Consider the following 72,089-nt stretch of genomic DNA (forward strand, 5'->3'; position numbering starts at 1 on the left):
TAGATATTTGGCAATCCCTCTCAATACAGAATATCCAGGAAAGCTATGGAAAAAAAACCGACAAAGCACCCTATTAAATGCATACCTGAGCATGCACAAATATCAGAGAAATCTCCAAAGATTAAAACAAAAAACAAAACAAACAAACAAACAAACAAAAACAGAAGAAGCTGAAACATAATTGGCAAATGAAGAAGCTGCCCAATAGATTCTTAAAGATAATACCTAAAGTATAAGGAATCAAAGGAATTGGGCTTCATCAAATTAAACCATTTCTTATTTCAAAGGACACTATCAAGAAAGTATAAAAATAATCCACAAAAGGGGAGAAAATATTTGTGAATCTTGTATGTGACAAAGGATTATATTAAAATTCAAAAATAAAAAGACAATTCAATTAAAAAGCAGGAAAAGGGTTTTAATAGATATTTGCCCAAGGATAATACACAAATGGCCAATAAAGGTGTACAAAGGTGCTCAATATCATGCCAATGCAGAATGCAAATCAAAACCACAATGAGATGCCATTTCATATTTAACCAGGATGGCAATAATAAAAAAGACCCTAAATGTAAGCAAGGATTTGGAGAAAGTTATAGTTTCATATACTGAAAATTAATGCAATAAATGTAAAGTTATCTCAAGAGCATCTGTGAAAGACCAAAGTGGTAGACTAATACTATCAAAACACTGAGTGAAAATACCATTAAATCAATAACTCTACTCCCTTCTCAAGGTCAGATCATATGATATGGCAGAAGTCTTAGCAAATTTAAGAAGACTAAAATCATACCAAGTATGTTTTCCAACCATAGTGATAGGTAACTACAAATCAAAAACATAAAAGAGCTGGAAAACCTACAAATATATGGAAATTAAACAACACACTCCTGAACAATTAACAGGTCAAAGAAAACATCAAAAGGAAAATCAGAGAATATCACAAAACAAATGAAAATGGAAACACAACATACCAAAACATATAGGACACTGCAAATCAGTTCTGAGGAGTTTTATAGTGATAATTGTATATATCGAGAAATTTAAAAGCTTACAAATAAATAATCTAACTTTATACCTCAAATAATTAGAAAAAGAAGAATGAGTTAGCCCAAAGTTAGTGGAAAGAAGATAATAATAAAGATCAAAGTAGAAATAAATGAAATAGCAAAAAATAACAGAAAAGAGCAAATAAACATCTGATTTTTCTAAAAGATAAACAAAATCGACCAAAGTTTGTGAAACTGAGGGAAAAAAAAAGAGAGAAGACTCAAATATATAAAATCAGAAATGAAAGAGGAGAAATCTGTGAAAGAGGAGAAACCGACACTACAGAAATACATAGAATCATAGGAAACTACTATGAACAATTATGCAACAAATTTGATAAACCTCAAGAAATGGGGACATGCCTAAATCATAGACCCTACCAAGAGTAAATCAAGAAGTAATATCAAGGCTGAACAGACCCATAATGATTAAGGACATGGAATCAGTCGCCAAAAACCTCCCAACACAACAAAACCCCCAAGAACATATGGCTTCATTGGTGAAATCTAACAAATATATAAAGAAAATTTAATAATTCTTTTCAAACTTTTCTAAAAAACTTAAGAGTATTTAAGTTTCCAAATGGATTCCAAAGGAATTTTTTAAATGTTTATTTATTTTGAGAGAGAGTACAAATGAGGGAGGAACAGACAGCTCTAATGACAGCACATGGGGCTCGATCTAATGAACCATGGTCATGAGACCATGACCAGAGTTGAAAAGGAGTCAGATGCTTAATTGACTGAGCCACTCAGGCACCTTATTTAAGAAATTATTTCCTACCAAGAGCTCATAAAGATATTTTCCAATCTTACCTTCTAGGAATTTGATCAGTTCACCTTTCACATGTTAAGTCCTTAACCCAGGGATTCATTTTTGTCTACATGTATGGTGTGAGGTTGGGATCTGATCTTATTCTCCCATGTGGAGAACCCATTCTCCCAGTGTTGCTTGCAGGGTGAGACACTTCTCTCCAAGACTCGCCGTGCTGGAAGGTCATGCGTTTCCATTCATGTGGAAGCAGCCTGGTTCTGGGCTGTCATCAGTGCCATCTATCTTAGCACTGTCTTAATGTTATCTAAACAAAACCCAGCATCTTGTCCCTGCTGTTTCTCTTCAGGATCGTTTTAGCTCTTCCAGCTTCTTTTCTCTTCTACATATATTTTTCAATCAGTTTACTGAGTTACACACATATGTGCACACACACTCATGTGCCCACACACACGTGCACACACAAACACTGTTGGGAACTTATTAAAAGGACTATATATAATGATCATGTAGGATTTATCCCTAGGATGCAAGAATGGCTGCTTATCAATAAATATGATATACAATTAATAGAATGAAAGATAAAAATCAGATGATCTTAATAAATGCATAAAAGGCATTTCACAAAATATAGATTTAATAATAAAAACCATCAACAGATTCAGTATACAACAACATGCCTCAAAGAATAAACACCATATGTGGCAAACCCAAAGCTAATACTCAATAGCAAAAAGCTCCAAGCTTTTGTTTAAGATCAGGAACCAGACAAGGAACCACTAAAATTATACCCAATAGAGAAAAACTAAAAGCTTTTGTTTAAGATCAGAAACCAGATAGGAATCACTCTACCTATTCTTATTTAACATGGTACTCAAAGTCCAAGCTGAATAAATCAGGTGAGACAAAAAGGAAAAAAAAATAAGGTATCCACAAAGAAAGAGTAAATATGTTGTTATCTACTCAGATGACATGATTTTTTTATATTGAAAATCTCAAAGACAACTAAAAGACTCCTGGATCTAATCAATTATTTCAATAAAGTTGCAGGAGATCAAATAAATGCACAAAACCCAGTTGTATTTAATGAAACATCAGAAATACAAGTAAACAAAATTATTTCTTCACAATAGCATCAAAAACAATAAGATGACTAGGTACAAATTTAACCAAGGAAGTGAAAGATCTGTACAATGAAAAGTGCAAGACTTTGTTGAAAGAAACTGAAGACAACACAAAGGGGAAGACATCCTGTGTTGATGAACTGGAAAAGCTAATAGTGATAAAATGTTCATGTAACCGAAAGTCATCTATAGATTCAACACCACTCATATCACTATTCCAATGGCATTTTTTATAGAAATAGAAAAAATAATCTTATAGTTTACACAGAACTACAAAAGACCCTTCTACAATAATTTAAACAGTATGATGCTGGCATGAAAATAGCCACATAGACCAATGGAACAGAATAGAGAGCACAGAATGAAAATGCTCCATATATGGAAAAATAATATTTTGTCGTGTCCCGCCCCAGCCAGCAGGGCGGAAAATCCTCCTGGGTTCTTTTCCTGAGGGAGGGAGAGAAAACAGGGCAGGAGAGAGAGACGCAGAGAATGAAGACAGCACACACCGTTTCTGATCAAGCCTCTAGCTTCTTTATTCTTCTTCCTCTCTCTCTTTCATCATTAAGAAAATAATTCCTCTTATATAGAATTTTGGGGCAGAGAACTGACCCGGATTACCAGGCAAACAGAGTCAAATGCATATCAAAAGGAGCGCCCAGACTTGCCTCAGCAATGCGGGGGAGGGGGAGCTAGCAGTGAATAATCCAAAATGCGGTTTTGATCTTTTGTGCACCTTGGCCACTCTATGTCTGGCCCAGCATGACCGATGCCAAAATTATTTTGACCAGGAAATGACAATCTCCAGCCTCCAGATGCAAATCTTGTTTACTGGGTCACTCCCCGGAGAGTGATAATCCTTGCCTGAGGCCGCCAGGAAACGTGGCGGCTCCAGACAATATTTGATAAGGGAGCCAAGAACATCCAAAAGGGAAAAGACAGTCTCTTCAAAATCTGGTACTGGAAACACTGGATAACCGCATGAAGAAAATTGAATTTGGGTCTCTATCTTCACCACTCAGAAAAATTAACTGATCAAAGATTTGAATATAAGACTTTCTCTTAGAAGAACATATAGGAAAGAAGCTCATCAACATCAATCTTGGTAATGATTTTTTGCTATGACATTGAAAGCACAAATGACAACAACAAAAAATCGTTGAAAGCACAAATGACAACAACAAAAATCAACAAATCAAACTAAAAAACCTTCAGCACAGCAAGAGAAACAACCAACAAAATGAAAAGCCAAGCTACAGAATGGGAGAAAATATTGCGAACCATATATCAGTAAGGTGGTATATCAAAAGTTTACTAAAACTCATAGATCTCAGTAACAAAAAAGCAATCTTAATAGAAAATGGGCATAAGCATGAAATACTTTTTCTCAAGAGGAAACAGCCAATATCACTAATCAAAAGGTGCTCAATATCACTAATCATCAGGGAAAATGAAAATGAAATCACCTCATCCCTGTTACAACGCATCATCAAGATGATAAGAAATAAGAGTTGGTGAGAATGTGGAGAAAAGGAAATCTTTGTGCACTGTCCGAGTGACTGTAAACTGGTCCGTCCACTATGGGAAACGGTATACAGATGCCTCAAAAAACCAAAAATAGAACATATGATCCAGCAATCTCATTCCTCAGTACGTGTCAAAAGGAAATGAAAATAGGTTACCGAAGAGATATATGCACTTTCATGGATATTACAGCATTATTCATAGTAGCCAAGATATGGAAACAACCTAAGTGTCTGTCAATAGATGATTAGCTAAAGGTGTGTGTGTGCTTGTACTATTCATCCATGAGAAAAAAGGAAATTCTGCTATTTGCAACATGGATACACATAATATATCTGTATTATATATGGATAGATGCATCGATATAATATATAGTTTATATGTAGTCTAATGTTTATATCATAAACTATATTATAAATATTATACTTGTTAAGAGACTAGACCTTAATTGTTCCTATCACTAGAAGAAATGATACTTATATAATGCAATAGATGTGTTAGCTAATGCTAAAATGGCAACCATATTACTGTATAAATATACCAAGTTTTTTAAAAAAATTATGTTCAGGGCACCTGGGTGGCTCAGTCGATTAAGCATCCGACTTCAGCTCAGGTCATGATCTTGCAGTTTGTGAGTTAGAGCCCTGTGTCAGGGTGTCTGCTGACAGCTCAGAGCCCGGAACCTGCTTCAAATTCTGTCTCTCCTTGTCTCTCTGCCCCTCCCCTACTCATACTCTGTCTCTCTCTCTCTCAAATTAACAAACATTAAAACATTTTAAAAAATTGTGTTCCAGTTAAACTATCAATCAAGAACAATGATGAATAAAGATATTTCAGGCATATAAAAGCAGATTATTAAATTATTCTGTTAAATAAAATTAAAATTTATTTAATAGAATTTCTAAGGTATGTACCTCAAAATTCCCAGAAATAAGGTCTGAGATGTAAAACAGATTATTAAATTCTTCTATTAAATAAAAGTTGAATAGAATTGCTAAGGTATATTCCTCAAAACTTCCAGAAGGTCTGAGATGCAAAAAGCAATGTACAGAGGGGCACCTGGGTGAGTCAGTCAGCTGAGTGCCCGACTCTTGGTTTGGGCTCAGGTCATGATCCCAGGGTCATGGGATCAAGCCCTGTGTGAGGCTCCATGCTGACAGCGGAACCAGCTTAAGATTCTCTCTCTTCTCTTCCTCTGCCCCTCTCCACCCCTCCCTGGCTTGTGCACTCGTGCTCTCTCTCTAAAATAATAATAATTTTAAAAAATTATACATAAAAAGCAAGAAAATCGCTAAACATTTAGGGAAATGAAAATAGAGATATCCACTGCTGGCCTTCCATTTACATGGATTGATAAGACTTCAGGTCAGATTTTTCTGTGTTATCCACAGAACTAAACTCTACCCTCAATATTGACATTGGATACCCAGGATAGCCTAAGTGTTTTCAGCTTCTCCAATGTTTGTGTGTGTGTGTTTGTGTGTGTGTGTGTGTGTGTGTGTGCATATGTACACACATGCATGCTTTCCAAAGGCCCCTTGAATGCCTGGTAATATCTTCATTTAATTCACTGAGTTCATCTAGCTCTAAGTGGGCAGCACCTGCTCTGTTTTACACACAGGTTTTATCTACTGGATGCTAAGACCACTGACAGATATTGCCAGGCCTCTGAAAATCCTATCATCCTAGAATCCCAAGTGAGAATCACAGTTAGCTACTCAAGCTCCAGACATAATTGGAAACAAAGACCGTATTAAAATCCACAGCCTTTTTCTCTTGAGGGACAGACATTTCATTTTAACAATAACTGATTATTATCAAAACCTCTCAATTTCAAGAAGTTACACCTTAAACTTGCTATATAGGATACATAGCCACTGCATTTACTTATTTTTTTGTATTAGCTCAGGTTCCATGATTTTTTAGGGTTAACAATTTTTTGATAAAATGAAAAAAGAGAAGAATTTTGACTACTGGATGGGAAAATTAACTTTCAAAGTCCACAGAGCTCATGGTAAGGTAGATTTTAATGTGAATTAAGTTTTCTTTTAACTATAGTTACTGCTCAACCCAGTGGTGACCCATGTCCAAGCACTGGTTTGTCATCTTCGAGGTGGACAGGAGTAAAACAGATGATAAACTCAGGTGGATCTTTTAGCTTCTCAGAAATACAAGTGTGTAACAAATGGATATGTTCTACTCTTTGTCCTCGTTCTGTGACATGGTTTTAGATATAAAGTCAGAAATCTCATCAGTGCTGCTATTGGAAAGACTACTTCCCACCATCAACCAATCTATCAATCCATAAGCAAATCAATAAAATAACATAGGTAAATTTGACAACTTCAAATGGTCAAGCTCAATTCAAAGAAGTCTCCTTTTTAATCAAATCAGGCTACTGCACTGTGTTCATGCACAGGGCATTCAGAATACATGGAAAACATTTATTTTTATTAGCCTTTCATTTGTTTCATTTCTTTTGGCAGTTGTGGTTTTTACAGCAGAGACGATATGACTAATTTATGTTTTTCTAATTGGACAGCTAAATATTCTTGTATATATTAGCTTTGCACAGTGCCTAGATGATTCCAGAGAACTCTAATAAACTAATTAAATAAACCAACACACAATCCAATTTATGATTCATCCATCATTATCTGCTACTGATTTCAATATCCACTCACTTCCCTGGTGTACATGAGTTAGCAGAATATATAAGGAGAAAAATAACACTGTAATAATGCCTTGTATCAGATTTCCTGTGCTGGCTGATAATTAATATTAGCAGGTTATACTTGCATTAAAGTTATACAATATTCAGTGTGGGGCTCCACACCTTCCATTTCATATTCTGAGGTAGACCTTTACTAGGTTTACCAACTTAATGATAATGGGGTGTCACTTTCCTTGCCCTCTACCAAGTTAGGGACGCTACCTTCAGTGGCCACTGATGAAAAGACCCTATATCTCTTCTAATTTTTTGATCAGATACTGAGTTTGAAGGGAGAAGAACAGTGTTTAGCTTCCCAGCAGTCTTGAAAGCATAGGTATTTGCTTTCATCAATGCCTCTGTTGAAATAATGCAACTCGTGCAACAACCATTTACTCCTCTTCCCAGAATCTTGTGAAAATTCGGAAAGATTTTGAAAATCCACGTTGGAAATGTTTTTACAAACAGATTATATGAACATCAGGGTACCTAGGAAATAAGTTTATCAGGAAGTTTAATATGGCTGCCCCCAAATTTTCTAATTATCCATAAAACCCAAGACACAGTGATCTGCCCCCAAGTATTTAAAAATGCTTTAGTTTTACTTTCTAATCAGCTGCATTCCAAAGAGTTACACTAAAAATAGGGAAGTGAAAACCATAGTGATTGTTATCTAATATATAATCCACAAGTATTAGAGAAAATGTAAAATTCCCTACAAAAAAACTATCGGAAATACCAATAGATAAAATTTGCTTGCTCTCCTTTGTTTGGTTTAAGCACTTCCTTTTCCCAGAGTTTCTCTAAATTGCCAAGCTAAATTGCAAACTAATTCAACAATGTCACATGGAATGTGACATGGAATGTAAACCTTAGGGAAGTCTACATATTGCCATCTGCTGGTTCGTTTTTAAAGTTTCCTTGTCTAGGCTTCTGAAGGTCGCATTCAAAATACAAACCTCCTCAAATAAACTTAGTTGTACGAGGTGAGAAATGACCCATTTTATTTTATTAATTTAGATTTCCATATCACAGCTTGAAAACTGGATTTAGCCATGTCATGTAGATGTGGTAGCTTTATTACATATAGATGGAGTGGCTTGTTATTCTTGCTTCATTAATTATGGCTGTTAGCTTTGACTGGCTGTGCATTTGAGTGACCAGACCAACAGTGAACAGACTAGGACAGGGGAAGAACGGTTGGCTAGCACCTATAGGGGGTGACACCACTTATGAGACACACGTCTTGAGACATTTCAAAGTATTCTTGGCAGGTGTATCATAAACAGATCATCAGCCTATGCCGGGTGCTTGGCCACTGTAATTAAAGTTACATTATAAAATTTCCTGCTGTTTTCGTCTTCTGAAAAATGCTTACAGAGCCTTCCTCCGACAACTATGACAATATCTCTAACACCTCTGCATTTGCTATTCCTGTGGCTGCAAACAACACCATCCACCTTTACATTAGTTCCAATGCAAATGAGAGTGGGCGGTGAGACACAACCGGAATAAATGCACATGAGACAGGACCCTGTGCCTTTGAGGCAGAGGGCAGCCTCTTCAGAGAGCGAATGGGGAAGGAATGGCCTTCTGGTTCTTTAAAGCTTAGGGGCGCCTGGATCGCTCAGTCGGTTAAGCGTCTGGCTTCGGCTCAGGTCATGATCTCAGGGTTCATGGGTTCGAGCCCCATGTCAGGCTCTGTGCTGACAGCTAGCTCAGAGCCTGGAGCCTGTATATCCCTCTCTCTCTCTGACCCTCCCCTGCTCATGCTGTCTCTCTCTCTCTCAAAATAAATAAATAAAAAAATTTAAAAATTTTTTAAAAATAAATAAATAAAACTTAAAAAGGAAAGCACTTTTCTAGCGAGGAATAAACTCAAACTAGACTATCACAAGTGAGGATAAAACATAAAGAAGGTAGCTAAAGCTTAGGGATGCGAAGCTTCAGTATGACACCAAAAGAGGTGAGGTAATTTTATTTCATTTTATAGAAATGTTAAAGAATTTAGCAGAAAGCAAAATAAGTCAGGCGGAGAAGGACAGATACCATATGTTTGCACTCATAGGTCTAACAGGAGAAAAGGAGAAACCTAATGGAGGACCAGGGGGAGGGGAAGAGGGAAAGAGAGTTGGGGAGAGAGAGGGAGGCCAAACTTGAGAGACTATTAAATACTGAAAAGGAACTGAGGGCTAAAGTGGGAGGGGAAAGAGGTGGATGTGATGGAGGAGGGCACATGTGGGGAAGAGCACTGGGTGTTGTATGGAAACCAATTTGACAATAAACTACTTAAAAATAAATAAATAAATAAATAAATAAACTACAAAAAAAAAGAATTTAGCAGAGAACTATGTGTCTGCAATGGTTAAATACTCGGAAAAGAGGAATCATTAAAGGACTCTCTTAAGATGTGCTGTCATATCACTGTAAATGATAAATGCATGCAATAATGCTTCAGGACTCTGTATCTAAGCTTAGTAGTTATAAGAACTAAAAATAGTGACAAAAGGTAGCAGCTGCTTTACAGATCAAAATACTAGCTTTCCTCGTCCCTAGAATACAATATTAGATACTTTTAAAAATAGTACAGATGTGTTACTTATGGGAACATGAAACTAATAGCAAATATTCTAACTAGGAATAAAACAGGAAAGAATTTGCTTCTATAATTCTGTCTTCCCTCCTGTGTTGGCATGGCAGCTTTCCTAACTCTTAGAGAGGCTCTTTACAGACTTATTTTAACTATGTGCTCACAAGATCTTGCCATAAAGGGAATTGTCTTAAATTGTTAAGCATAAGGTACCTCCCATCAGATTAGTTGCTTTAAATAAAGAATGTTTCCCTTGTCATGATGAGCACTGGGTGATATGTGCAATTGTTGAATATTGTACACCTGAATCTATATGACACTGTATGTTACCTGTTATTAATAAAAAAAACCCAGGGGGCCTGGGTGGCTCAGTCAGTTGAGCATCCGACTTCAGCTCAAATCATGATCTCATGGTTCATGGGTTCAAGCTCCACGTCGGGCTCTGTGCTGACAGCTAGCTCAGAGCCTGGAGACTGCTTCGGATTCTGTGTCTCCCTCTCTCTCTGTCCCTCCCCTGCTCATACTGTCTCTGTCTCTCAAAAATAAATAAAAAACATTAAAAAAAAACCCAAAACCCAAAAAGCCAAAAAAACTTACAAAGAGGAGGAGCAGAAAACAAAAAGAATATTTTCAGTTTAATAATTTAAAATATTCCTCATTCTTCATCCTTCCATGAGCTTGTGAAATTCCTCTCAATGGGCTCATTCATTCACTCCCACCAAAATGTTTATTGAGCACCTACTCTTTATGCCAAAGGCATATCAAGTACTGGATATGGAAAAAATGAACAAGTTGGGGCATCTGGGTGGCTCAGTTGGTTAAGTGTTCGACTTCAGCTCAGGTCATGATCTTGTGATGCATTAGTTTCAGCCCCAAACTGGGCTCTCTGCTATCAGCACAGATCCTGCTTCAGATCCTCTGTACCTTCTCTCTCCCTGCCCCTCCTCCACTGGTTCTCCCTCTTTCTCTCTCCCTCTCTCTCAAAATCAATAAAGAAACTTAAAAAATGAACAAGTCAGACATAATTTCTCCCCTCATGAAATGTATTTTAGTGGGCAGTCAGATAATGAAGAATTAAACAATTTAATGAATAAGTAAGTAGATGTAAAGATGAACAAATTTGTGGAACAAAAGAAATACTGAACCAAACTAATCTTTAATATTACAATTTTAAAGTATGTACACATAATTCCACAATAAGTAAGCAATATAAACTTGCAGGAAAACATCACAGATGCATATATGCACTTGAGTCTAAAGGGGATAGTGTTGGACATTTAACTTCTGTGCATGAATTTCCCTTTCTATAAATTTAAATAAGGTTTGCACATACTTTATAACCAGAGTTCTATGACAGGGAAGATTCAGTTTCATGACAAACCAACCAACCAACCAACCAACCAACCAACCAACAAATAAAAACACAATAAAACAGACTTAGCCTCCTGGAAGTTATCTACTTTTACCCTATTGAATTTTGACATTGTTTTATCACTGTATCTGGGTCCCTTCATTGTGGCTTAGAGTCCCCTTGATCATGCTGCTGTCTTGAAGGACTGTGTGTCTTAACTTTGCATGATGAGGGGAAGGTTAAAATTCTAGACATGACTGGAGAGATGGTATATAAAAACAAGATAATGTAGGGTGTGGAGGAAGGACAGAAAATACCAATTGTTGGCAAGAAAAATGGAACTTCATATCCCATGAGAATGACTAGTATAGAGGGTAAACTGCCTAGCCACTTTGGGAGACTGCGCAGCAGAACCCACTGAAACAGAATGTGCGCATACCCCTTATGATCCACCAATTCTACTTCTAGCAAGGTATTCAACAGAAAGAGTATGCATTTTCAATGTAAGGTGCATATTAGAATTTTCCCAGCAGCACAGTATGCAGTAACTCACAACTATAAACTGCCCAAATGACCATCAACAGTTAAACGGATAAATTGTGGTATATCCACAGGAGGTTGTACTATATACCAATGAAGAAGAATGAAGCAATATGGAGAAGCCTCACAGATGTGATATGTAGCAGACGAAAGAGGCACAAAAGAGTAAATATGCTTTGAGTCCACTTGCAGAAAGAAGAAAGGGAATAATAACCAATGACAATAGAAGACAAAATAGAAGTTGTATCTGGAAGATGATGAGACTAGGAAAAGAAAACTGGGGGCTTTTCCAGGTCACTCCTTTTTTTTTTTTTTTTTAACATTACCTGGGTGCTAAGTTTAGCGATGTATTTGTTTTATAAACTTTCAACCATATACATACACTTACACATAGCATATAGAAAAACTTTTTTGTTGAACTTTGATTAAATATTTTTATAAAAAACAAAACCAAGAGGGGTGCCTGGGTGACTCAGTCAATTAAGCATCCAACTCTAGATTTTGGCTCAGGTCATGATATCATGGCTCATGGCTCACGAGTTTGAGTCCTGCGTCGGGCTCCACCCTGAATGTGGAGCCTGCTTGGGATTCTCTCTCCCCCTCTTCAGCTCTCTCTCCCTGTCTCTCACTAAATAAACTTTACACAAAACAAAACCAAGAAAGACTGATGCTTCAGAACACCTCAGTGTCCCTGTCTGTCCTCAGAGTTAATACCTTTCCGGCCAGTCTCAATGTCACAGTAACTGGATTCTTTCCCCTGTATTTCCAGTCCTCTATGAAAACCAGTCAGTTCTGGAATCATAGGTAAGTTTTTCTTTGCCATTGCCCTTCCTTTACCCTTACCTTACATCATCCATTCACTTTAAAGTCAAACTGTGATAACGATTTGTGACTAAAGATCCATTATTTTAATTGACAAGTTTCCATAGCAGATTGCAGTGTGTTACTATTTCTGAGACTCGATGGGGAGACAGGAATGCTTTAGGGGCTCTATTAATAGTAGTTTTAGAAATAGCAGGTGAGCGGCTCTGCCTCTACTGGGGAATAAATAGTAAGTTACGGACGCAACAGCTTTGGGAATTGGAGGCCAGGGTGAGGCACCAGGCCAGAAGAAATGGAATAAACCAGTGCCTTAAAAGTGTCCACAAGGTTGCTTAAAATGAAAAACCTTTTCTCCTCTTCAATTTCCTATGATTTTTTTTCCCATCCAATTTTCCTTCTTCCTTCAAAAGGTACTTCGTGACTCCACATGTCTGGTATGATCTTCAAGAGGGACAGTCCTTCTGTTTGTTAATATTCATTTTAGGAGCAAGATTAGTGGTCATCTTTTATCCTAACAGTTCATACTTCGAACTACAATTTCACTTCTTCTTACAAAGATTCTGTTAAAAGTTACGAATGGAAAAAGCACCATTTCAGGCTATTTTTCAAGCCATGGGTGTCCAACCCCCATTCATTCCCTCTGGCTTCTCCATCCATTTTCCTGTTTTCTGATAAATCATTAGAATGGAATGATTGAACTCCAGGCTCACTTCAGCTGGCATCCTGTGAAGTTCTTCCCTATGAGGCTAAACATCTGCCCAGGTATTTCCATATTCTGTTCTGCCTCTGATAGTATAGGGTATAAAACCTATGTCCCACTAAACCTCTTGTTAATGAAACAGCAGTTTCACAATCAGCAATCTCAGGGTTCCCATGTATTAACTTTCCCCCTCTTTGGGGGGATAAAATGTAATTGAATTGGGCAGTTTGATTTAAGAATCATATCTGAGCATGCCTCTTAATTCTAGGGGCTATTAAAGGTAGTGTTAGTGAGGACAGCCTAACATATGAAAAATACGTTCCTAGGTGAGTAACTCACACAACCTGTATCAATATAGTTTATATTTTGGGACTAGGATTTGGGGCCACTTGCATCAACATGACTTAACTGTTTATTCCAGGGAAATAAATAAAACCTTAAATCAATACAGTACTGTAGTGTTGGTTTTAAGAGATTCGTGCAAACCCGTTTTTTCAGGCTAACAGTTTATTTCTGTGGGGAAATAGCTTTCTTATTGGGAAAAGGGATTGCAAAGTTGAACAAACAACTCACTTCTCAGTAAAAAGTTTACTTACCAAGTCATAACTGTAAGACCCTTATCTTCCTGCATCCACAAATCCTATTTATGTCACAAATCTGTTCAATCCCATTTTTACCCCTAACTTGAAAGAATTGTCTTAATCCACTTGAGCTCAAACTTGAGTCATCTCCTGACGTCCTACTTCTGGTATGCTAGCTAAGACACTGCCATCCATCCACCCATCCATCTATTCATTCATCCATCCGTCCACCCACCCACCCATGTATCTATATATCTAGGTACTATTCTTTCTTACTACAGCAAATCTCACAGACATAGTCTTGCTTAATCATTAAGTTTTTTCAGTGGTCTTTTTGGAGAGTAGAGTTGACAAGCAGTGGAAAGGAATGTTACTAGATTATTATTAAGACTGTGTTATGATTTTTGATAATAAAAAAGAAGCATTGTATTTTAGCCACTGTGAATGCAGGCTAAATAAATTTGTTCCTAAGTCTTCAACTTATTAGTTATAAATATTTTAGATGTTGAAAATTGCTAGATATTTAAGCATCACCCAACTTAAAAAAATTTTTTTTAATGTCTATTTATTTTTGAGAGTCAGAGAGAGACAGAGCATGAAAGAGATAGGAGCAGAGAGAGAGAATCTGAAACAGGCTCCAGACTCTGTGCTGTCAGCAGAGAATGATGCGAGGCTCGAACCCATCAACTGTAAGATCATGACCTGAGATGAAGTCAGACACTTAACCAACTAAGTCACCCAGGTGCCTCCATCACCCAACTTTTTAAAGTGCTTGACTAAATTAAAAAAAGAAAAAAGAGGAACTGTTTGATTCTGCAGAAAGTATCTTAAGTCAAAAGAGTTGTGAAGGTGGGCCTTCATTAGCATGATTAATCAAAGGATAATTGTGAATTTATTCAATTTCTTTTTACCATAAAATTAGGTTATAGAGGTTTTTTTCAAGTTAAGTCTCTCAATTAATAAAACCAAAAAGCAATCCAATCTCAAGTATAAATTTATTTTTAAAATTCCACTCAGAATTGAAACAAAACACAGCCCAATTAATCTGTCAGGTAGTATGTACTGATAACTTATTTTAACCTCCAAGAAGTAAAAGAAAGAAAGGAAAGGAAAAGAAAGGATGAAAGACAGACTGATTTTAATAAAGTACATTCCCACTGAAAGTAATGAGACTTCAATTATGCAATTATGTGTTTTTTCAGGAAACCCCCCAGGCTCAACTTGGGGCAAAATTTAAAGATGATCTCCTGTCCTTATTTATGTCTACATATTGCCTAAGAAGAGGATCCTCAACTTCAATCTAATGTAGTTATCTACTTGCTCATACATATGATGGCTCTTGAGTACAAGAAGGGTTTTGAATACTTAAAAGAATTATGACTGAAAAAGCCTATCTTCAAACATTAGCTCACTAAAAAATTATTTTGAGGGGCCTTACTCTTTGTCTAGCAGGCCATGGTGGTAGATTATTCTTGAGAAGAGTTATTTTAAATAAATATTCTGCAGGTCTCCACAAACAACCTGATGGCTTGACAACATCAATATTTGAATGGTACACCTGACATTTTACTACTTAAGGCCCCAGAGAAATGTTGAAGTAGTTTCTATAATCACAGTGTGAAATTTGCCAAGAAATAAGTCCCCATTAAAGTCTTCTTTCGAAATGATTGAAGTAAATTTTAAGGCTCTCAAATAAAGTTCTTCATGGTAACACCATGAAACCTTCAACTGTACGTCAAAGAGCTAAAACAACTTAGATTCCTTAAGTAAGGAAATCTATGAAAAACATTAGAATTAAAATTATAATGTATGTAGGAGTATTATTATATATACATATAAAAACATTCAGCCATAAAAAATGGAAAAGTCTTACCATTTGCAACTGCATGAATAGACCTTGAAGGCAAGTCTGACAGAAAAAAGACAAATATTGTACGATCTTACTTATATGTGAAATCAAAACAAAACAAAACACCAAACTCATAGAAAAAGAGATCAGACTTATGTTACCAAAAGCAGGGGTTGGAGTGAGGCTGAAATTTGAGAAATGTGGTCAAAAAGTATAAACTTCCACTTATATGATAAATAAGTACCAGGGATAGAATATACAATATAATGACTGTAGCTAACAAGGCTACATGTTATACAGAGAAGTTGTCAAGAAAGTAAATCCCAAGAACTCTTATCACATGGACAAATATTTTTCCTTTACTCTTCTTTCTTTTCTTCTATTGCATCTCTATGAGATGATGGGTGTTTGCATTTCCCTAATGATTAGTGATGGTCAGCATCTTTTTATGTACTTGCTGACTTTTCATATATCTTCTTTAGAGAAATGCCCACTTAGTCACTTTTAAAATTGTGTTGCTATTTTTTGTTTTGGTTTGTTTTTTTGCTATTCAGTTGTAGGAGTTCTTCATATGTTTTGGGCATTAAACTCTTATCAAGAATATAGTCTGCATATTTGTTTACCAGTTCTGTAGATTGTGCTTTCATTTTGTTGAGGGTTTATTTTCCTGTGCAGAAGCTTTTTAATTTGATGTAGTTTTCTATGTTGCTGCTTGTGCTTTAGGTGTCATATCCAAAAAATCGTTACCAAGACCCATGTCAAGAAGCTTTGTTTCCAAGTTTGCTTATGTTTAAGTCTTTTATCCATTTCAAGTTAATTTTTGTGAATGGTATAAGATATGAGTCTAGTTTTATTCTTTGACATGTGAGAGTATATAATTATTCCAGCACCATTTATTGAAGAGATTATCTTTGCTCCATTGAGTATTCTTGGCTCCTCTATCAAATATTAGTTGACCATATATACTTTGGCTTATTTTTAGGCTCTTTGATTTTGTTCCATTGATCTATGTGTCTCTTTTTATGCCAGTATCATAATGTTTTGATGACTAGTTTTACCTAATAGCATGAAGACAGAAAGTGTGATGCCTTCTGCTTTGCTCTTTTTTTTCTCAGTAAATTTTTTGTCTATTTGGGGTCTTTTGAAGTTCCACATCAATTTTAGGTGTGTTTTTTCTCCCGTGAAAAGTGTCACTGGAAACTCGATAAAGATTGCACTGAATCTATAGGTGGCTTTTGGTAGTATTGACATTTTAACATTATTAATTCCGTTGGTCCGAGGGTTGTGGGTTATCGTTAAGCCGATTAACATTATTAATTCTTCCAGTCCATGAATATTGGATACCTTTTCATTTATCTGTGTATTCAATTTCTTTCATCAATGTCTTGTAATTTTCACCATTGTAGAGTGGATATGGTATTGAGTGATACTCAAAAGGATAGACATCAGGTAGTCAGGGATCACTTCCCTGATGTTGGTATCATTAGCCTATGTATAACATTCAAACATGTCCCTGTGTAGAAATGAAGATAGCATGTTTGTTCAGGCTTCTTTTTTTGTGGAGGAAAACTGTTTTATAAAATAGGTTTTTTCTTACTATTTTCCTCCATTTTGAAATCTCTGAGATACAGACTACTTTTCCTCTGCTGGACAAATAAAATATACTGCTTACAAGAACATAGACTAAACACAGACTATGATCCTTAGGTGTTGTCTCTCTCATCTTTCCTATTCTATGTCCCATATTTTCTCTTCTTTCAATTCATAAAATTAATCAAGAAAATACTGTAAGACACAATACCAAGTAGGTGTGTGCAATTGACCTTATAACCTGGTTTCTCTTATAATATTAGGTTGATATCCTTATCTTGCTATATATTATCCATAGGTGGTACCAGTCAAGGCACTTTGGTGCTAATCAAACATGTCTCCATATTCAAAGTAGAGCCACATTTCTCTTTTTAATATTCTGTCTTGGTTTTACAACATCTGGTATTTTCACTGCTTTTAAAATCCTTTATTTTTCTAATTTGCAAAGCAATAAATGCTCATTTCTGACATATATAACATTTTTTTAAACTTGAAAGAATCATTAGTAATCTAATCACCCTAAGATGGCCACTCTAATGATGTATAGTCATCAAGACTTCATTTCTACCTACATGTACAAACAGATCACAGAGATTTTTGATTTTCATCTGAGGTTCAACCATCCTTAACGTTTTGCCCAAATTATTTCATGTGTTACTCCCCTTGGTTGGAGGGTGGAGGAAGAAGTCAGCACTAAACTCTTTGAAAATGAATCGAGCTATCGTCTCAATTTATTTATAAATATTTACAAACACAGCTCTAAAAATTAAGAGATTTTTAAAACCTAAATACAATCCTATGGATACTTTACCAAAATTAATACATAACCAACACAGTATAATCTTTAGTATCAACTAAAATGCAGCCCATTGATCAATGTAGCCTGCCCTCTAAGAAAGATCTTTTATTCAAATTAGGATCTAAACAAGTGAAACCTCGTAGGTGTCTGCACTTGGCCCTAACTCTTTGTTTTTCTAGGTCATAGTGCCCTACATTCTGGGAAAATAGACCCCAACTACACAACATTCTTCTCTAATCTGACCACAATGCACATCCCAGACAAGCTCCTGACAGAGCCCTTTGAGAAACCTGCTCTCCCTGGGCAAGAGCTGAGCTCTTTTCCAGACCCCTTGCCCATTGGCACAGCTGCAACCCTCTCACATCCTGCAAAAGCCCTAAGAAGGGCCAGCCTGACAGAAACTCATCTGACATTTCTCTACACATCTGGCCCCTCTCCTTCCTTAGAGACTGAATTAACTCTGTCCTGATTGTTGTTCCACTCTGTGCAATTCTTTGCCAACGGCATCACCAGCCATCCTAAAAAGGTACACAAGTTCCATTTTGTTGATGTGTCTCTCAAGGTTCTCTAGTATGTATGTAACAATGCTTCCTTCTTTATTTTTCTCCCTGACATTTATTTGTTGAAAACATGAGTTATTTGTTCTGTGGATTTTTTCTAAGGCTGTATTTTGGCAATCATGTCTTTATGGTGCCTTCACCTGTTTTTCTTTCCCCTGCATTTCCCTTAAAGTGGTAATTGGATCTAAAGCAGGATTTCCCCCCACAATTTCTGCAAATTATCCATGCTTGTTTATGCTATCTGAAATGTTAGCCACAAGCTACATGTAGCTTTTGAGTCCTTCAAATGTGGCCAGGATGAATATAGAATAAACTCTAAATTTACTTCACTTAAATATAATATTAAATAGACATATATGCCTAGTAATTTACATGCTGGATGGTAGAGAAAGGGCTTGATTAGATTCCAGCTAGAGATTCTATAATATATTCATATATATGATACATATCTGTATATAATAAAAAGATTTTTAGTAACACCTCAGAAACAGTATTGTGTTCTTCTAACACATGACCTCAAGACTCATACTTTAAGGGTGGTAAGACTGATCAGTGGGTTAAGGCATCATGAACCTAATCCTCCCACTTCCAACCACAGTTCCTGCATCCTTCAATCAATGTTGCCTACATCCATTATTTATTTCATGAGGGGTGAAAACGATAGTGATTTTCTAACTTCATCCTATCTGAATTTATTCATTATAGTTCTTCTATGAATGAGAACATTCCCTAATTCCTTGGATAACATCAAATATAGTTTTGCACAATATGCTGAATAAATCCTGAGTTATCCTCTTATTTACCATGTTTTATAATTATGAACTAATGGTTTATTATTTTTTTGTGTTTTATTCCATTTCTATGATCCATCTTTTTGCTAGTCAGATTGTTTCATCGTAGAAGTTCCTTCTGCTGTTTGCCATATCCTTTTTATAATACATTTCTCAGTGTAATAATATGTATATATGATATATTATATACAGTAATGTTATATATGTACAGATACATGTTATCATATATATATTTATGTGTGTGTGTATATACCATATATATACACAGTATATATGTTATTATATATGTATATGTACATATATGTTATATATACATATTACTATATATACATAATGCATATTACTGTATATAATATATATTTATATATCTCTCTCTATATATTGAAATACATAATGATTTTTAAATGTACAATCCTGTGGCTCTAAGTACATTCACAATGTTGTGAAATCATGGCTATCCATTTCCAGAACATTTTTATCATTTCAAACAGAATCTTGTACCCATTAAACAAAAATTCACCACTGCCCCCTCCCTCAACCCTTAATAAATCCTTTTGTGTCTCATTTACTTCAATTAATACAAAACTTTTATGGTTCATTTATGTTTTAGTTTGCATCCCACTTTCTTTTTGAGGCTGAATAATATTCTACTATACTATATTTATATATAAATTTTCATTATTATTTGCTTATCTACTGGTAGACACATGGGTCATTTCCACATCTGGGCTACTGTGAATAATGCTTTTATAAACACGAGTATACATTATTTATTTTAATCCATTTCAATCCTTCTGAAATACACCCAAGAGTTGAGTTGCTGGGTCATATGATAATTATTATATCTAACTTTTGGAGAACCACCAAACTGTCTTCCACAACAGCTGTACCATGTTACATTCCCACCTGCAATGTAGTAGGGTTTTCCAGTTACTTCAAATACTTGCCAACATGTTTTTCTTTTTTTAAAAAAGTCAACCTAATAGGTATGAACCAGTATCTTATTGTGATTCTGATTTTCTTTTTCCTAATAACTATTTTGAGCTTCTTATGTGCATATTGGTCATTGCACATCTTCTTTGGAAAAATCTCTGCTCAATTTTTTTGTCCATTTTTTAATTGGGTTGTTTTTGTTATTATTGAGTTTGAGGAGTACCCTATCAATTCTGGATATTAATCTCTTACCAGATTTGTGATTTACAAATGATTTTTCCCACTCTGTGGTTGTCTTTTTTTCCTGTTGATACTGTTGATTTTATGCACAAAAGTTTTTTTTAACTTTTATAAAGTTCAGTTTGTCTATTTTTTTGTTATTGCCTGTGACTTTGGTGTCAGACCTATGAAACCATTGTCAAATCAAGTTGTGAAGCTTTGTCTTTATGTTTTATAGTTTTAATTCTTCCACTTAAGCGTTTGATCCATTTTGAGTTACTTTTTGTGTATGTTGTTAGGTAAGGACTCAAAATCATTCTTTTGCATGTAGACATCTAGTGTTTCCAGCACCATTTGTTGTAAAGACTATCCTTTCCCCCAATAAATGATTTTTGCATTCTCTTTGAACATTGTGTGACCACATAGAAACAGTTTATTTCTGGGCTCTCTGGTCTATTCCATCGGTCTATATGCCAGTACTACACTGTTTTGGTTACAACAGCTTTGTAGTAAATTTTGAGATCAGGGAGTGTTAGTTAATTAACTCTGTTCTTTTTCAAGACTGTTTTGACTTTTCAGGGTCCCCTCAGATTCCGTAGAAAATTTAAGATGGTGGGCCACCTAGGTGGCTCAGTTAGTTGAGCATTTGACTTCAGCTCAGGTCATGATCTCAGGGTTTGTGAATGTAAGCCAGACATTGGGCTCACTGATGTCAGCCTCTCAGCACAGAGCCTGCTTCAGATCCTTTGTTCCCTCTTCTCTGTCCCTCCCCTGCTCGCACTCTCCCTAAAAATAAATATTTAAAGAAAAGAAAATTTATGATGGATTTTTCAATTTCTAAAATTAGATTTTTTTATATGTCTGGAATTATTGTATTTCTGGAATCCCAACACTGTTAGGAGTTTTAACAGGGATTACACTGAATCTCTAAAATTACTTTAGGTAGTATGAGCTAATATCTAAAATATATTCTTTTCTAATTCATAAAAAAATATCTTTCCATTTATTTGTGCTTTGTCTTAATTGCATCTGATTTTTGTGTTGACTTTTAATCTTGCTACTTTGCTGAACTTGCTCATTAACTTTGTTTTTTGGGGGAAGAGATCCTTAATGTTTTCCACATAGAAGATCATGTCATCTTGTAAAAGGAGACGATTTCACCTCTTTCTTTCCAATTGGGTCTCCCCCCGCCCCCTAATTGTTCTGGCTAGAACTTCCAATACTATGCTGAATATAGGTGCTAAAAGCAGACATCCTTGTCTAGTTTCTGACCTAAATGAAAATCTTTTTCCATCATCTTTCACCATTGAGTAGGATGGTAGCTGTGAGTTTTTCATCTATGGCTTTTATCATGTTGAAGAATTTGCTTTTTATTCTCAGTTTATCCAGTGTTGCTGTCATGAAGGAACATAACATTTTTCAAATACTGTTTCTGCTTCAACTGATATGATTTTTTTCTTCCTTTTAGTCTGTTAATGTGGTATATTACAGTGATTGATTTCCATATGTTGCGTGTTCTTGTCTTCCAGGAATAAATTCCATTTGGTCTCACTGTATAATCCTTTAACATGCTACTAAATTTGGTTAGTATTTTGCTGAATATCTCTATCAGTGTTAACAAGGGATATTGGTCTAATACTGTATTTAAGATTTTGTGTCAGTATTTATAAGTAAACCTGATCTGTAAAGTTTTTTTACACAATCTTTGTCAGGTTTCATTATTTGAGCCTTGTAGAAAGACTTTGGAATTTATCCTTATTTTCCTGAAATCCAATAACTTAATGTATATAAATAATCTTTGTTGAAACCATCAACTATCTTTATGTGTATTTCCATTATCTTTCATCCATATGTTTAAAAATTGTTAGTTTCCCATTTTCTCTTGCATTTTCAAAGTTTTAAAAGTTACCCTCTATATCAGTTATTTACAATTTAATTCTTTACAGTTTCTATTTTTACATCCTCTAGATTCTTTTATATTTACCACTTTCTTTTGCCCCCATATTCTTTTCTTACCTCTTTATTTTCCTCTTTATTTCTGTCTGCTTTTGAGCAAACTTCATTTGTTATCTCATTCTAAAGCATTATCATCCTAATTTTAATTATTTTATAAATTTCAAGTTTTCTTAAATTTTAGTGAGAAAACAAAGCAGAATTACTTCTGAAATTATTTATTTTCTTGTGGTTAATCTTTTCTCAATTTATAATCATCCTATGCATCATTTTTGTTGTTGTTTTCTTTTATTGTTTCTAGTGTTGCAGAATGTTTCTATAAATGTTAAGACCACTTAGAGCTTAGACAAGAAGTCTTTCCAGGCAGAGGATTTTTCATAAACAGGGTTAGCTGACTCTCTTGTTCCCTTTCACTATCTACAAAGATTTTAATCTGGAAAGGGTTGTTTGTTTTAAATGATAAACTGCCATGATCAGTTTAGCGAATCAATGTTTTGAGTAGAGTAGGTAGAAAACTGGAGTCCATGGATATCTTTGCAGTAAAACATTTAAGAAATGGAAAGGCAAAGAACTCACAGGTGACTGAAAAGTCAAACTAAACAGAAAACACACCCTCCAATAAACAAACTGTTGAAACACAACCCATTTCCCCCTGCCTCACCAAGTGTTTTAAATGATTGATCGCCTGGCTGAGTTAGGATGTGGAGGTTTTCCCATTTTAAAGTCATTGCCCACTTCTCTGTGCTCTAGTCTTTGGAAGGAAGACACTAACTATGCTGAGCCTATGTTTAAGGAGGGGAGAGTCATGCTTTTCCTCTACATAATTATGGATCTACACAATTATTTAGAATTCTTTCGCATGGAAGATCTGTTCATCTCTCATTTATTTAGTGAATCATTTTATTTATATCAGTATGGACTTGATGGTATTTATTTTACATGTAGGGCTAAACTGCTAATTCTTTATTTATTTATCAAATTATTCTAGTTTTGGGGGTAGTCATAGGGGGTACCTTCAGATAAGCTCCAGTGTCCCTATGGCATGCCTCCATGATTATGGGTGGTTTTTTTTTCCTTAGTATTTACTTACTTTCGGATACAACAAGTTGCTCCAGACTTATCCCCTGCCCTGGTCCTAGAATCAACCCTTTCTCAAAGGAGCTCTGCCTCCTTTTATTGGAGACTGGTATTGGAAAGTGAGTTCTGGATTCAAGGAGTGTTCATTGTCACTGGGCCGTCAGATTATTGAGCAAGAAATATTTATGAATTTGTATACATATGTATCTGCATATGCAAATGTATATGCATTTGTCTATCAATATATCTATATGCAACAACTTGCATTTTTGTTACGATAAACAGAACTTCGTACTGATGTCTCTAAATCTAATCAGCACGTGGGTCATTCTAGCTTTCTCCCCGTGGTTATCTGTAAATTCCCACCTCTGAGAGGTCTTTTTAACCCATCATCCTCTCCATGAAGGAGTCACACCTGATCTGGCCTGATGCTGCTGTCTGTCATGTGTCTAAGTGAAATCATGATGACTTTCTACTTGGTGCAGTCACTGCTTAAATCCTGGTCTCTTTGGTGCAGCTGCTTTCAGTAGAAACTGTTAGTGTTAACCATGTAATACGTTTCCAGCCTCTCCAGGAGCCGTGCCTGGTCTCCAAGCCCCTAAGAATGCTTAACAGTAATATTCTGTTAAGAAGGACTCTCTTGATTTCTGTGATGCTCTTCTAATTTCTCAGGGGAAATGGACTCTTGGTGTCTTACCTGTGATTCAACCTGCAGTTGAAGGGTTATCCCCAATGATTATGTTGTTACCATAACAGAAGTCTACATATAACACATGTCATTAGGCTTAAAGCAGAACGGAGTCCGGTTGGGTGTTTTTGGTTTTGTTTTTGTCTCTAAGCATCCAGCTGCATGTCCCCTCTGGGATGGGCGACATTAAGGGATCAGGAATATAGGCAGAACCCCCTCTGCAATGAACCAGCTTGTTATGATCCTGAAAGTGAAAGGCAAATGTGTGATGTTGAAATATTAGTTCTCTGACTCCGTAGGTGGGATAAGAAGGTTGGACACATTCCCAGGTTTATTCTGGGAAGCTACATTCAAATTTCAATTCGATTTCTAGTTAATAAAGAGAAATGCATGTGAAGAAACTGTCCTACATTTCAGCTTATATTATTGGGTGGATTTCTAGTTCTTGTTCCTTTTGCCTCTCTCTCAGTGAATCATAGCAGCTACCATTTCCTACTTCCTAAATTGCTCTTCTCTTTTTCTCAGCATATTATTACTTTTGCCAGATTTCTCTCATGCTTCTCTCACACATCTCTAACTCTACTTACCTATTTCTCACTTTCTGGGGTCTCTGATGAATGGGGCCTTTTTCTATTCCCTCAGAATTAACTCTTTTCAAGTAAGAGTAACTCCTGTAGTCCCGAAGTAGAAGTAAGTACTCACCATTCCTACTGCCTTACTTACTTTGGGAAGATTTTATGCTTCCTATTCCTCTGTTTTGTTGCAACACACCATGTGGCTTTTGCTAATGTTGAAGGTAACAATGTGTTTTTAATCTAATTTACTAATGTGGAACAGCTTTCTTCTGAATCACAGTGGTGTAACCATTGACAACCAGAGCTTTGGCTCATGTTGAGTGTGAGTGCGTAGGATCAGGAAATAAAATTTTCCAGTATCTCACTATCCCAATTTAATCTTTATCAATCTTAGTGAATTAATTAGCAAGTAGTAAGTAGTGCTATATCAGTAAATGTTTATGAACAATTATGTAGTTTCTTTGAATGCTTATCATCCAAAAGCCATGCCGTTGAGTACAATCAGGCTTTTATTGTTGTTCTTACTTATTTTATTGGATTATTTTTAGACACTATTCTCCACATCTTCCATTTCACTCTCGTGTTAACAACTGACATTATCCCTTATTCACCTAACACTTTTTTTTTTATTTCCCTGATATATGCTCGTATGCTTTTTTCAGGGGAGATGTGTCTCACATTCTAAAATGAATCTATCCTCACTCTTTCTCATGAGATCCTTTTGATTGCATCTATAGCATTTCTGTCTCTTCTCTTTTTTGCTTTGATATAAGCACAAGTCTCCAGTCTCCCTTGATTTAGGGTAAAAAAAAAAAAACCCAACCCAACATTTGACTACTCTGAACTATGAGGCTACCATCTTACTTTCCTTTTGTTTGTTGCCAGTTTCTTAAATCTTGGTTTTCTAGGCCCTCCACCCATTCTCTTTGGCATCCTGTAATCTGGCTTTTCTTCCCATCACAGGACCAATAATGCTCCTGCAGAAGTCATCAATGGCCTTCAACATCTATTTCATGACATCCTGACTGCTCATTATGTTTGTCTTGACTTTGTCAGATTGAGCTTTGGAGGCTCTTCTCTTGGTTGGTTTTTACAACACAATAGTGTGGTGTTCCCTTTACTTCATCATTTCCCCTTCTCTGATTTCCTCTTCTTATAGCTATTCTGAAAATTAGTTCTCATTAATTCTGCTCTCTTTTATTTATATTGCCTCCTATTAGGAACTCATCCACACTCAACAATTCAACCAACGGGATGATTTAAAGTCTTTGCAGGCAAGACCTATCTCCTGAATTTCACCCTTGGATTACTGACTGGCTATTTTCATTCAGTTGTACCCTTCACCTCAAATGGAGAATCTCTAAATTAGAAATAATTTTCTTCTCTGATCCCTAAATAGAGTTATCTTCCTATTTCTGTATTTCTGATAGGATGATCATTGTGCTCGATACACAGGCTCTCCAAAATGTCAGACTTTTGTGTGTCTCCATTTCTCCTTGTGTCCATATTGCTTAGATCTCTTCATTGGTTTCCACTATTGCTCAGGATTTGGCTCACCATGCCTCCTTTATTGCTTCAAAGACTTCAGCAAGACCCTGCATCTCCAGCCTCTCGCTGTATCAAAACATACTTGAAAACTGAGAAGATTTTAATTTTCTTACAGTAATGCTTTTATCCCAAAATAAACTCTCCTCAAAAAGAATGCATGGCTTTTTTTACGGCCTGCGCAGGAGACACCAAACTATAAAAGTCTTTGAATGACAGATAAAAATATATATATGGGGAGATTTTTAGGGGTCTTTAATAAGGAAGCTATGTAAAATAATGAAATAAAAAAATCAATTTGTTTTCATTATATTTTGGTGGATGGATTAGTAGGATTGAGCCTTAAAGCAGGAATACCATCTACGTGTTATTGTGATAATCCTCAAATGATAAGAATTTAAAATGACAGAGTGGAAAGACCAACCTAGGACTGAAAGAAGAAATCATCCAATGTTGGAGATTGATATACAGGCTGTGAAGATGAAGGAAAGGAAAAAACAAAACTAGAAATAACTGCCAGTCCCAAGGACAGTGGTATATAAAACTAGAGAGAAATGAAATTTATGGGAAAGTAAGAAAAAAAAGAACAGTATGGGAATAGAATAAGTTTGTGATTTCCATTAAAAATATACAGTGCTACTGGTATTCTCAAATAGTAAGTCAAACAGACAATGTGAGATACATTAGTATCTTTTAAACATGGGATACCTTCTCTGAGCAATTTTTATGGTTTTTTCCTAAAAGAAAACATCATCGAGCTATACATGGGTAATAGTTCTTTAACCTAGAGAGGGTGATCTTCTACTTTAGAGCAAGTAGACACTAGAGATTTCAATCAAGCATTAGTTTCAGAAAGAAAAATCCCAGCAACAAATTATCAAAATTGAGATAAAAAGAGATTCCTTTATACATGAAAGTATTCCCATCTTGTTTCTTTTGAAGTCAGTCAGGGAGGTGAGGTAAACAAAGGAACTTTTCATTCATTTTCATTATTTATGTGCCAAGAAGCGTCAAAAGAATTTTTTTTTACAATGTTCACACTTACTACCCTTTCCACCCACTAATTCCTTTACTACTCCTCCTATTCACTTTGTCTTTATCAGTATTGGGATTTCAATCATGACTTTTTTTTTTTTTTTTTTTTTTTTTTTTGGTTAAAGGAATGCTTTTCTAAGAAAACACACACATGCAGATCACGATCACTTCCATGCAGAGTTGTCACTCTGGCTTTAGGTACCCTTTCCAAATCATTTCTTGTTTTGTAAGTACAATGTAAACAATTTTCCAACTGTCTAACTCAAGCAGACTAGTTCCTATCCAGGCCTCATGGAGTTTTAGTCCAAGTTCTAGGCAAAGAAAACTGTTGCAAATGTGATACCAGCCCATGAGAGAAATTTAGAGTCAACAGGAAGAGAGTAGGAGAACCCAGTCTCTTAGGCCACTATGAACCATACGAACCATTCCACTGTCCAAGAAGCTCACAAGAAGAACCCTGTGCTCTTCACCTGAGTCCCCCAGCCTAGGACACACTTTTCTAGGATAGGCTATGGCATATATAATGGTAACTCTCCAGCTCAAATATGTTCACATCTAGGATCCCCTTGTGGGAGGTAGGATTTGGAAGACTTCCAATTGCTTGAATAGCTTGAGTAAGGCCATCATAGATCTCATTGTCCAAAGCAGGGTTTCTATAAATAAGTCTCTTTCTGGCCACCAACTCATTTGCCCAACATCAATGAAATGGCACAGAAATTCATTGAGAGACATATATGCTCATGCCTGAATGTCTAGATGTACATGTGGGTCTCATACCTCATGCCCAATATCTTTCACCTGCTTAAAGAATTCACTTTACTTCTTTATCATTCTGGAGTCTACTGACTATAGATAGCTAGGCTCTTTTGCATCTTACTGTATATTAAAGATAAAGATGTAAGAATTAGTATGTTTCAAGAGAAGTCATACTTTAGCAGTCATTCAAATGTCCAAATGTCCAAAGAGGAAAAAACAGTCTGGAAATGCAACCAGAATCATGTTTCAACGTAAGGTACAGTTCTTCCTATTGCTTTGGGCCTGCCTTCAACAAGATTAAACATTGTGTCCTCTGAACCTCCCAAACCTTTTCCATCACTGAAACATAACTGTCCCTTGTCTCATTTTTCAGAATCCAAAGAATATAAGTAACATAATAGCCCTAAGATACGATTAGTGAATAATCACTTTGTAGTTTAACCTTTGAAAACTGTATCTCCCATTTTAAACAAGAGATCTTAATGTCTTAATTAATGAAATCAATAATATATACATGTTTGGGTTATTACAAAAGATATTTAGGTACAAAGACCACAAATTCCTCTCAATGTACTCACACGCTCCTAACATATCAGTTTTATAAATGGTTTTGAGCTTAAAGAAACATCCTTTGACTTCATTGATTGTTTCTATTGTTTTTCTGTTTTCTATTTGATCGAGATCTGCGCTGTTCTTCAAATGTAGGTGACCTCCTCCACCTACATTTAAGTGAGACTGTGCATTTGAAATTCAGTGATTGCCTTAAATCACCCTGCTCTGAATCCTGTTTAAGTCCATATCTCATGCTTGCACCACCAAATAACTCTCCACTAAGTTAGTGGATAATGCAAACACATACTGGCATGAATACAACTGTGTGGATAAAAGTTCGTCGGAGCCTCTCTGTCCCCTCCAATCCACTTTACTTACCTTTTCATCTAACAAACTGGGGAGCTTTTGAATATGTTCATGAAAGACAAAAGGTTATCCTGTCTCTTTTCCTAGAGCTAACACAAAAAAGTATTCTGATGACCCCAGATAAGAGAATGAATTTCTGCACATTGTTTCCTCGGCCTGCATGACTGACTTGGTGAACGTTGCATCGGAAGTGAAGCCAACGCGGGATAAGCATGGTCTTACCTCACACTTTACACAGCCAGTAGGATTTCAAATCACAGCAAGTTCTCTCCAGGGTCAAGTTCATCATCATTTCAAATGAAGTTGCAGGTCTCTTTCCCTTCAAGTTGAATGAACAAAAAAATGTCAACTTCAGATTATTGCTCTGCATCTTTTAAAGAACAACCATTAATTACATTCCTATTATGTGTCAGGTACTGCCTAACCATACACATTATTTGCTCTGATGTTCACAACTTTGGTGGGAGAGGTTGAGTCATCAGGCCCCACTTTTCATTGTCAAGTCACTTTGTGATCTCAGTAATTGAAAAGAAAAAGACCAATGTACCTAGAAATAACTCTGGAGGTTTTATATTCTGTGAATAGCCAAAGAACGACATGGGAGGCTGTCAATGCAGATTATAATAAGACTTAGATACACCACAAAACCCCTTGCTATGGCAGAGCATTACTCAGACCTTCTTTCCAATTTCAGCTCCTTGCCAAGACAACATCATAACCACGCACAGCATATGACAGGGCCTGGAGGGATTATACCAGGAGAGATAGGTCACATCATCTGTCACTGTTCCATTTGTCTGCTACTGGAAGGAGGTGGGATCTTCACGTTGTGATTTCTTAACATTTCTGAAACAGTTTTACAAGACAGCGTAGCACCGTACCTCTCCCCAGAGCCATACCCAACTGATACAAGCGTCCACCACCACTAGATCCTGTTTACTAACTACATGAAAGGCAAAAAAGTTAAGACCAAATGGGAGTACAGGCTACCAAGAGAGTTCGTTATTGGATGGATGTAGAAAAACAGAGGAATATATTATTGCTCAAACCAGCAAGGCAGGAAGTGGAAACATTACTTAAACCTGGAACAGCAAAGATTCCAGATCCTCGCTGCTTCAGTGAGCAGGACAGAATATACCCCCAACTTTGACACAGGCCCTTGAAATCTACTTTCTCCCCTGACTATAAAGGCTCACTATAATGACAACAATTTATACAACTTATTTCTTTTATTATTTTTAAAAGTTTCTTTTTGAGAGAGACAGTGAGAGAGAAGGAGAGAGGAAGCCCAAGTGGGGGAGGGGCAGAGAGGGAGAAGGAGAGACAGGATCCCAAGCAGGCTCAACACTGTCAGGCCAGAGCCCCACGTGAGGCTCGAACTCATGAACCATGAGATCATGACCTGAGCCAAAATCAAGAGTCAGATGCTTAGCCAACTTAGCCACCCAGTGCCCCTTGCACAACTTATTTCTAAACCATCAAGTGGAATTTTGCCCCAAAGAGGAAAGCTCCATCTGGATAAGGAGTCTCTCTCAATGACTACTTTCCTTCATACTGAGTTTCATGTGAAGTTTCGTCCTGAATTTCAGATTCATCTTGCACAAAAATTTTAGTGAATCTCTTCCTTTTATTCCAAGTGCAAATACTAGAATTCTTGCCCAAAACTTTGTTGTCTTTCTCTAGTAAGCACCACTGTATACCTGGCATAAGCTGACTTTAAATACTCACTTGACTTGAGTTACCTGGGTAGCTCTGTCTACTAAGCATCCGGCTCTGGCTCAGGTCATGATCTCACAGTTCGCTGGTTCAATCCCCACAGAGTGCTCTGGGCTGACAGCTTGGAGACTGATTTGGATTCTGTGTCTCCCTCTCTCTCTTTCTGCCTGTCCCCTGTTCATGTTCTGTTTCTTTCTCAAAAATAAATAAATATCTTTAAAACATTTAAACACTCATTTGACTCAATAAATGAGAACTTTGCAGAGAAAAAGCTCACGAGTTGAAAATTTTTCATTTTTCTTCCACTCCCTGTGGTATATTTCTCTTTTAGCTAAAGAAATGAGTTAGAAGAAATGACGACAGTTCCGTGGACCTATTACGTATATTACACACTTGCATTTGGCTGGATAGAAAATGACAATCTCAAGCTCCAGCTTTCGTATTGTTTCTTTTGAAAAACTCCAGATAAAGCCTCGTGAAACATCTGAGTTGTCTAGGGCCTATCCACAGGTGATACAAACTTCAGGATTTGAGTACAAAAAGCAAGTTGCATTATGTCCAGTGTTCCAGTCAAGGGAAGGTTATAAATGGCAGGTTGTCTGTGTTGTTTGGATCTGTGGACACATGATTTCTGTCCAATTATAAAACAAAATTTGTTAAAATTCAAGAGAATGTTGTTTACTGTTTGGGTTGCTTAAAAAACTGAAGCGCTTGTTAGAGAGTGAAACACTGCTCATGATATGATCAGTGACCCTGATACAGTGGACTCTTTCCTTAATATCCTGAAGACAGAATCTGGGATCTCCAACTCAACTATTTTTTTCTCAGATTTAGACATGCTTGATGAAGTTAATATATATTCGGACATTATTAAGGAAATAATAGGATTATAGTTCTTATCAGGCCTCTCCTTTGACTGGGTAGGGGAAGACAACTGTGGTTTCTCTGCTTCTCCAACAAGAGTTTATTGAGCACTTACTACAGAATATTGGGGAAGAACACTGTGAACCTCCCAGAGGGTCACATTCCCCCTTGGATGCCCAGCACTGAGCACAGAGCCTGACACAAGAGTCCTACCTAGCGGTTTTCTTTTAAACTGCTTTGGGATAACTAAGAAGAAAAGAAGACTTCTCTCACCAAGTTTACAATTTTACTGAATACATTTAACACGTGGAAAACAGACTGTGAGAAGAATTACAAGCAAAAAGGGGCATCGTAACTGAAGGAAATGACCAACTTCAAGGTTTAAAAGAAGTTTAGCAAATCGACTATCCTTCTGTGGGCCACGCCCTATTGTTCCTGTATCTAAAACAGGAATCCCTAGATATCAATCTCCAAGCGGTCTGTGAACAGAACCAGATCAGAATATCAAGATTATAACCAAAATTTAAAGATCTTTCGAGAAAACATATTATTGCTTTTTGATAAAGAAATTATTTTGATTGTCAACAGTGGACACAAAGAAGGAAGGAGAGAACATTTATCATTGACTTGGAAAGAAATCCAAGAGTTTGTAGCTTATTATCTTTTAAAAGTTTTTGTTTGTTTGTTTTGGCAAAAAAGGGTTTCATTAAATATCAAATCCTAATGGCATTGGGTACTTCTTGAGAAATTTCAGTATATAAAGGGGGCAAGCAGGGTAGACTTTCAAAATCTTGTTAAATTAGGACTTCTAAAGAGAAAGACGTCTAATATGGTAACTTTAAACAATATAAAGCAATAAAAATGCCCAGAAATGATCTAACATAACCCTGTGACAAATCCATTATAATTACTTAAAGGCCTTGATTTTTAAAAGTTTTTTTTAAGTTTATTTATTTACTTTTGAGAGAGAGAAAGTGCGCACACGCACACATACAAGAGGGGGAGGGGCAGTCAGAGGAGGAGACAGAGAATCCAAAGCAGGCTCCAGGCTCCGAACTGTCCGCATAGAGCCTGACATGGGGCTCGAACTTACAGACCACAAAACCCCCATCCTTCAGTCCCATCCCTGAGCCGAAGTCAGACGCTTTACTGACTGAGCCACCCAGGTGTCCCAAGACCTTGATTTTTTTAAACAACGCAATTAGGTATTATTTATTTAGATTAGTTAATTCATACAAGCACAAAATTTTTCAGTTTAGTCCCCCTCACCTCCTAGTATTCAAAGAGTGCCATCTTCTTCCCCAGTTTTGGTGGGTTCTTTCAAAATACTTTATACATGCCTAAGCACATTTACATATGTAAACATATACATACAAATCCATACACACACACATTTTTTTACTTTAAAAATTTCTTTAAAATCTGAAATACTTTGGGGTGCCCAGGTGACTCAGTTGGTTAAGCATCTGATTTGAGCTTAGGTCATGATTGCATGGTTTGTGAGTTCAAGCTCCATGTCAGGCTTTGCACTGGCTGCTTGGAGCCTGGAGCCTGCTTTGGATTCTCTGTCTCCCCACCTCCTCCCACCCCCTTCTCTTCTCTTGCTTGTACTCTCTCTCAAAAAATAAACATTAAAAAAATATGAAATACTTCAAGTATACAGAAATTGCAGAATAGAGTAGATGGCTTATACTTAACATGTAGATTTTTTGAGGCTTAACATTTTTGTGATTTTTGTCTTAAATATAATTATTTTTTTATTTCAAAATTCTTAATGTTTATTTTTGAGAGAGAGAGAGAGAAAGAGTGCACATGGAGGAGGGGCAGAGAAAGAGGGAAACATAGAATCTGAAGCAGGTTCTAGGCTCTGAGCTGTCAGCACAGAGCCTGACACGAGGCTTGAACTCATGAACCGCAATATCATGATTTTAGCCAAAGTCAGATGCTTAACTGAACGAGCCACCTAGGCCCCCCTCAAATATAAATTTTTAAAGAAATAGAATGCTGAAGATATAGTTGAATCCACCAATAACCCTGTTTTCTTTTCCTTCCCTGAGGTTAACGTTATCCTGAAATCAATGTGCATGCATGCTATCCATCCTTTGGCATTCTTAATAATGTTTAATATTGATGTCAGAAGTAGAATCCTACCATTATAAAAAATTTAAAAAATATATTGCATTCACTGAGTGGACAGGTGGTTGACACCAAGAAAGGCTGTTGGTGAAGGCTCAGAAAAAAATGAGAAGCACAGTATAGTGAAAGTCTATGGAGGAAAACAGATCATCATACACAGAATGTTTGGAGAAATACAAATTTTAAAAGCATTGCTCATGGAGATTCAGAAGGAAATAAAGAGGATGTTACTGGAAAATGGAAGGAAGATGACCCTTCCTTCTAGGTGGCAGAAAATGTAGTCAAACTGTGTTCTATCACAAAGAAGTCCAAAAGTATGCCTATACATATATATGGGGGTGGGGAGAGAGAGGGGGAGAGAGGGAGAGAGATAAGGGATGGTTGATATGGTTATATAGGAGTGCAAGTCGAAAATCTGCAGGTAGGTCAGCAGGAAAGAGACCACGAAGAAGCCTATGCCACATTTCAAGTCCAAAACCCACCTCTGGAGAATTCCTTTTGCTCGGTGTGAAGGTCAGCTTTTTGGTCTATGCAATGCTTCAACTGATTAGATGAGGCCCACCCCCATTATAGAGAGTAATCTGGTTCACTAATTTTTTTTTCCTATAGTTGACATTTATTAGTTTAAGATATATAACAGTGATTCAACAACTATGTGCATTGCAAAAGGCTCACCATGAGAAATATATTTACCATGTGTCGCTACACACAATGATTACAATATTATTGACTATTTTCCTTATGTTGTACTTTTCATCCCCTTTTTATAACTAGAAGTTTGTTCTTCTTAATCCCTTCATATATTTTGTCTATGCCCTTACCTCTTTACCTCTGGCAACCACTAATTTGTTCTCTATGAGTCTGTTTCTCTTTTGCTGTTGTTTGTTTTGGTTTTTAGACTCTACATATAAATGAAGTCATATGGTATCTGTCTTTCCCTGGTTTATTTCACTTAACATAAAACACTCTAACTGGATCCATCCATGTCTGTTTCACTGATTTAAATGTTAATCGCATGCAAAAACACCCTCGCAGAAAGACCCAGAATAATGTTTGACTAACTGTCTGGGCACCATGGCCAAGCCAAGTTGACACATAAAATTAACCACCATAATATTATCCCAGAAGAAATAACCTGGACAATAAGCAACAGACACAGGACAAAATGCAAAGAGGCTGTTAGACCCTCAATATTCAAGAGGTTGGAAAAAGTTGATAAAACTACAAAGCTGCCAACAAATGCTACTTTCGAAGAACAGGGGAGGATGATACTGAGGGCACAGCCTTGGACTCCAGGGCTGGAGCTGCAGGTGCAGAGGTAGAGGCCAGCGTCTGAAGCCCCAGATGCTTGAAACCTAATGGAATTTCCCCCATGGAACTAAAAAAGTATGTGATATTAGTAACCACTTTATTTCTTCCATTTTCTACCTTTAAGAATGTAAATGTTTATAATTGGCATATTACATATGTCCATCATTGCAATTTTTCCCCATCATTATATTCTTAAAATAGACAACGTGTCTTCTATCTTCGCAAGGCCATCAGTGGAGGCAAATTCTAGACCAGCATAGATGGATCCTATCAAGCATCTCACCCATACCTGATTTAGATAATTCAAATGATGAGATTTGAGAGTGATGATAATCAGATGAAATTTGGACATGAGCTGATGCTGTAATGGGCTCAGACTTTTTGGGTATGTTGGGATGGGTAAGTGTATTTTCCACGTGGGAAGGACATGAATCTTTGAGGGCCAGGGCACAGATGATGGGAGGCCAAAAAATGGTCCCCACAAAAGACATTCACACTGTAACCTCTGGAACCTGTGAATGTTATCTTATTGGGGAAAGGGTCTATGTTGATATGATTAGGTTGAAGACTTTGAGATAGGGACGATTATCTAGATGGTTCTTAAATACAGAGATACATGTTTTACTGGACACACACACAAGAATTCAAGGAAAGATGGAGATTCAGAATAGAGGGATACAAGCTACAAGCCAAAGAAAGAGAGTAGATCCTCAGAGTCCTCAGAAATACATTCTTATCAACATCCTGATTTCAGGCCAGTGTCTCAGATTTCGGATTTATAACCTCTAGAACCCTGAGAAAATAAATTTCTACTGTCTAAACCAAAAACTATGACAATTTGTTACTGAATCTGTGGGAAACTAAGAAACATATTTTATAGAATTTCATTGAATTTAGAAATTAATTTGAGGATCATTTTTATAATATTGTCTTTCCATCTGTGATCATGCATAAACCAATCATTTTATTTTCTCTTACATCCTTTGACTTAAAATTTTCTCTTCCAAAGGTCACACATATCTGTTATTCCTAGGTTACTTACAGCATTTGTTGCTAATGTGAAGCAGATTTTCTTAGCATTATTTTTTCTTTTCAGCATTATTACATCTTTTATTTATTATCTTTGTGCCTTTCAGTTTTAGCATATAAGTATTAAATCCAGGCTACTCTAAAAACTCATTTTTTCTGAGTTTATGGACTTTCCTGGATTTCTTATTTAGAGAAAGCATTTATTTTCTAAAGTTTATTTATTTTGAGAGAGAGAGAGAGAGAGAGAGAGAGAGAGAGAGCGAGTATGAATGGGGGCGGGGAGGAAGGAGAGAATCCCAAACAGGCTCCTCACCAACTGCACAGAGCCTGGTTTAGGGCTCAAACTCATGAATTGTGAGATCATGACCTGAGCTGAAAATAAGAGTCAGAAACTTAACCTACTGAGCCACCCATGCACCCCTAGAGAAAGCATTCAATGGGCAAATGGCAAGATATTTTTTCTTTTTTAAAAAAAAATTTTAATGTTTATTTTTGAGAGAGAGAGACACACAGAATGTGAGTGGGGAAGGGTCAGAGAGAGAGGGGGACACAGAATCTAAAGCAGGCTCCAGGCCCCGAGCTGTCAGCAAAGAGCCCAACATGGGGCTCCAAATAAGATCATGACCTGAGGCAAAGTTGTCTGCTTAACTGACTGAGCCACCCGAGTGCCTGGCAATATTTTATTTCTTTATGATTCTTTTTATTCTTTTTTTCTTTCTTCTTTAGAACTAGACTGATCATGACTTTGTTGAATAGTCATGGTAATAGAAAATATCTTGTCCCCTCCAAGCTTATTTTAAAGAGAATATTTCTGTTCTACCATGAAGTATGTCATTTTTGTACACCTATGATGGATACCTATAAGCAATTAAGGGATTCTCTTTTATTCTTTTCTTTTTTCCACTACATTTACTAGGTGTTTTTATTGTAATTGGATGGAGAACTATCAAATTATTTTTCTGCTTGGAAATGGTTTTTTTAAATTATGATTATCGTGAGCGTGCCTGGATGGCTCAGTTATGTGCCCAACTTTGACTCAGGTCATGACTTCACAGTTTGTGGGTTTGAACCCCACAACCGGCTCTAAGCTGTGTCTGCCTTGCTCTCTGCCCTTCCCCCATTCACGCTCTCTCAAAAATGAACGAACATTAAAAAAAAAACTAAATTATGATCCTTTTTGTATTTATCATGCTTCTTCAGGGTATTTATCATAGGGTTTTCAGGGTAGGTGCAACTGTGTCCTGCTGTCTTCCATCAGTTTGGAAAAATCCTCAACCATAATGCCTTCAATTGTTTCTTACCACTGTCCATACGCCTAACTTTGTCTACGTATTCTCTACATCTTATACGCATTATTCTATTATTTGCCATCAGATATCCTATGCTTCATTCTTCATGTAGTTTTCTAACCTATCATCCAGTTCATCAACTCTAATTTATTATTACAACCATTGAATCCCATCCCTCAGTTCTAGACTTTTCATTTTTAATAGTTTCCAATTCTCTGCCCCCAATCCCAATTTTCTTAGCTCTTTTAACAGCTACTCATTTAATCTTTTAAAACATAGTTTCTTGTCTCACAATCTTTGCAAACATTTTAGGTTGTGCTTACTCTATTTTATCTTCTCCATTTCATTATTTAAGATTTTCTATTTATTATTTTCTTCTTTTTACTTTCTTTGGGTTACTTTACTACTTAACTAATATCTTGAGTTAACACTAGATCATTCATTTACCATCTTATTTTCTAATATTGATTTCCTAAATGTACTATTTTAAGTATTATATGCAATTTCATGCGTAATGTATTCTTTAGTTTGTTCTAAAAGCTTTGTATTTTCTTTTTGAATTTATTTTTTTCTCAGATTTCGCAGTTACAGGTTTTTAAAATTTTCAAATTCATGAGGTTTCAGATATATTTTTATTATTTCTAAATTATTTTATTATGGCCAAGAACATGTTCTATATTAACTTTTTTATCATCTCATTGGAACTCTGTTAGGGGTCTAGTAGAGGATTGTTAAGATGGCCGGTAATGCAGGGGATAAAGAATTGCACAGAGTGGAGCAACGGGCAGGGCAGAATTTATTCAGCCTCCAAGGGAGGAGAGGAGCCAGACATCTAGAGAGATGCCGACCTAGAGTGTCTGTCAGGCTGGGCCTTCTAATGCGTTTTGTTGGATATGAGGGTGTTACCACTGTGCCCATGGCGGGGCAAGGGGAGGGCCTTAACTCTTAGCCGGGTAGAGAAGGAAATGGCAGGTGTCTCCAGGGGCCGTGTTGGGGGCTCCTCTGGGATACGGGTTGTGGTCAGGCTAGAGAGGAATATATTTTGTAGTTAGGGTCTATTTTCTGAGAGTGTAGGGCACCTCAACCTAGAAAAACAAAAAGCTAGGGCCAAGTGCACACTATAAATATCCCCTGTGCTTTAGAAGAATGAGTATTTAGAAGGGAAGTTCTACATGAGTCTGCTGATTGTGTTATTAGATACTGGTTCATTAATAATTTTGGAAGTCCTTGCCCTAAAAATTAGATATGTTAAAATCTCCCATTTCGACTTAGGTTTGTTCATTTCTCTTTCTAATAGTGGCAATTTCATGCTCTGTAAGGCTAGGTTAAGAGAGGCATGTAAGATTATTTATAAGGACTTCTTTCCTTTAAAATGTTTTTTGTTGTTTATCTTATTTTGCTTTATTTTCTGCTTTGCCTGATCTTAATAGCCCTATACTATAGTACCCCATTCTGTGTGCGCTGGCTGCCCTCTTTTTCCAACTCCTTACTTTTTTATCCCTTTCCTTCTTAAATTAAAAAAAAAAAGGCATATGCTGTTTAGAGAGATAACAGCTACATCTTTTTGTAAGGTCAATCTGTTCACAGTACTGTGATTATGGATATAGTTAAATTCATTTTGTTTTCTTTTTATCATGTCTCTTCCCCCCCAATTTGCTGTTTATGATAATGATTAAGTTTTCTGTCTGCCTTTGGTGAGTTGCAGTTTCACTAGGATGGTTCTCGATGTGTACTTTCATTTGTCATAGTCTTCCATTTCAAACTTCAGGCATTCTGCAATTCTGTGTATCTCTCCGCCATTTTGTCTTTGCCCCTCAAGTTCTATTCTGTCTTTGGGGAACTACTATCATTCACTTCCTCATGGCTCTCAACCATTTTTTAGGGCCTGTGTCCTATGTAGTTTCCAGCGTACATCCCCATTTGTGCATTCCTATAAAATTGTGTCTTCATTCACATTGCAAAAGTTTCTTTTATTCAATGGTTCAATTAACATCTAGCATTCTCTGTGTTATTTTCCAGTCTTGTTTGTCAAAGTGCTCTCATCTGTCACTGAGATTTTACGTATACTTTCTTCATGTCCTGAACATTTTTAAAGCTCTTTTTGGTTTCTTCCAGACTGTTCTGTTTTCTCAAGTTCTTGGGATGTTAATCCATTTTTCCCCCAAGCGGCTGTGTCTGATGGAGTCCCTGATTGTCTGGGTTATGGGAATGTCCCAGTGGAGTGGTTTTACGTGTGCTTCTGTCAGCCGCCCCGCTAAGAGTCCAACATCCTTCCTATGTTCCTTTCTCAGCTTGAAATTTCCTATCTGTGAGGTCACTACAAATTCAAACTTCACACCTCTATGTGCCACCTGTTTGGGGTATCAACCATTAAGACACTTTTATATTTTTATAATTTTAAATGAAGGCAAAATTTTTGATTCTCTAACTTACAGGATTTTACAGTCTCGTATCCACAAAAGGGCACCAGTTCTGAGATTATTGAAGGGATACGGATAGCTTATTGACTTGGGTAGCTTAAGGCAATACTGCCTATCCCCACATACTTATATGGCTATGCTATGCCCACTACTCCCATGGATCATGGCAGCTTTCTCAGTTTGTGAGATTTGTAACTTGAGTTCCATTTCATCTTAATTTCTAGCACCTGGGTTACTTTTTTTTTCTTTTTTGAGCTTTCCATGTATAGAAAGCAATTATGGTTACTATATTTTATTCTCCCTTTCTCTATGTTTGGAGAAGGGAGTCCATTATACCTAAACATGCCTTGTTTTTAAGTTCTTATTTCTTAACATAGTCACACACTGTTTTGTACCTTATTTTTTCACCTAACAGTCTTGCGATTATTCTGTATCAATAACTCTACGTTCCTTTGGTCTCTGAATGGCTGCATAGTATCCTACTGTAATCATGCAGAATAGTTTACGTAACTGGACAGTATTTGCAGTATTTTTAAACACAATGTTTTCATGGCACAAAATGCGGAAAAGATAAAACACCGGTCTATGTTTCTTGCTCTTTTCCCTTCATATACAATTTTTATGTCTAAGCATATGACTTGATAACCTACACTATCCTTTAAAAATACCGAACACACTTTAATATTTAATATTCCTTAAGTATTCTTCAGTAACCAGCCTATCTAGTAAGGCAGTTTAGGCATATATGTATACACATACATAATTTAAATGAATTATATTTGTTTCTTAAAGCTGTTCCAAATTATTCTCTAATACTGTCTTGATGCACATCATTCCATGTAAATATTTTTATGTCTTTCCTGATGAATGCTGATATAGAATTATTGTAATGGATAATCACTTCTAGTTTTTCCTTTTGATACATATAATGAAATTGCCTTCTAAAATTATATTCTGAATTGCCTTACGTCCCTCCAAAACAGTATAAATGACTATTTCCTCCTATGCGTTTCCATGTTTTCACATTTTTAAATGTTTGCAAAAATGGTGGGCAAAATGTTGGCATTTTTTGTTTTAATTTACATTTCTTTAGCGGAGCTAGGGCTCTCCTGTTTACTTTTGTTTCCTTCATGAATTGCCAATGTATCCTTTTACCCATTTTTCTATGGGGATATTTTTTCTTTGTCCTATTTATCATTTGGTTGTTTCTACTTCCCCACATTTTCTGGAAGGGCACTGAGATGTTTCCTTACGAATGCTTGCATTCTTTAGGATATCTTTCTATATTTATTATGTATGATTGACAACTTGCTTGGTATGTAATTCTTAGGTCCCATTGTGAAGCAGGAAAAGTTCTTCCAGACTTCCCTGGTCTTTCCCACTCACCAGGCAAATGTGTGCTCTCTGAATTCCTTCACACAGTATGCCCATTTGCAGTTAAAAACTTCCTTTGCGTCTTAAACTGCCAACTTGATTAATGTCATTTTCAGCTCAGTCTTCACTCAGCTTCTGTAACTATGCATAAAGGCTGTGATGTGAGTTCCGAAGCAGAGGAATCCTATCTCAGAGCAGTTTTCCTTCATGAACGTTATCATGCAAAACTCATGGGCTTCTACTCAAAATTTTGCCTGTGGTGTCACTTAACACATTTTCACTCCCACAGACCTTTGTTTGTCTTCCCACCATGATGCCCTCATACACAATTAAACTTCCATGAGCCATCACCTGGAAAGCCTAGGCTTCTCTGCATGGGTGTGGTCAAATGCAACTCATCCAATGTCGTGGACAGGATTTCACGTCTTATACTCTGGTATCAACTTGCCCCTGCTCCCCATGTCAGTGGGTATTAGTCATAGCTCTGCTCTTTTCTCGTCTCCTTACTCTCCCTAAAACTGTACTTTCTGTAGATGCTGAGAAGTTTATTGAGCCTCCTTTGTACAATATCTCACAAAAAAAGACTAGACATTTTTGGCACTGGACTGATTTTCCTGTCCTGAGTGCAGGCTTTTAATTCTTTATTCCTTTGGTCATTTGCTGAGAGACTTGAAAGGAGGAAGTAGAAGTCAGACAACTGAATTTTATCATCTCACCAAGAAATGCAGCCTTTGGCTTTCTGAAGTAAAACAATGTGGTCAGGCACTGTGACTTTCAAACTTCAATGTGCACAGAAATTAGCAGGCATAATAATGTATAAAGGAGATGTCCAGATTCAGACTGAGTATTTCTCAGATGCACCCAATAATCCTTAATTCTAATAAGCAATCCCCCTTCCAAGTGATTCCAGTAAAGGCTCCAACAGTGTCAGAAACACCCCCTTGTAATGCAAAGAGGAATTAAACCACTGGTTTTCCAAGCATGGGCCATAAATGGATAAGTAATGTGGAGAGATTAGCTCCTCCTGGTAATTTGCTGGAAAGTAAAATTCTGGACCCCAACCCATAAGAAACTCTGGAGGAGCTGCCCAGTGATCTGTTTCAACAAGCCCTCCAGAAGTTTCTAATGCACACCAAATTCTGAGAACTGCTAAACTAGTAGGTGAGTCAGAAATCCACCCACGCCCTCCTCTGAGTTCTGTCTTGAGATACCTCAGTGACCAGGGAAAAGTAATTCACTCTCTTTGGACCCCAACTTCTCTATCTAAAATATAAAGATGAGAGACCAAGTATCTCTTAACCGAAAGGTTTTTAAGGCTTAATTTCAAACTATTTTGTAGGCCCTTCTAATGTTAAATTGTATTTTTCATGAAATACATTGCATTTGGATGAGCCTTGAGAATTATTATTTACATTACATAGAAATGACCCAGGATCCAACAGCCAATATTTCCACAGAGCTAATCAATCAAGTCCAGAACAATTCAAAGTACAGGTTAATAAATGTTAACAATAATTCTTAATGTGGATTGCCTGTAAATACTCAGTCTATTAGCAAATAGTTGTTTTTCTCCACCCCCACCCCCACCCCCGCCAACCTCTTTAATATAAAAAGGCTGGGCTCCATTGGCATGTGGTTCACCAGCTCATTTTCTTCATCTGGCTCATTTGATCTTAATTACTAGGGCTCGTTCTTGAATTGCAGCATCTTGTTTCAAGGAGCATATGGCTGAGGGTGCTAAGCACAGGCAGCAGACAATGTGTTACTAAAAGGAGAAGAAATTTTCCTTTACATAAGAAGCCATATGCAGTCCAAATTTATCCATACTGTATCACTGAAATGTGTATTTTAAAACTTCATGTATGATTTTTCACAGGTATTGGTTTCATCCTTTGCACATTCAACATAGAACCTGTAAAGAACAAGTGAAGATTTTCAAAGAGTCCATTTCAAAACACTCCCAGATTGTTCCTCTGAGTAGCATTTGGGGCCACCATCCATTGCCTCCTCTTGCAAGGTTTTCCAGCAAACCCAACACTCTTCAAGGGCTTCCTTCCCCCCGACAGCATCCTCGCTTTTCCGATTTCAAGAAGGTCTTGATGTCAAGATACTCCATCCTTCAAAGCTGCCACACTCCTACTTTACAAGAAAGGAAAGTAGAGTCAGCTCTTGGTCTCTGCCCTGATTCCTTTATCTCTTTCTCAGTGAGAGACAGCGTGTCTCTGGAGATCCTCCCTTTTATGCCTGGTACCTGTGAGGCATCAAAGCCACAGGATGTGGCAGAGTGCAAGCCATCTGGAGGTGGCCTTCTGGAAATTTTCTTCATCCATACACCTCTTCACTGAAATCTTGTCTTCAACACTGCATCCCTTTCCCCCTCACCTGGCTTCATTTGCTCTCATCCTTACTCAGCAGCAGACCTCAGGGCACACATTAGGCACTCGGTCTTTACAAGATTTTCTTCTACAAAAACTGCTCTGTCTCATAATCATCCTTGGAGCTTTAGATTCCCAACTGTGGCACCTCCAAAATCTAATTGCTTGGCACCACATTTCTGACATCACAGTCTGTTGCCATGGCAAGTGCCACCAATTCAGCATGATGACTTCCCTGCCAGAAGGAGAGGATGCACTGAGAGGGAGACAACATTTGTTTAAGCATAAATATCCTTGATATTTAGCAAAGAGGCAAGAGACTATATGGACGACAACAGAGGAAGCAAAAATTCCAATTTATAGGAGGCTTCGCTTTCAGAGTTCCTGTCTGGTACAAGTCAGGACTCAACTTTCTCGAGGTCTTCACTTTACAGGAGAATTTCGAGGTGATGACTTCTTGGACTTTTGGTTCCTTGGGAATAATACTGGAATGTGAAAGCATTTAGAGTTTGAAAAGCAGAATGTCCCTTCAAATGCTACATCTGCTTTTTTGTGTGTGTTGCAATCAGAGGATTATCTTGGTAGAAAGATGAGCAGCAGCCATTCTAAATAGAATTGCTCATCTCAGCACAGCCCTTCCAATGAAGCCAGTTTACAGACAATTTAAGCTAGCTTCCCGCTTCCCCCTCCCGCACTTCTGCTTAGATGCGGGCCCCCATCTCTGCCAGGAATAAACCCTCCTAATAATGTCTACTGTTGAATTTACAGAGTTTCCATGAACAGTTTTTGCAAGGGCCTTGCCAAAACTCAAAATCTGCTCTTATGGCATAGATATAACTTAAGAACATTTTGTCTGGAAACTTAAAAAACTTGTAGTCTGGTTTTTGCCATGATCTAATGGTACACCTTGTAATTTGCTACTTAGGATTCTGAGTGAAAGAGCAAATTTGCATGCATGTGCCTAACACTTCTTGTCCTTTCCCTAGGTTCCTATTAAAATGGGATTTTAAAAAAGAACAGATAACTATTTGCTTGACATTAGATACTCCAAATCTATACCAAGAACTTTGAGAAATTTCCGCAAATGGAATTGGATGGAAGACTAGAATTACTCTGTGCTCTACGGATTGCCTGAGAAGTAACAATGTGCCTAAGAGGCCCTATAGAGGAATGTCACTAACACCCATGAAGTTCAGGCAAAAGTTGTGCATGGCGTGGGCTATGAGTCACTTAGGAAGTTCCTCTCAGTCTCAGTAGGCATGAGGACATACCTAACAGGAAGCCCAAAGTGATGCTTACTCAATAGAGATTCTTGCTGACAACTTACAGGGGCCCTAACAGGCAGGTGGGTTGGTGAAGACTATCAGCTACCAAGTCAAGAACAGAGGAAAAAGACGTGAGCAGAGAAGGGAAATCCTTGCTTGTCAATCCCTTCTCTTCTTACTTCTCACTCTTTCTCAAAAGTTGTTTGGTATCTGAAGTATAACACAGCACAACAGTAAGCCCACACTTCCTCTCTCCCTTGGTCTACTATGTCTGGAATATTCAAAGAGGGGTCACGAATTCTAAGAGAAACCATAAAGGTTAGCAATACTAACCATGGATGTATTTTCCCCAAGAAGAATAAAAGAAAGATTACAGCTTATGGGAAAAAGTACTCAAGTTCAAAAGCAAGGAATATGCTGAATCAATCCAAATGTCTTCTAGAAAATGGTTAATGCAGGAAACAAAAAAAAATTAAGATGTATTCTAATTCACTTTCTTAAGAAAATCCAAGAGAATATTTCACCTAATATCAGGCAATGTAGAGGAGTGGTTAAGGACAGGCTTAGACAAGTTCAAATCACAGCTCTGCTACTTATAAACTGCTTATGTTCATCAATCGATGACTCAAACTATCTTGTCTCACTTTTTATATTTGTAAAAAGGAGTGGTAATAATATTTACCAGGGAGAGGGGATCCAAGATGGCAGCATAGGAAGATTCTAAACTCACCTTCTCCTGAGGGCAGACTGAAATTATACCTACATATAGAGCCATTCCTCCTGAAAATGAACTGAGGGCTGAGGGAGCAGCTTCTGCACAGCAGATGAAAGAGGAGCTACATAAAAAAGGGTAAAAAGATGAAGACCCAGTAAAAACATGAATACCACCCCACATGTGGTGACCTGCAGTAGGAAGGAGTATCACTTAGAGGCTCATAGGTAGACTTGTCCATCTTGGTGAAGAGAAAAAAAAAAAGCAGCAGTTAAAAGAGCAACTAGACTATAAATGAAGGCAATCTCTACTAACCACGGAGAATCCCCTGAACTGGTAGGTAGCTGACTGAGCTCTCTCCAGGTCAGAGGAGCCCAAGCACCATTTTTTAGGTTTCACTTCCTCCTTGACAGTACAGACAGGGTCCAGGCACTTTAACAAGCCTGCTAGGGCCAGCCAGCAAACCCTGAGCCCTTGGCCGACTCCAGCTCCAGCAAGACCACCTGGGTGGCCCCAGCATGGCACACCCTGGGATGCCTCTGGGCCATGCCTACTCTAGTTTCAGCCATCCCACTAGGGTAGCCCTGGTGCAGGGTGCTCTGGGACACCTCTAGCCCATGCTCATTCCACCCACTGCTACCCTGCCAAGGTGGCCTAGGTATAGCACCCCATTTTGCCCTAGGGCCCACACCAACCCCTAGAATACACTATAAAACCCCCAATGACATGCATCTGATTTAGCTGCCCCACCAAAGCAGCCCTGGTGTGGTACACCCTGGGACCCTCAAGCCTGTACTTGTTCTACTTCCACTGTCCCACCAGGTTATCCCTGGGCTATACCAACACCAGGTCCAGCTAACCCACCAAGGCAACCCCAACAACACGTGTCCTAGGACTCTCCTGCCAGTACCAACTCCAGTTGCAGCCATTCCACCAAGGCAACCCTGAGGGGGTGCACCTTGGGAGTGCCCAGTCCAGGCCCACTTCAGCTCCAGCTGACCTACCAAAGCCACTAGTCAGATACAGTCTACACTGGGGATGCTCCTACACAAGGCTATTCCTTCAACATGGGAGAGGTAGCTGGTATGTCCAATTCATAGAAATGAATGCAGAAAAAAGAATAAAATGAGGAGACACAGGAATATGTTCCCAACAAAAGAACAAAAGGAACCCGCGGGGGACGGGGGAGCAATAAAATGGAGGCAAATAATTTACCTGACAAGTAAGTGAAAGTAGTGGTCACAAATATGCTCACCAAACTAGGGAGAAGGATGCAGGAACACAGTAAGAATTTCAACCAATAAAAAATATGAAGGAAAACATCCGAACTGAAGAATACAAAAACTAAAATGAAAACTATATGAAGGAGAATCAATAACGTATTAAAATATACACAGGAATGGATCAGAAGTCAGAAAGATTTAATAATGGAAATCTCTCAGTAAAAAGCAAAAATCAAAATATAATTTTAAAAAATTAAGATAGCCAGGGGCACTGGGGTGGGTCAGTCAGTTGAGCATCCAACTTTGGTTCAGGTCATGATCTTGTGGTTTTTGAGTTTGAGCCCCATGTCAGGCTCTGTGCTGACAGCTCAGAGGCTGGAGCTTGCTTCAGATTCTGTGTCTCACTCTCTCTGACCCTCCGCTGTTTGCATTGTCTCCCTCTCTTTCAAAAATAAATAAATATTTTTAAAAATTACAAAACTAGATGGCTTAAGAAAGCTCTTGGACAACATCAGGTGGATAACATTTGCATTGTAAAGGTCTAGGAAGGGAAAGAGAGAGATAAAGAGGCAGAAAATCTATAATCTTATCTAGAGAAATAATGGCTGAAAACATCCATAACCTGGCAAAGGAAAATGACCTCCATGTTTAGAAAGCACAGAGTCCCAAACAACATGAATCCAAAGAGATCCACACCAAGACATGTAATTAAAATGACAAAAGTTAAAGATAAAGAATCCTAAAGGCACCTAGAGAAGTTCAAATGGTCATATACAAGGGAAACCCCATAATACTCTCAGCTGGTACTTTAGAAGAAACTTTAAGGCTTCAAGTGATTGGCAGGATAATTTTAAATGCTTAAAGGGGAAAACTTAAAACCAAAAGTACTCTATGCAGCAAGATTATTATTTAGAATTTCGAGAGTTAAAGAGTTTCCCAGACAAGAAAAAATCAAAAAAGTTAATCACCAATAACCTAGGGTTACATAAAATGTTAAAAGGTCTTATTGAAGCAGAAAAGAAAGGGCAGTAACTAGAAATAAGAAAATACATGAAAGAAAAAAAATTCATTAGTAAAGGCAATTAGAAAGACAAAGTATTAGCCAATGAAAAAGCTAGTCTGTGGGTTAAAAAACAAAAAGAGTAAAATAAACTATAACTAAAATTAGTACATGAGGCACAAATAAGTTAGAAAGATATAAAATATACCATAAAAATATAAAACATGGTGGAAGGGAGAATAACAAGGTAATGGTTTTAGAATCCATTCAACTTTAACAATGATTAACTTCAAACAGTGTCTCTCTCTCTGTCTCTCCCTCTCTCTCACACACACACAAGTACATCTATGCCACTATATATGAACTTCATGGTTATTAGAAATACAAAATGTATAATATACAAAATATGAAAATTAATATAAAGGATAACATAACACTAAAATCATTAAACCACAAAGAAGAAACCAAGACAAAGGGACCAGAAAAGACTAGTAAAGCAATCAGAAAGCAATGAACAAAGTGAATATTAGAGCATACCTATTCATAATTACTCTAAATATAAATCGACTACATGTTCCGATCAAAAGATCTAAGGTGGTTGAAGGGAGAAAAAAAAAAGACCTATGTGTATGCTGCCTACAAAAGACTCATTTCAGATCTAAAGATACACACATCTAAAACTGAAGGGATGGAAAAAGATACTCCATCCAAATGGAAAAGAAAAGAATGCTGTACTATCACACAAAAGAGATTATACCTTAAAAAGAATCTAACAAAAGAAAACAAAGAAAGGCATTACACAGTAATAAAAATATCTGTCCAACAGGAGGATGCAACAATTGTAAATCACATGTACCCAACATAGGAGCCTGTAAATATATAAATGTTAATCGATATAAAAGGAGAGGTTGACAGTAATAAAATAAGAGTAGAGGATTTTAACACCTCACCTATATCAATGGATAGATCATCCAGACAGAAAATCAACAAGGAAAAATTGTCATTAAATACTTTAGACCAGATGGATTTAATAGATATGTACAAAGCATTCCATTAAAAAAAAAAAAAGGCAGAATAGAGGCTCAGTCAGTTAAGTGTCTGACTCTTGGTTTTGGCTCAGGTCGTGATCTCATGGTTGTGAAACTGAGCCCCGCAGAGACTGCTTGGGATCCTCTGCCCCACCCCCACCCCTTCCCCACTCACTTGCTCGCTCTTTCTCAAAGTCAATAATCACTGTTTTAAAGCAGAATACACATTTTTTTGAAGTGGAGATGGAATATTCTCCAGGGAGATCACATTAGGCCATAAAACATGTCCCAATAAATTAAAAAATACTGAAGTCATATTAAACATCTTTTCTGACCACTATGGTATGAAAATAGAAATCAACTATAAGAAGAAAAATGTAAAAAACACAAACATGTGGAAACCAAACAATAAAAAAATCAATGAAGAAATCAAAGAGGAAATGAAAAAGATACATGGAGGCAAGTGAAAATAGAACACCACATTCCCAAATCTTGTAAAACACAGGAAAAGCAATCAAAAGAGGGAAAGTCACTGAAACGGGCCTGCCTCAAGATATGCTCAAAATCTCAAATAAACAACTAACTGTACACCAACAAGAACTAGACAAAGAAGAACAAAGCCCCTAGTGGAAGAAATAGAAGCTTAAAAACAAGAATCAATGAAACTAAATGCAGGTTCTTTGGAAAGATCAACAAAATCAATCAACCTATGAGCCAGACTCATCAAGGAAAAAAAGAAGGTACAATTAAAATCAGAAACATAAGAGAAGTTACAGCTGACACAACAAAAACACAAAGTAAAAGAGACTATTACAATTATATGTGATTAAATTGGAAAGCAGAGAGAAATGGACACATTCCTAGAAACACACAACCTTCCCAGATTCAATCAAGAAGATGAGAAAATCTAAATAGACCGTTACAAGTAGTGAAGTTCAATCTGTAATTGAAAAACTCCTGAGAAACCTAGGTCCAGGACCAGATGCCTGGACTGGCACATTTTACCAAACATTTAGAAAGAGTTGGTACCTATCTTAAATTATTCAAGAAGAAGGAGGAGGAAGAAGAGAAAGGGAGGAGGAGGAGGGGGAGGAGGAGAGAAGGGAGGAGAAGAAGAGGGGGACAGGGAAAAGAGGGGGGAGGAGAGGGAGGAAGAGAGGGAAAGAAATGGTTCCAAACTCATTTCATGAAGAGAGAATTACCCTAATATCAAAACCAGACAAAGACACACATACCAAAATAAAACAAAAACAAAACCCCCACAAACCAATGCCCATTATGAACAGAGATGTAAATATATCTACAAAATGGATGCACCACATTCAACAATACATTAAAAGGAGCATATGCCCTAAGTGAGATTTACTCTTGAGTTGTGTGGATGGTTTACTATTCACAAAAATTCAACATAATATACCATATTAACAAAACATAAGCTAAATATCATGTAATCTTAACAGCTGCAGAAAAACCATCTGACAAATTTCGATAGCCATTAAAAAAATAAAACTCGAAGCAAAGTGGGTATAGAAAGGGACATACCTCAAAATAATAAACATATGTAAGAAACCCATAGCTAACATCATACTTAATAGTAAAAAGCTGAAAGCTTTTCCTCTAAGCTCAAGAACAAGACAATGATATCCACAATCACAATTTTTAGTCAATATAATATTAAAGACTCATAGCATTTAGGCAAGAAAAAGAAGAGGCATACAAATTAGAAAGGAAGAAGTAAAAATGTCATTTCTTGCTGATGATATGATACTTTATATATAGAAAACTCTAAAACCTCTACCAAAAGCCTATTAGAATAAATGAATGAAGTTGCAAAATTCAAGATTAGTGTACAAAAATCAGTGTTGTTTCTATGCATTGATAATGAGCTATAACGAAGAGAAATTAAGAAAATGATCCCATCCACAGTTGCATTAAAATTAATACAATACTTAGGAATAAATATAACCAAGAAAGTCAAAATCCTGTACATTGAGGAGTGATGACATTGGTGAAAGAAATCAACGTAGATAAAAATGGAAAAATATTTCATCCTCAAAGACTGGAAGAATATTAAAATGTTCATACTAACCAAAGCAATTTACATGTTGAATGCAACCCCCTACAAAATACCAATGGTACCTTTTACAGAATTAGAACACAGAATCATCAGATTTGTATGAAAGCAAAAAATCCCTAATAGCCAAAGCAATTTTAAGCAAAAACAAAGCTGCAGGTATCATGTTCTCTGATTTCCAACCACGGTATAAAGTTATAGTAATCAAAACAGGATGGTGGTACTGGTACAAAAACAGACACATAGATCAATGAGAGACAATAGAGAGCCTAGAAATAAACGCCTGCATTCATGGTCAGTTAATCCATTATGATAAAGGAAACAAGAATGTAACATCCAGAAAAGACAGGCCCTTCAACAAATCACAATGGGAAAACTAGAGACCTACACAGACAATAACAAAACTGGACCACTTTTTTAAGCTATAAAATGGATTCAACACCTAAATCTAAGATTTAAAACCGTAAAACTCAGAGAGGAAAACAGAGACAGTTAACTTTTGGACACCCATCTTAGCAATTTTTTTTTGGTAATAGTCTCCTCAAGTAAAGAGAACAAAAGAATTGGGACTTTATTAAACTAAAATGCTTTTGCAAAGCTAAGAAAACCATCAACAAAACAAACAGGCAACCTACCGAAAGGAAGATGTTATTTTCAAATGATATACCCGATATGGAATTAATATCTTAAAAAATATATACAACCTGATTTTAAAACGTGCCATAAGACCTGAATAGACATTTTTCCAAAAAAAATGTCTATTGGACAGATGTACAACAGGCACATGAAGATTCTCAGTATTACTAATCATCAGGGGAATGCAAATCAAAACCACAATAAAACATCATTTCACATCTAACTGAGCAGTATCCAAAAAAAGAAAAAAAAAAAAGGAACCTTTGTGCACTGTTGGTGGGAATGCAAATTGGTTACAGCCACTGTGAAAAATGGTTTCTCACAAAATTCAACACAGACCTGCCTCATGATCCAGTAATTCCACTATTGAATATTTACACAAAGAAAACGAAAACACTAATTTGAAAAGATACATACACCCCTATGTTTACTTCAGCATTACTTAAGATAGCCAAGATATTGGGGCACCTGGGCGGCTCAGTCGGTTAAGTGTCCAACATTACCTCGGGTCATGATCTCACACTTCATGGGTTCGAGCTCCACGTTGGGCTCTGTGCTGACAGCTCAGAGGCTGGAGCCTGTTTCAGATTATGTGTTTCCCTCTCTCTCTCTGTTCCTCCCCTGCTTGCAATCTGTGTCTCTCTCAAAAATAAAGATTAAAAAATTTTTTTCATAGCCAAGAATAGAAGCAAACCAAGTGTCCATCAATAGATGAATGGATCAAGGTGTGATATAAGTATATACAATATATTACTAAGCCTTAAAAAAGCCTTAAAAATTTACTATTTCCATCATGGATAGATCTACAGTATAAGTATAAAGTATATAAGGCTCCATGAAATAAGTCAGAGAAATACAAATATATGATTTCATTCATATGTAGAATTTAATTTGAAAGACCAATGACCAAGGAGACAAACAACAGACTCTTTTTTTCTAAAGTTTATTTATTTATTGGGAAGGGGGGAGAGAAAGAGAGAGAGAGAGAGAGAGAGAGAGAGAGAGAATCCCAAGCAGGTTCCATACTGTCAGCACACAGCCCGATGTGAGAATTAATCCTATGAACTGTGAGAACACAACCTGAGCCGAAATCAGGAGTCAGACACGTAACCAACTGTGCCACCCAGGCACCCCTGAAAAATCACCTCTTAACTACAGAAAACATAAACACTGGGTGTTGTATGTAAGTGATGAACCATGGGAATCTACCCCAAAAACCAAGAGCACACTTTACACACTGTATGTTAGCCAATTTCACAATAAATTATATTTTTAGAATAAACAAAAACAAACAAACAAACTGGTGGTTACCTGAAGGGAGGTGGGTGGGGTTATGGGTGAAATAGATAAAGGGGATTAAGAGTATATTTATCTTGATAAACACTGAGAAATGTAAAAAACTGTAGACTGACAGGCACAGGAAACAAACTGTTGGCTACCAGACAGGAGAATAGCTGGGGGCCGGGTGGGGGGTGGGTATTGAGGAAAAGAGGTGAAAGGGATTAAGAAGTACCAAGTTCTAGTTATAAAATAAGTCTTAGAGATATAATGTACAGCATAGGGAATACAGTCGATAATATTCTAATAACTTTGTATGGTGACACAGTAACTAGACTTATTGTGTGGATCGTTTCATACTGTATAAAAATAATGAATCACTATGTTGTATACCTGAAATTAACAAGATATTGTATGTCAATTACAGTTCAATAAAAAATAGTGTTTAACCAATAAGGTTATTGTGCATTTTATATAATGTATTTAGGAACTGGAAAAATATCTGGCACATATCAATTATGCAATAAAAATTAATTATTAGGAAAAGAAAGTAATCATAAATAAGCAATCTAGTAAAGACAGCAAGAGATATAAAAATAAGAAAAAGGCAGGCAACAGCAGATTGTGAAAGAGTTGTAAATTAGAGACCAAGTGGTAGAATTCTTTCCAAAAGTCAGAGAAATGAATAAAAACAGTAAAGTGATTAATTTATTTAAATAATCATAAAAAAGGTGATATAATAATCACTAAAAAGTTGATCCAAATAGATCATATAAGAACTGTTCTGATGACAGAAATAGCAAATGGAGAAAACACTTAACAAGGGAAGTATTAAAAATGTAACTTCTGATCAAGACTGTGGACACTCATCCAGGGAAATACACATTCAAACTACAGTGAGATATCACCTCGCACCTGTCAATGGCTAAAATTAACAACACAGGAAACAACAGGTGTTGGTGAGGATGCAGAGAAAGGGGAACCCTCTTACACAGCCAAGTGTGCAGCCACTCTGGAAAGCAGTTTGGAGGTTCCTCATAAAGTTAAAAATAGCACTACCCTAGACCTCGCAACTATATTCTTGGGTACTTACCCAAAGGATACAAAACTTCTGATCCAAAGGGACAAATGCATCCCAAGGTTTATAACAGAATTATTAATAATAGCCAAATTATGTAAAGATTTTGTTCATTGACTGATAAATGGATAAAGTCAAATGTTCACTGACTGATAAATGGATAAAGAAGATGTGAGATTATATATGTATTATATGATGGAATATCAGCCATTGAATAGTGAGGAAAAAATAAAGACTATGCAGAAATTTTATGTTATATACACTCACCCTTCAAACACCAATGACAAAACAAGAGAGAACCAAATATATATATATACACACATACATATGTATATATATACACATATGTATATATATACACATATGTACATATACATATGTGTGTATATATATATATATATTTGGTAGCTAAACACCAAATGAAGTAGAAATATTAAGTAAGTCTATGCTAGAAGTAGGTAGTAAAAATGGAGATGCAGCTCCTGAAGGATAAAGGGAAATAAATAAATACCATTCAAGATGGAGAAAATTTATTCTTTCAACCCTTATTTATTGAGCTGGCACTTGTGGAATTGATGCTACAGCAATGAAACTGACAAATCCCTCTTGACTGAAGGTTACATTCTAGTGAGGAGACAGGGTAATTACTGGAAATGATAGGATGAGTGGAATGTACCAATTACCAAGGAAACATAAGGGACTGTTTTGACTAATGGACAGGAGGATGATGAAGAAGCAAGCAATAGGTTTCAGCAAGATTATCATTCAGAAATGAAGGAAAACTGGAATTTCCCAGACAAACAAAACTCAAAGGAGTTCATTACCATCAAACCAGCCCTACAAGAAATGTTGAAGATAATTGTTTAAGTGTAAAGAAAAGATCATAAATAGAATAAAATTATGGAAGGAAACCATTTCACAGATAAATGCAAACATATAGTAAAGGTAGTAGACTAACTATTTATAAAGCCAGCATGGAGGTGAAAACACAAAAGTAGCAAAATCAATTATATCTACAATAATTAGTCAAGAGACAAATCTTATTCTATACAAAATAAAAATATGTAAAATGTGCTATCACACACATAAAATGTGGAGGGGTTAAAATGTACTACTTTTAGGATGTGTTCAACCTTAAAGCAACCATCAACAGAATATAGACTGTCAACTACTTAAGATGTTATATGTTATATATGAACCCAGTGGAACCACAAATCAAAAGCCTGAAATAGATACACAAAAAATAAAGAAAAAGGAATCCAAGCATAACACTAAAGAAAACCCTCAAACCACAAGGGACAAGAGCAAAAGAATAAAGAAACAAAGAACAACAAAAACATCTAGAAAACAGTGAGTAAAAGAGAAGTACATACCCATCAGTAATTACTTTAAATGTAAATGTACTAAATGCTCCAATCAAAAGACATAGGATGACAAAAACAACAACAACAAGAACAAAAAGATGCATCTATATGCTGTCTACAACAGACTCACTTCATACTTACAGATACATATAGACTAAAAGTGAAGGGATGGAAAAAGATAGTTAGTCCATGCTAAATTGATATGAAAAAAAAATCCAGGGTAGCAATACTTCTATCAGACAAAATCCATTTTAAAACAAAAACTCTAACAATAAACAAATGAAAGCATTATGCAAAGATAAAAGGATGGATCCAACAATAGGATGTAAGAATTGTGGGTGTATCTATGCATTCAACAAAGGAGCACCTAAAGACATAAAGACAATATTGACAGAAAAAAATGAAGGGAGAAACTGACACTAACACAATAATAGTAGGGAGCTTTAATATCCCACATACATCACAACAAAGAAGCAATGGCTTCCTTGAACAACACATTAGATCAGATGAAACTAACAGATATACATACACAGAAATTCCACTATAAAACAGCAGATTACACATTCTTCTCATGTGCACATAGAACACTTTCCAACAAAGATCACATGTTAGGCCACAAAATAAATCTCCATTTTAAGAAGACAGAAACTATATTAAGCATCTAGTCTGACCAAAACAGTTTAAAACTGTTTCTAGTTTAAAACTAGAAATCAATTACAAGACCAAAATGAAAAAGCTCAAACATGTGGAGGTTAAACAACATGGTACTAAACAGGCAATGGGTCAGTGAAGAAATAAAAGAGGGAGTTAAAGATACATGGAGATAAATGAGAATGAGAATACAATAATCCAAAATCGTTGGGACGCAGCAAGAGCAGCTCTAACAGGAGGTTTATAGCCATACAGGACCACCTCAAAAACTAAAGAACAAAACAAAACAAAACACACACACACTCAAACAATCTAACCTTACACCTAAGATAATCTTAAACCTAGAAAAATAAGAACAGAATACAAAATTAGTAGAGAAAAAAAAGAATCAAGTTTAGAGTAGAAGTAAAGGAAACACAAGATTAAAAAAAAAAAAAAACCAAAGTATTGGGGCACCTGGGTGGCTCAGTCAGTTAAGTGTTAAGAGTCCGACTTCAGCTCTGGTCAAGACCTTACAGTCTGTGAGTTTGAGCACCACATCCAGCTTTGTGCTGACAGTTCAGAGCTTGGAGCCTATTTCAGTTCTGCATCTCCCTCTCTACCTGTCACCTGCTCATACTGTCTCTCTCTCTCTCTCTCTCTCTCTCTCTCTCTCTCTCTCTCTCTCTCTCAAAAATAAACAAAGATTAAAATTTTTTAATATAAGTAAATAAAAATAGAAAATATCAATAAAACCAAAAGCTTGTTCTTCAAAAACAAACAAAATTGATAAGCTTTTAACCAAACCTATCAAGAAAAGTAGAGGACTGAAATAAATGAAATCATAAATGGAGAAGGAATAACTGACACCACAAAAATACAAAGAATTATGAGAATACTATAAAAAATATATGCCAACAAATTGGACAACTTAGAAGAAATGGATAAATTCCTTGAAACATAGGGTCTTCCAAAGCAATCAGGAGTAAAGAAAACATTTCAACATACCAATTACTGGTAACAAAATTAAATCAATAATTAAAACAGTCCCAACAAAGTCCAGGAGCAGATGATGTCACAAGTGAACTCTACCAGATATTTAAAGAAAAGTTGAGGGGCGCCTGGGTGACTCAGTCGGTTAAGCACCGACTTCGGCTCAGGTCATGATCTCACAGTTTGTGGGCTTGAGCCCCACGTCAGGCTCTGTGCTGACACCTAGCTCAGAGCCTGGAGCCTGCTTCACATTCTGTATCACTATCTCTGTCTCTCAAAAATAAAGAACATAAAAAAAATTTTTTTAAAGAATAAAGAAAAGTTGTTACCTATTCGTCTCAAAGTATTCCAAAAAACTGAAGAGAAAGAAATGCTTCCACACTCATTCTATGAGGCCAGTATTACTCTAATACCAAAACCAAGAAAGACAGTAAAAGAAAAACTACAGGCCAGTATCCATGATGAAGACAGAAGCAAATATTCTCAACCAAGTATTAGCAAACCAAATTCAACAATACAGTAAGAGAATCATTCACCATGATCCAGTGGGATTTGTTCCAGAGATACAAGAGTGCTTCAATATGCACAAGATCCATAGGATACATCACAGTAAGAAGATGGATAAAAACTATGTATAATCATCTAAACAGATGTAGAAAAAGCCTTTGACAAAAGATAACATCTCTTCATGATAAAAACTTCCAACAAAGTGGGTTTAGGGGGAACATACCTCTACATAATAAAGTCCATTTATCAAAACACACCGCAGTTAACATCATACTCAATGGTGAAAATTGAAAACTTTCCCTCTAAGATCAGGAACAAGACAAGATCGCTCTTATTCAAAATAGTACTGCAAATTGGTAGAAGTAGAACTGTCGCTATTTGCAGATGAAATACTACACATAAACTATTAAAACTGACAAATTCATTTAGTAAAGTTGCAAACTGCACAATTTAGTTTGTAGTTTTTAAAATATACAATCCTGGGGCGCCTGGGCGGCTCAGTCGGTTAAGCCTCCGGCTTCGGCTCAGGTCAGATCTCACGTTCGTGGGTTCGAGCCCCACGTCAGGCTCTGTGCTGACAGCTCAGAGCCTGGAGTCTGCTTCTAGTTCTGTGTTTCCTTCTCTCTCTGCCCCTCCCCCTCTCATGCTCTGTTTCTCTCTGTATCAAAAATAAATAAAAAATATTGAAAAAATAAATTAAAAATTTTTAAATATACAATATTGTTTATTATAAATTCCATAGAAGTTAGTTCTGATAAAATATCTTAGCTGATTTTTACCAAATGCTTGCATCTGTAACATTTCTCCCTTTCTTAAATCTAGACAAACAAACAAAAAATAAATCAAGCAAGCCCAGCTCTAGAGCAATTGCCAATTTCCATGGTGTAAATGCTCTCAAAATAGCCAGTTTTAGGTTATTAACACATCACTGAATTGAGTAGGAAAGAGTTGGAAAGAGATTCAAAGTGACACATCAATATACAGTATTTCCACCATGCAGATATAATCGATGTAAATAACCTGAGGTGTATGAATAACAAATGAAGTAGAATAATTAGAAAGTGTTAGGCTTTTAGTACTTATTGCTTTTAAAATATAACTGATGTATATTTTTAAATTTTTTTAAACATTTATTTATTATTGGGAGACAGAGAGAGACAGAGCATGAGCATGGGAGGGGCAGAGAGAAGGGAAGACACAGAATCTGAAGCTGACAGCTCAGAGCCTGATATGGGGCTCAAACCCACGAACTGTGAGATCATGACCTGAGCCGAAGCTGGACGCTTAACTGACTAAGCCACCCAGGTGCCCTCTGGTTTTTTTAAAGGCATTAAAGAGATTCAAGTTTAACATAAAATATATTCAAGAATTTAGTAAATAAAGGATACAATGGTCACCACTGAGACAGTAATCAATGATCTGGAAGAAGAAAATAAAAATAATAAAAAGAGAAGTTAGTAAACTTGCAGGATACAAAATACACAGAAAACTGCTATGTTTCTATATAACAATAAGTAGCAGAAAGAGATATTAAGAAAACAATCCCTTATAATTATATCACAGACAATTAAAAAGTGAGAAATAAATTTAACCAAGGAGATGAAAGACCTATACTCTGAAACCTATAAGACACTGATGAAAGAAATTGAAAACCACACAAACAAATGGAAAGATCTCTCAGGCTCAGGGATTGGAATGTTGCAAAATGTTCATACCACTCACAGCCGTTTACAGATTCAGTGCAATCTCTATCAAAATACCAACAGAATTTTTAACGGAACTAGAACAAATAGTCCTCAGTTTGTATGGAAGCACAGAAGAATTCAAATATATAAAGCAATTTTGAGATAGAAGAACAAAACTAGAGGTATTACAATCTCAGATTTCAAGCTATAGTAATCAAAACAGGATGATAGTCACAAAGATCAATGCAACAGATAGAGAACCCAGAAATATACCCACACCTATATGGTCGATTGATCTATGACACAGGAGGCAAGAATATACAGCCAGGAAAAGATCATCTCTTCAAATAATGGGGTTGAGAAAACTGGATAGCTATATGCAAAAGAGTAAAACTAAACCACTTAAAATAAAACTTATATTATACCTAAAAATAATCTCAAAATGGATCTTACATATTAAGATCTGAAAACAAATTCCTAAAAGAAAACACAGGCAATAATGTCTTTGATATCAGCCTTCACAACATAGTTAAGCATACATCTCTTTAGGCAATGGAAACAAAAGTAAAAATAAACTACTAGAATGACACCAAAACAAAAAGCTTTTGGAAAGCAAACCATGAACAAACCAAAGAGATCCTATTGAATGGGAAATGATATTTGCAAATGATATATTTGATAAGACAGTAATATCCAAAACACATAAAGAACCTTTACAACCCACCACCAAAAAAACAAGGGAAGAGGACCTGAATATTCTGTATGTCTTATCCAAAGAAAACATACAGATGAGCAGCAGATACATGCAAAGATTTTCTATATCACTAATCATCAGTGAAGTGCAAATCAAAACCACAGTGAAGTACCAAGTAAGATATCACTTCACACCAGTAAGAATGGATAGAATAAAAAAGACATGAAATAACAAGTGTTGGCGAGGATGTGAAGAAAAGGGAACCCTCACACCGTTAGTAGGAATGTACACTGGTCCAACCACCACCGGCAAATTTTATCTTAAAGAATGATTCCTTAATCATTTAAAAATAGAAATACCATACAATCCAGTAATTCCGCTACCAGTACTTACCAAAACAAACTAATCTAAAACACTAATTCAAAGAGATATATATTACCCTATGTTTATTGCATCTTTATTTATATATCCAAGATATGGAAGCAACCCAAGTGTTCACTGATAGATGAATAGATTAAAAAAAAAAAGGTGTGGTATATACACACAATGAAATATTACTCAGCCATAAAAAAGAATGTGACCTTGCCATTTGCAGCAGCATGGATGGACCTAGAGAATACTAAAGGAAATAAGTCATAGAGACAAAGGCAAATACTGTGTGATTTCACTTATATCTAGAATCTAAAAAACAGAGCAGCAAACAAAACAGACTCATAAATACAGAGAACAAACTGGTGGTTGACAGAGGGTAGTCAGAGTGAGGATGGGCCAAATCAGTGCAGAGGATTAAGAGATACACATTTCCCATTATAAAATCAATAGAGTCACAGAGATACAAAGAACAGCACAGGGAATGTAGCCAGTAATGTTGTAATAGCGTTTTATGGGACAGATGGTGATTACACTTATGGTGGTGAGCATCATCTAATGTATAGAATTGTCCAATCACTATGCTGTACACCTGAAGTTAACATAACATTGTAGGTCAATTATACTTCAAAAATAAAATATTAAAATAAATCCTGTTGGGCTGGCTCAGTGTGTGGATACAAGGCCAACATGTACAATAACTGCTTCAAAGCTACTTGTCTTAACTGAGTGATGGAATGGTCTGCTGAGGGCACAATAAGATGTCATTTCAAAGCAATGCCCTAAGAAGGGCACCATGATGCAGTATATACTAGAAATCAATTATCGTTACATGATTCTATGTTCCCAATAGGTAGAAAATACGGGCTGAGGAACAAAAGAATATAAGGGGTAGTCTAGATTATTGTGACTTCCAGTGACCCATCGAGAATCTGGACTTTGTGTCCACACACTTCTGCCTCTACAGATTGAGAGGAGCAGGTTCCCAAAGGGAGGCCCTGCTATGACTGGCTCTGTGCGGTCAGCGCTGAACCTGCTTGGGGTTTCCCTCTCCTCCACTCCCTCTCCCTCCTCTCCTCTCCCTGGCTAGCTCACTCTCACGTGCTCGCTGGCGCTCTCTCTTTCTCTCTCTCTCTCTCTCTCTCTCTCGTTCTCAAAAAAAATAAGCATATATTTTTAAAAATATATTCCTCACAGATTTCAAACATTACTCATAAAAGCAGATTAGAGAAAATGCTTAATTCCTAAAAATTTAAAATTTTAAATATAAATTTAAAAATGTATGGTATTCAACTAACCAAAAGCTTTGATGAACTCCACTGAGTCTCACTTTACTAGACTGGGCATATAGTAAGTTTCATGGGTTATAATAATGTGAAAGCATGTTACAACAGAAAAATGCTAAGCGGATAAAGTTACTATTATTACAATTCAAATTACATTTAAGGGAAAGTTCTAAAAAAGCAAGCTATTCTATTTAGAAAAACATGATAAAAAAAAAACACAACTACATCTCCATCCTAGCACATCACCAATCCATCCGCTGCCTTCTCCACATAGTCTAGGTGCTTTTCCAACTGCTGTTTCTTCACTGCGTCTTAAGATCCATGAGATGTCACTTGAGCCCTTTAAAGGGGGATCTTAGGGGCACCTGAGTGGCTCAGTGGGTTAAGCATCAACTCTTTTTTCCCTTTAAGATTTTTATTCTTTTTTTTGTTTGTTTGTTTATCCTTGAGAGACAGACAGACAGACAGAGCGCAAGCAGGGGAGGGGCAGAGAAAGAGGGAAACACAGAATCCGAAGCAGGTTCCAGGCTCTGAGCTGTCAGCACAGAGGCTGATGCGGGGCTCAAACTCACGGACCGTGAGATCATGACCTGAGCGGAAGTCAGAGGCTTATCTGGCAGAGCCACACAAAGGGAAGCCCTGCTTCTCATATGAGTAACATCAAGAGCATCACTGAGCATTAAGCTATAGCAGCTACCTAGACACTTTGGTCTTCTCATGCCCAGGAATGATCTGGCAAGAAGACAAGTCAAAACCTTGGCACTACCACCTGACTGGAAGCATCAGAAGATCCTTGATAAAATAAAACCAAGAGTCTATATATGGGTAACAATAATAATATTAACAGTATACATTTATCTGCTGAAAGATTTCTCAGGATAGACTTAAGAGGAAAAAAAAAAAAGTCATCTAGTGTCCTGAAGAGATACACCTAAATCAAAACTGTAAGCCAAAAGTTTAAGTAAATAAAAATTGGTAGGCAGGGAAATCGCTTCAGGGGTTCCAATCTTCTAAAAAGATCTAACTAAAAAATACCAAAATGCCAAATGAAGCCTGACAAAGATACTTAAAGTTGTGTTGTGGCATGCTCAACGATCTAAGAAAAAATATCTCAAGGGTCACATAAAAAACCTAGATCATTAAAAACCAAATTCATAAAAGATCGTGGAAAAATAATACTCAGAGAAACGGCCAGAATAAAATTTTAAAAATTCAGAGAAGAGTGTGCAATGGAACAGAAGATGTGGCACCTGAGACCTTGCAAGGTAGGCATATGAACTTGTTAACTCTGCATAAAGTGGGACTTGGAAAAAAAGAGCTTTACCACCTATAAAAAAAAAAAAAGCTGGGCTAAGGGGAAAACAGTCTTCATTGGGAAAATAAAATCCTCTGTCTTTGACATAGTTCTTTTTTTAATTGTTTAATGTTTATTTTTGAGAGAGAGAGAGAGAGAGAGAGAGAGAGAGAGAGCAGGGGAGGAGCAGAGAGAGAGGGAGACACAGAATCTGAAGCAGGTTCCAGGCTCTGAGCTGTCAGCACAGAGCCCAAGGTAGGGCTCAAACTCAGAAGATGTGAGATCATGACTTTAGATGAAGTCAGATGCTCAACTGACTGAGCCAGTCTGGGGCCCCCATCGTTCTAAAAGACAGGGAAGTTTCTTCTGAGAGCTATAACCACTGGCTGTTCTCACATGGATCTAGCTTCACATGTATACTTCCTATAAGGTCCAGGATACCATAAACAGAGTAACTGAAGTAAAATAGTCCTCAATATTTGAAAATGACTGATTCACTGTATTAACAGACTAAAGAAAAAATGTAGAAAATAATCTCAGGAAAGACATTTGACAAAATTTGAATTATTTCAAGAAAAAACTCAGAAATGTAGGAATAGAAATTACTTAACCTTTCTCCCTTCCTCTCCCCATGGTCCCCTGCCAGGTCTCTCCTGTTAGACCTATGAGTGCAGACATATGGTATCTGTCCTTCTCTGCCTGAGGAGAGTGAGGGACACAGATCATGGGAGACTATTAAATACTGAAAATGAACCATGGACTGAAGGGGGGGAGGGGAAGGTGGAGGGCGGGAGAGGGGTGATAGTCATGTTGGGGGGCACTTGTGGGGAGAAGCACTGGGTGTTATATGGAAACTAGTTTGATAATGAACTATTTAAAAAAAGAAATTACTTAACCTAATAATCATTATTTTTTAAAAATATGATAGCTAATAGGAATATTAATGGTGAAATGTTGAAGGCTCTCCCATAATATAAGCCAAGGTTGTTTTTATTCTTAGCTACTGTTCAAGATTATACTGGAATTTATTCCAGCAGATTGTAATAAAAAGGCACTCATATTCAAAAGGAAGAAATAAAAAGTCTTTATTCACAGATATGACTTTCTATGTAGAAAATCCAAAATAATCTAAGAAAATCTAAAACTAATAAGTGACTCATCAGGTCGTCAGGACAAAAGATCAATATGAAAGCAATTGGCTAAAATTCTGTATGCTGGCAATAAAAAAAGTGGCATTTGAAAATTTTTTTAAAATACCATTTAAATGTCAGCCCCCCAAAACATTTTAGGCATAAATATAATAATATATATGAAATATGTATGTTAAAACCTATAAAAAGCCACTAAAGAAATCAAAGACTTCAATAAACTAAGCGATTTAGTATGTTCATGGAATGGACAACACAATATTGTTAAGAAATTAATCTCCCCAAATTTATCTACATATTCAGTGCTATCTCAACAAAAATACCAGCATACCTTTTTGTAGGTAACAAAATTCTGAAATTTCTATGAAGAGGAAAAGTAACTCAAAGAGCCACAATGATTTGGAAGTTTAAAAATAAACTTGGAGGACTTGTACCACCTGATTTCAGTATTTACTATTAAAGTGCAGTAGACAAGGCAATGTGAGAGATTGGCAAGTGGTCAAACACATAGGTCAGTAGAAGAAAATAGAGAGTCTAGAAATAGACCCACACAAATAAAGTCCACTGATTTTTTTACAAAATTATCAAAAGTAATTAAATGAAGAAAGGATATTCTTTTCAATGAGATGTGGAAGACAATGGATTTTCATATGCAAAAGATTAAAAAAAATCTCCATCTTATCTTATGTAACAATTAACTCAAAATTGACCAAATGTAACACATAGGGACTATAATCATTCCAGAAGAAAAACTCAGAGAACATCTTGTGAATTTGGGTTTGGCTAAACATTTTTAGAGATAACACCTGAATAAGCATCTGCTAAATTAGTAATTTGGACTTCATTTAAAATTTAGGACTTTTCTTAGTGTTGAGACTGAAAAAATCATGCTATAGATGGGAAGAACCTTTTTGCAAATTAGATTTCTGAAAAGGAACTTGTAGCCAAAATACATAAAGAACTATCAGAACTCAACAATGAGTAATCACAATCTAAAATTTTTAAGGGTAACTTCTCTTTCAAGCCAATATGCAAAGTTCCTGCAGAGCAAAGCAAAAAATCAACAAAACTGATGGAATGGGAGAAGATATTTACAAATGACATATTGAGTAAAGGGTTAGTACCCAAAACCTATAAAGAACCTAACAAACTTAACACTCAAAAAAAAAAAAAAAAATCCATAAAGAAATGGGCAGAAGACTTGAATAAAAACTTTTCCAAAGAAAACATCCAAATGGCTAACAGACACATGAAAAGATGCTCGACATCGCTCACCATAAAGGTAATTATAAATCAAAACCACATTAAAATACCACCTCACACCAGTCAGAATGGCTAAAATTAACAACTCAGGAAACAACAGACATTGGTGAGGATGTGGAGAAAGGTAAACCCCTTTTGCACTGTTGTGGGAATGCAATATGGGGCAGCACTTCTGGAAAACAGCATGGAGACTCCTCAAAAAATTAAAAATACAACTACCCTATGTCCTAGCAACTGCACTACTAGGAATGTATCCAAAGGATACAAAAATGCTGATTTGTAGGGACACATGCACACCAATGATTATACCAGTGCTATCAACAATAGCCAAATTATGGAAAGAGCCCAAATGTCCATCAACTGATGAATGAATTAAGATGTGTTGCCTACATATGTGTGCGTGCGCAATGAAAGAGAATGAAATTTTGCCATTTGCAACAATGTGGATGGAACAGGAGGGTATTATGCTAAGCAAAATAAGTCAGTCAGAGAAAGATACCATATGATTTCACTCATATGCAGAATTTAAGAAATTTAGCAGATTATCACAGGAGAAGGGAAGAAGAAATAAGATAAAAACAGAGGGAGGCAAACCCTCTTTAAGACACTCTTAAATCCAGAGAAATGAGGGTTGAGGAGGGTGGGGGTATGGGTGGGGGATGGGCTAAATGGTGACAGGCATTAAGGAGGGCATTTTTGGGGATGAGCACTGGGTGTGATATGTCAGAGGTGAATTACTGGGGTATATTCCTGTATGTTAACTAACTTGAAAATAATAATAATAAAGCTAAGATAATATAACAGAAGCCAAATTTACCTTCACACAAGAAGGAGGAAGAGGAGGTAGAGAAGGAGGAGGAAAGAGGAGAAAGAAGAGGAAGAGGAAGAAAGAAGAAAATATCTGAAATAATGTTTTTCAAAACCTTGGACCTCAGAAAACAAAATACAGAAATCCCTGAGCAATGAAAACCAAGTGAGCCCTAGGATTTTCCATACTAGTACTTTAAGAGTTTCTTGGTAGGAAGCACCTGGGTGGATCAGTTGGAGCATCCAACTCTTGCTTTCAACTCAGATCACCATCTCACAGTTCGTGAGTTTGAGCCAGTGTCAGGTTCTGTGCTGACAGAACAGAGCATGCTTGGGATTCTCCCTCTCTCTCTGTGTCCCCTTCTCTCTGCTCTATTCTCTCTGTCCCCTTCTCTCTGCCCCCCACCCCTCTATCTGCCTCTCCCTCTCTATCAAAATAAATAAACTTTAAGAAAAAAAGTTTCCTGGCAGTGGTGCAGGGAGGGACAACACAGGTGGGCCCATAGGACTCCCGAATTGAGGAGACATGGCAGGAAAGTCCAGAGAGATAGAAGCCCTTGGATCTTGCAGGACAGAGTGCCAGAGAAGAAAGAGCTATACAGAAAACAAACACAAAAGTCTGCATAGGGTCCTCCTTGAGAATTCTTCAGAGTACTCATTAGCGCATGTGTAAAAGGACATTCCTAGAGGCTGGAGGAAAAACCATCCACAAGGATTTTAGAGGGAAGGAGAACTCATGGAAGACCTGATTGTTATAGTGCTTGTTTCCACAAGCCCAGGTGTAAAACCTAACAATCCACGTGGGGCAATGAGTGTGATATTCAGATGGGGAATGCCTCCATTGTGGAGAATTAGCCTTAGACTGTATTCACGGTTACAGTCTCATCTAATAAATCTTCAAACCAAGGCCCAGAAGGATGGAGCTGTTTCCAAGTAACTCAACTGCATGCCAGATCAACGTTCAAAATTATTTATAGGAATACAAAAGTATCAGCCCCCTAAAAATAAAATTCTCAATGTTTTCATCCAATTAAAGATTATCAGGCATTGAGAGTCAGGAAAATATGACCTGTAATGAGAAGAATAATTAATAAATAGAAACCAACTCAGTACTGATATAGATGTTAGAGTTATCACTCAAAGGCATTAAAATATCATTATAACTATATTCCATATGTTCCAAGAAGAGAAAAAGCATCATAAATATTATTCAAAATATAAAAATAGACAAACATATATACAGCAAAGATGACAAAAATAGGGAGAGCATGTAATAAAAAGTATATAAAAAACTTGAATTTAACGCAAATTTCTAGAAAAAAAGTAAAGCTTCTAAAAAAAGAATCAAGAGGAAGTAGAATACCTCTTGCCCATTTCATCACAGAGGCTAAATGTTCAGACACTGAACAAGATTACCTCAGTTCAGATGCTGGTTCTACACCAGTATTGTGTGACCATGGACAAGTTAACTTAAAATTTCTCTGCCTTGGTCTCTTCATCCTAAAATGTGAATAGTAAATAGTACTTACCTCATAGAGTTATTAAGAAAGGTTAAGTGAGTCTATATAGGTTTGGTATTTAGAATAGGGCCTAACACATAGTGCGAGTTACCTAAGGACTAGCTCCTTAACACTATCACTATCAAAGGTCCTTGTACCTATCATAAGGAACTCCAGTTCTTGGGACAAAACCCAGAGAAACTCTCACCTGTGCACCAGAAGACATGTGAATGAATATTCACTGCAGCCTTTATTTATATTTACATACAGTTGGCATGTACCAAAATCTTCATCAACATAAAAATGGATAAATTAGGTTTACTTAACAGTAGGAGGCAGTACATTAAAATGAATAAAAGAGAGCAGCATCTACTATCATAGAAAAGTCTCCTAGAATATCTAAAATTAGAAGATGCAAAAGAACATATGTTTGAACCCATGTATATACAATATAGAGAAATGTTTAAGAAAGATGGACACACTTGGGGAGCTCAAATAGTTGAGTATCCAACTCTTGATTTCAGCTCAGATCATGGTCTCATGGTTGTGAGATTCAGCCCCATGTTAGGCTCAGCACTAGGTGGGGAGCCTGCTTGAAATTCTTTTTCTATCTCTCCCTTTCCCACTCTCTCTCAATCTCAGAAAATAAAAGAAAAAAGAAAGATGGACACAAAAGTCAGAACAGTGTTTATATTAAGGCTTAAAAAGGAATGGGTCAGTGGAGGGACACACAAGAAAGTTTACCTACAGCTGTAAAATTCACTGGTGCCATTGGTGGCAAACTATTATGATTTACTGAAACTTAGTGGAGACATACGAACATACATTCTAAGTATTTTATTCTCTTTTTCCTGTGTTTTAAATATTTCACAATAAAAACAATCTTCTGACTGAAAGGAACACTTGACTATTAAAATGGAAAGAGATCAAGAACTTAAGATGAAACTAAAGAAAGGAGACAAACATTTAAACCTACCTTGATGACATTTTTAAAAATCAAGAATAAAAAATATTGGAATCATTTAGGCATTCTTCTATTTATCAAGCAGGAAAAAAAACCTTAGGTGACTGAAAACATCTCTGCAACATTAAATGGCAAAAGTCACCGGGCAAAGTCTACAAGTTTTGAAGAGAGATGGAGTACAGTATTTCGTGTATTTCATGCTCACATCAGTTGATGATTATGTGTAAAGCAACAAAGATATTCTTAGTCATTGAAGGACTCAGAAATTATACTTAAACTCTTCCTGAAATATCTAGTGAAATACCTTTTAGCTGATCAAGAGATAAATCCAAATAAAAAAACCTCATAAGTCATGGTATTAAAAAAAATGAAGATGAACAATGTAGTCTATAAAACATAGTTAAACCTGAGTTATTATAGACAAGATGTAATCATCAGTAACAATATTTGACAAATATATTCATATACCAAAAATTCCATAACCTTAAAGATCTCCTAAACTCAGAATTTGAATCAACAAAATGTATAAAAATGGAAAGAGAGAAAGGGCAATTTGGAGTATTTTACATATAGGGAGAAAAGAGAAACTTCTGTTTGGGTCAATTGTAGTTTTTTTCCTTAATTTCTAACTCTTAGTAATTAGAATGACTTAAAATATAACCAACTTCTGGTTCCAACTTTAATATGTAAAGATTTTAGAAGTCATTAATCCCACTCTTGAAAGAAAAAGTTGGACAAACTGAAAGTTAATGTCTTTTCTTGGACCTATCAGAGAACTGATTTTGTAAGTCAAACTGGTACCTTAAAATCTGGAAAGACTCGTGAATCCAGAGTTAACGCCCTTATCTGCTTAACTGGAACAGAAGCCAATGGAGTTAAAACTGGTAGGAACACTAAAATGGTCATTTGGATGAAATGCTGAAGGCTGAGTATTGACTAGTCCAAGAGTGAGAATTTCCTGAGAGGTGAAGTCTTAAAGACCCCACCCATGTTTCCTGTGCTTTTCCTTCAGGAATCCCACCTGATAGGGAAGATGGGAGAAAGAGCCTCTTATGACTCTTGAAGAGGGAAGGGAAAAGTAAACCTTATGAAATATGCCCTGAGTTTCCTCAAAAAGAAATGACCTACTCTCCAGGATGAAAGAATTTACCAGAGCCTTATTCAAGATTCATGGGGGAGGAAATTATCCTCATTCCAGCCCCTTCTATCCCTCCTTCCTCAACTTAAGTGAGAGAGCAGTAATCTCTATGTCATGGGCTGAATTGCATCCCCTCAAAATTTTTATGAAGTCCTAACCCCCAGTACCTCAAAATGAGACTGGCTTTGGAGGAAGGGTCGTTGAAGAGGTAATTCAGTTAAAATAAGCTCATTAGGGTGGGCTGTAATTCAACATGACTGGTATTCTTATAAGAGAAAGTTAGGATAAGACACACAAAGGCAAGATACATAGAGATAGCCAACTACAAGTCAAGGAGAGAGCCTTCATGAAATAACCAAGCCTGTAGACACCTTGATCACAGATTTCTAGCCCTTAGAATTGTGAGAAAGTAAATTTTTGTTCTTTAAGACCCCAATTTGTGGTACTTTCTTATGGTAGTCTTAGTAAATTAATACATTATGCAAAAAGAATTTCTTGTGGGAATCAGAAGTCAGAGACATTGGCCAACTCAAAGATTGTGATCTAAGTAGAAGATCATAGAATCCTCTCCTTATAGCTCACCCCCACACCCACAAGGCCTCCTTTAGTAATGGTGGATTACAGCTATAAGAGTTTTAAGAGAGCCTCTCTGAGGAAGATATGTGAGGGATCCCCAAAGTTTAAAAGGGAAGGAAAAAAGGACACTAGAGGGTTTTGAAACACCTGGTACATATACCTAAAGGGAACCTGAGATAAAACCCACCTCCTAACATAAATCTAACACTAGAAATCGATTTACGTCAATTCCTATTACATATTACAGGTCCAGCTTTTAAACAAAAATTAAAAACATGCCAAAAGGTAAGAAAAAACAGTCTGAAGAGGCAAACCTCAGTATCAGACTAAGCTAAAATGCAAATTGTGGAATTATCAAACAGGAAATTTAAAGTGACTAGGATTAGTAGATTAAGGGCTCTAAGAGAAAAAATAGACAACAGGCAAAAACAGACATAATATAAGCAAAGAGATGGAAGTTCTAAGAAAAGAATTAAAAGGAAATACTAAAAATGAAATACACTGTAGCTGAAATGAGAAATGCCTTTTATAGGGCTTCTGGCAGACTCAACAGGCTAAAGAAAGAATTTGTGAGCTTGAAGATAGGTCAATAGAAACTTTGAAAACTGAAATGCAAAGGAAATAATAGTGAAAGAATAGAATACTATATCCAAGAGCAATGGGATAATTTCAAAAGATGTAATGTGTATAATTAGAACACTAGAAGAAAGAGAATGGAGCTAAACAAATACTTGAAGTAAAAATAGCTGAGAATTTTCAAAACGTAATGATGGATATCAACCCACAGATCAAAATACAGCTTAAAAAACAACTGTATGTGGGGCGCCCTGGTGGCTCAGTCTCTTGAGCATCCAACTCTTCGTTTTGGCTCACATCATGGTCCTGTGGTTCATGCGTTTGAGCCCTGCGTTGGCTGCTTGGGATTCTCTCTCTCTCCATCTCTCTGCCCCTCCCCTGCTCTCATGTTCTCTCTCTCAAAATATAAAAAGAAAACTGTACCTAGACATACTATATTGCAAGTGCAGGAGACCAAAGACAAAAATAGTACCTTGAAAGAAGCCTTTGCCTATAGAGGAACAGGGTAATATTTACGGAAGATTTCTTATCAGAAACCGTGTAAACAAGAAAAATATGCAGGGCAATGCTAAATCTATTCAAAGAAAAAAACTAGAATTTTGTCAAAATTCCATTTCAAAAGTGAAGTAGTGGTAGTCTTTCTCAATCAGAAACAGAATTCACCACCAGTAGACCTACCTTACAAGAAATGGGAAGAGATTGTCTTCATATAGGAGAAAATTATGTACATAAACAATTTGGATATGTATTAAAAAGGTAGAGCATCAGGGGCGCCTGGGTGGTTCAGTCGGTTAAGCCTCCGACTTTGGCTCAGGTCAGATCTCACGTTCGTGGGTTCGAGCCCCGCATCAGGCTCTGTGCTTACAGCTAGCTCAGAGCCTGGAGCCTGCTTCCGGTTCTGTGTCCTTCTCTCTCTGCCCCTTCCCCTCTCATGCTCTGTCTCTCTCTGTATCAAAAATAAATAAAAAAACATTTAAAAAAATTTAAAAAAATAAAAATAAAAATAAAATAAAAAGGTAGAGCATCAGAGAGCAAATAGGTAAAATAAAACCTTTTACTTTTCTTATTATTAAATGATACAAAATATAACTATGTCTGAAGTACTAAGACTATATTCGAGTGCCTGGGTGGCTCAGTCGGTTAAGCATTTGACTCTTGATTTTGGCTCAGCTCATGATCTCATGGGTCACGGGGTTGAGCCCTGCGTCAGGCTCCATGCTTAGAGTGTGGAGCCTGCTTGGGATTCTCTCTCTCTCTCTTTCTCTCTCTGCCTCTCCCCTGCTCTACTCACATCCATGCATGCTCTTTTCCTCTCTGTCTCTCAAAATAAATAAACTTTAAAAAAATACTAACAGTAATTATGGATTGGGTTATAGTATATTGGTAAGTGAAAAGTGAATGACAGCAATGTCACAAGAAACAGGAAAGAGAATTTAG

Source organism: Suricata suricatta, chromosome 10 (genome assembly GCF_006229205.1).
Source record: "Suricata suricatta isolate VVHF042 chromosome 10, meerkat_22Aug2017_6uvM2_HiC, whole genome shotgun sequence".
Lineage (NCBI taxonomy): Eukaryota > Metazoa > Chordata > Mammalia > Carnivora > Herpestidae > Suricata > Suricata suricatta.